The 72,089-nt window shown below is 40.3% G+C and overlaps 1 protein-coding gene across 1 annotated transcript; it reads right to left on the reverse strand.

The window, feature by feature from the left end:
* Positions 1-9,907: 9,907 nt before the first annotated feature.
* Positions 9,908-49,592, reverse strand: LOC147616526 (TCP-1/cpn60 chaperonin family protein). Its single transcript, XM_086777606.1, has 13 exons — positions 49,254-49,592; positions 37,378-37,640; positions 37,146-37,292; positions 35,106-35,267; positions 34,922-34,999; positions 34,645-34,778; positions 11,791-11,863; positions 11,641-11,718; positions 11,433-11,555; positions 11,205-11,299; positions 10,773-10,982; positions 10,434-10,491; positions 9,908-10,297 (listed from the first exon to the last, which is right to left on the reverse strand). Exons 1-13 carry the CDS (start codon positions 49,399-49,401, stop codon positions 10,232-10,234), a joined length of 1,635 nt encoding a protein of 544 aa, XP_086633732.1. The 5' UTR covers positions 49,402-49,592; the 3' UTR covers positions 9,908-10,231.
* Positions 49,593-72,089: the final 22,497 nt, after the last annotated feature.

Below are 72,089 nucleotides of genomic sequence, written 5' to 3' on the forward strand. Positions count from 1 at the left end.
TTTTTCTTCCTCTCTCCAAGGCTATAAAATCGTAGCCCTTCTTCCATGGATTATTCACTACTTGTATCAACGGTGGTCAGATTCCTCAAAGTTGAAACACTCAACTGAGTGCTCGCTGAGCGACTTGAACCAATACTCTTTTGATAGAAATAATTTGGGTGGTTTGATACATTATCGTCGGGAGTAAGGTCATCTGCAATGAGTTTACTGGACCTCAAGTGCATGAGAGTGTAATTCGATAAGCAAAATTGCCACTCCAATGTTTTCAACTAGTTTTTTGCTGGATAGTCTTTTCTAGGCGTGAAGTAACAAATATCCATGAGACCACAGAAAGTGCTTCACGTTGTGACAGGGCAGGAAGTAGTTCACACCATGAAATACCAGGACGTCGTAAACTGTCCCTTGCACTGAAGCAACTAAGGCTTCATGCTTTGATTTTTTAAGCTCAGACTTACTTCAATTCGAGTTAGATAGACTCAAATAATGCAATTAGAGTACCTCTTTTACAACCGGTTTGACAACCCTTAATTTGTGAACTAGCATTCCGTGAGATGTTAACTCGTGAACTGCTAAGGCGTGAAGGCTTAACCCATGAAGTAGTAGGTAGTGTGGTTCACACCGTGAAACAAGATATGGTTCACGTCATGAAATGATTCACTGCTATCTCACGTCATCAGATTCTTCAGTTTTGTTGTGTCAAATGTGTTAGGACAAGGTACCCTATTTTTAGCAAGGTAATCCCGGAAATCCTCGCGTTGATTGCGGAATGCGCTTCACACCGTGAAGTAGCAGAAAATGGTTCACGCATGGTGAACTATTTTCTATAGTTTCACATGTTTAACCTACCGCATCGACAAATTGATTTTTTTGGAGTGTTTCTTCCCTATCTAATTGATCCCAACTGGTCATGCTAAGGATTGGAGATGTAATGCAAGCTATTAATACAACTAATGGCTCTTTATTTTTGTAATTTTTTAAAATTTTTAGAAAAAATAAAAAACAAGGTGTCACCCCTAGCTATAGCTCACGCTAGCACAATTAGTGACAAAAGTATTAAAATTAAAAGAAAAAACTAATGTAGCTTCCCTCTAAGCTCTTCCAAATACTCACCCACTCATTCAACACACGATTTTCAGCAATTTCTTCTAGCAATTTCTTCTCTACCATTCAAATCTTATCTACATAGTTTCTTCACATTTCACATTCTAAATGCAAAGGCAATGATGAATCTTGTATTATGAGAGCTGAAGCTCTAATAGGGTGGAAGAAACAAAGGTGTTTCCCTGGTAGGCGGCGCCAAAAATGTTATAGGTTACTTTACCTCCCAAGAAGGAACTCCACACAACCGTCAATGGGAGAAGCAATAGACACAACAGTCGTTGGGTACTTACCAATGCTTCGAGCTCGTGTCCCTTGAGGCTCCCCAAGCTCGTTTTAGAAGCTCCACTCGTCGGAACACCACCTCCACGCTATCACTGTGAAGTCACTCACACCACAAATACAAGGCAACCTACCTTTCACTCTCACACACACATACATTCATGAAAGACGCACATGTACTAGAGCACTCTCTCTCTCTCACTCAAAAGTCAAGAGCTCTCATAGAACGAAGGGGGATTGTGTCATTTCATTATGAGAATTGCCTTATATACAACTAGCTCTTATTCACACTTGGATGCCCCCAAAACTTACTAACTAATTCCTTGGGTGGCCAGATTCTCCATACAACTTTTATAGTGCCTTTTTATGACACTTTTTAATGTCCTCAATCGGAGGAGCATCTTCGTTAATCCAAAATGTGATTAACACCTATCTTCTTGGACCTTCATCTTCTAATCCTTGGGATAACTCTAGCATGTTCCAAAATTTAGTCTATTGGTGGTAGGACCCAGAGCTGGTTTTTATGTCCTTTAAGTATGGGAATCTAAATCATGTCCAGCTTTGTGAGTGGTAACTCTCCTCCTATCCTGTATTCTAATCATGATGTTGAGAGAAATTGTTTGTATAATAGCCCATCCCTGATGCTTAGCAAGTTAAGGCTTTATGCTCTTAGGCTGGACCCAGAATGGATTCTCCTAATGTGCAATCCTTGTACATATGGTCAATACCACAACCTATTCTCATAGTGGTACTTGCATCTATAGATTGGTCAGTGCAATTGCCATAGCCTTCTTGATGGGACACTTTACCACCCACTGAGGTCCCTTGTAATGATAGTATTTTAGTGACAAACAGGATCCTAAGGTTTTGATGTCCCTCCCCTTATTAGATTGCATTGCTACTATATATACATGGTAGACACTATCCCCATCTTGAACTTAGTGACTTAGGATTTGACTTGGGAGACTCTAAGCCTCTAGGGGTTCTAGGTAGTTACCATCCCCCCTATTCCCTCTTCCTCACCCTTAGGTATTTTTGTCACGGTCAGTTGGTTCATGGGGTCACCCTAGGAATGTTGTGGCAATACTGGAGGCGGTAGGGGTGACTCTAAAAGTCTTAGAACTCCTCTTTGAGACACATATTACCTCGAGTGAGGCATGTTGGCAAGCATGGGTCTTGATGGAGTAGGCAAGGCCAAGTGTTGGTGGGTGGGTGAAGCTAGTGCAACTAGTGGTGGTTGCTACCTCTAAGGTTGATGCTTGTAGTAATGTGGTTTCCCATCCTCAAGCATAGTTCCTTCTAGTCTTGGTCTTAGGTAGGGGCAGTCCATGCTTGTGTGGTTAGCATGGCATATCGAACATGATACTAACTCAAGTCTAGGGTATAGATGTGATTGACCCATGTTATCTTTTTTTACCCCAACCTTCCACTACTTAGTCATTTGTTGCATGAGCACAGTCATGCTAGGTCTTCCATGGTTGGTATGGCTTGTGGATGTTTCAATTTTTCACCGACCTTTGAGGCATTGTGCCAAAGCATGCTTCAAATGGGGTTCCTTCAAGAAGATTTCTTGAAGAAGTTTCCATGAAGTTATCATCAAAGTCTATGGCACTTCTACAACATGGCACAAAGTTTTTATGCTTTTCTGTGAGTACAAGGCATTATGCAAGGTTGAATCAAGGATCCCTTCCAGGAATCTCCTAGTTAACTATTTGTCAGAGAATTTATCATTATCAGAGCATCAAGAGTAGAGGTATCTCACCTTGTTGATGTAGTCTCTGATCAATTCTTTCTCTTGCTATTTGACATGGTAAAGTAGATGGATTGGGTTCCATTGAGTTCCCTAGAAGGAGTACCCAATTGTGAAAGAAATCTTCAGGGTGTAAAAGTCAACCTTGTCTATTGGGTTTCAACAAATAGGAATCATTGACCTGCCTTCACTTCCATGGTAAGGCCAAAAGCACTCACCCTTACAAGGTCATTTTAGGCCGACCACATGTGTCTCACATCTGATCAAACACTACCAAGTGCACAATGGGATTTATAGTACCATTGAATTTCGGGATGAATTTTGCGATTTGCATAGGTTTGATAGTATTTTGATGTCTAGGGGGTTCGGTCGGGCTGATGTGGTGATGTTACCAGCCCATTGCTACCCCTCCCTATTTGGGCTACTAGCCTCAAGATATCTTCAATGGTTAGAGTAGCAAGTAGTGGTGTAGGTGGAGGTTGAGGTTGAGGCAGTGGATGTGGATGTGAGTGGTGTAGGTGTAGGTTAGTGGCATGGCATATGTTGAGTTTTTCCCTTGCCCTTATGGTGTGTTGGGGTTCTATTGAGGGTAGCCATGTAAGGCTGGGTTGTATTGTGGTGTGTATGATGCTCCTCCCATACGTTGGGTATTACCCTTGCCCTTGTGGTGTGTTGGGATACTATGTAGGGTACCCATGTAAGGCTAGGTTGTACTATGGTGTGTGTGCTCCTCCTAGTGTTGGTTCTAGTCTAGAGCTCCCTGTTTTATGCCACAAGGTTCCCATAGTCATTTACCCAGTAGCTTGGATTGACTCTTCAACCCAAGGACCTCTGTGGTCATATTGAACCTAAATCTCCATGCACTGCTCATACTAGGGTCTAATGCTATGAAGCCAGAAGCTACGGTGGGTCCCCAAGCTGTTCCAAATACCCCAAGGTTCATGTTTTGGGAACTAGCTGAGCCAAAAGCTAAAGATGTAGCCACTATCTCTATGACCATTGGGTCTAGGAAGGATTATTTCTTCCCCAACAGGGTTGGTGCTTCTCATTCCGAGAGCTGGACTATTTAGGAATCATATCAAGCTATTTAGGAATCATATCGAGGACGGAAGCCTCCAATCTTGGTCTTTCTATACCTGGTTGGCTCTCACTTGTTGCCAAACAATTTGTTGAGCCTTTGATTCCTACTTGTCACTTGGTCTTCCTGCCATACGCATCTCTGAAGAGATAGGTTCCTAGTAAATCGGCCTCACTCCAGTTAGCATCCCTACTAGCTACTATCGCTCAAATGTTCAGTTTCTAAGGTTGCTTGGCTCCTATGAGGTCTTAGGTATTGTGAAGTGTGCTTGTACAAAATGGGAATTGACCAAATACTCTAGAGATATGTCCTAGATCATGAGCATCAAGCCATATTGAGGCACACTAAGGGACACATCAAGGGATTAGTGGTGGTCACTTCAGAGGTGACATCATTGGAAAAAAGATCATGCATGCAGGACTCTGGTGGCCGACAATGCTAAAGGATGCCTAGGATTTTGCAAAACAATGTGATGTGTGCCAGAGTTTAGGTCAATAGTTTAGAGTTGATCGGATGCCACAAAATCCAATCCCACCATTAGTATCATTCATAAAATAGGGACTAAATTTTGTGGATAAGATGTGTGCAAGATCATGAGCAACAAGCCATATTGAGAGGCAGCACACCAAGGGGCCACACACCAAGTGGTCTTCGAAGGTGACATCACAGGAAAGAAGATCATGCATGCAGGACACTAGTGGGCTGACAATGCTGAAAGATGCCTCAGATTTTATAAAATAATGTGATGTGTGCTAGAGATTAGGTCAATCATTTGCAATTGATCGGATGCCACACAATCCGATCCCACCATTAGAACCATCCATGAAATGGGGACTTAATGTTGCGGGGTAAGGTAGATTCTACAACTCAGTGGACCAGCAATCAATACATATTAGTGGTAACAGACTATTGCACAAAATGAGTAGAGGCCAAGGCACTCAAAGATAACTCAGTCAATGGGGCTAAATTTCTCTGTGAGAATATTTTAACAAGCTTCGGATGCTTCTACTCCTCCCATTTAAACCTTTTTTCTCCTTGGGAAACTCCCCCAAAGTCGACAATTGTGTTGTGTGTGTGTGTGTGCACGCGCGCACCGTGTGCATGTATTATATTTATTTATTATGTACACACCTATTTGTATGTGTGTATTATAATATATGTGTGTGTGTGTCTGTGTGTGTATGTGTGTATAGTATATACATAGTTATTTATTTATTTATTTATTAAATGTATATATATTTATCATATATGTGTATGTATATGTGTGTGCGCGCGCGCGCCCCCTATGCGTGCCTGTATTTTTCATGTAGCATTTCTTATATATTTTATAATGAAAAAATTAATGGCGTCGACACATGAGAGCGCAAACCAGGGCTTAATGCTGGCTCAATGAGTGGGCGCACGCTACAGGTGCAAAGCACGCTTGCTTGGCGGTGCAGCACGATATGCACACTACCGTGGGCAACCAAGTACGTGGCTTCAGCTAGGCACTCAAATATATATGGGCTACAAAAACATGATGATGAAAGATGCACATCCTGATGTTAGTGCTCCACCATATACATTAGGAGAGGTATAAAACAAAATATAAATTGTTATAATTAAAGATACTAAAATTCTAATTTCGCTCATAAGATCTCCATATTATATATAATTCATATAAGATCTTTGATATGGTCTTAGATGTTATAAAGTGGTTATATTGATGACATGTACACCATAATCTGTAAAATTTTCAAGAATCAACTTACACAATTTTAAGGCTCCAAGTCTTGTGATTTGTTGAGAAATGTTTCGTGTGGACACTAGTCATCATGTGTGAAATCTTTGTATATATGTCATTATATTCTTAGTAACAGGTATTCATATTTATGTAAGCACTAAAAATATATATACATTAAAAAAAGTGTATTATAATCAAACACTTTTAAGGTGTGTACTATTTAATTAGTATTTGTGTGTGTAGTATACATCATTTAATACATACACATGCGCACGCGCGCACACATAGGCACATAAGCACGTATGTGCATAATAAAATAACATTTATATGTATATGTATATGTATATGTATACATATACATATTATCATTTTAAGACTTGGGTGTGAAAAAAAACACACATAAATAGACCCCATGACCTTAAAATTGAATACGACAATCAAAGGAGTGTGCATGCATGCACATGAGTATGTGGCACATGCATGGGTGTGTTACAAAAAAAGAAGGAGCAAGCTTCAAATGAGAATCTTCAATCACAACAATCTATGCAAAGAACATATTTAAATTACGTCTCCATATAATATTGTAGGTGATTACAAGGCACCGTCATCTTGCTCCATAACATGCAATACATAGCAAGTAGCTCTAAAGCATGCATGCTATAATATAATGTAACTATTGTTAATTGCTTTAAGAGACATGTAGGTATCGTGCATGCCTTTTAAGCATGTAAAACGCTTTGACCAAAGTGCCAAATATCTAAGTTGAATGCATAAAACACTCTTCCACACCTATGACGTCCACTCTATGCCTCAAACTCCCTAGGAAGCTTTATTGGGTTGGTGGGACCAACATTAACTAGGTTTGTATATTCATACCAACCCAAACTCCACTGTATAAACCCTTCCATCCACATACACACACTCCAACGTTTGAGACTATCTTCTAATGTCCGATGAATTTTATTGCAAGATGAATAGCATCATGTTAGCCCTTAAGACCTTACTTTTTTATAAAGCTAATTGAATATAAAGCTTATAGGTTTCTTCCACTTAAAACAATCCTTTTACTCCACCTTTTAGACCTCTCTTAAACAATAATTTATCATAACCACAACTTAATCTCATATGATACTTGGATAGCCTTAGAGAGACCACACCTTGAACACACACATACGCAAGTTCGTAGTGTGTACCTAACAACCACAAAGGTCGAAGGATATTTAAATGTTAATATTTTCATCAGTATAATAATCCCTTGGTCGGAAAGGTGTGTGTGATACCTACAAGTACAATGGAAGAAGAGATGATCGTAAACTTTACTTTTCTAATTGCAAAGTAAAGATAGTGTCTTACATACCTTCTTTCCTCACTTGATACGTCTCTATATGCCTACTCCTTTCTTGATATTATAATACTTGATTTAATGAATTACTCTTTGAAAATATAAATGAAAGTCATGGCCTTTTGTATGAATGACTCTTTAGAAATACAATTGAAGCGTCCCTTAAATAATGTTAAATTAAGTACTATTAGGATCCTATTATATATTATAAGATTACACAAAATCTTCTCTGAATTCTTATAATCAAGTTGTGCTAACCATGTGGTCTCTTAATAGCTCATAGGAACTCACAAGATCTTAGAGGAACTCAATCTTAAAAGATCTTTCAAAAGCTCATACAAGCTTATAAAAGAGCTTACTGATTTCATAAGATAACATTGTAGTCCCAAAAAAAAGCAAGTGCTAGCGATGTGCCCAAAAAAAAAAAAGATTCTCATTAACCTTAACATGCAGCTCAAGGTTTTTAAATCTTGTGCTTAGTCCATTTTCTAATCTGCTCTCAAGCCTTGCATACAATTTTAGCAAATCCCTGGAAGAAAACATTCTATAGAATTTATAGACTAAATTCAAAGAAACAATTTTTACATGCAACATAAAACAATCTACATACATCTTCAAACGAACCTTTGAAGTCTATGTAGGTAGCTTCTATCAAAACACTTTCTTTCTCACCATTCCCATGCTTATAGGTTCATTAGATTATCGTTTTGGATTCCAAACCTATGAAACACTTGCTATCCTTTTGAAACTAGGCCAACTTTAGCATTCATAGTGATCAAAGTTCTAACAATAAAAATTTATTTTTATCGTTTGGCAATATCAACACAAATCTTGTCCTCTTTGCATATATTTTAACTTCACATAAGCCTAATATATGTCATACTAGGAGTGATAAAATCATTCTCTTACTTTAAGATATAAGATGAGCATATATCTACATTTTAACATGTCATATTGAGTATGTGTGCACGCGTGTGTGTGTGTGTGTGTGTGTGTGTGTGTGAGAGAGAGAGAGAGAGAGAGAGAGAATTTAAGTATTTCAATTTGTAGTAACATCGATGCATAAATATTTTAAAATAAAATTATATTTTAATAACTAATTAATCATTTGTGGTTCAATTCTCCACATAAGGAATCCATTTTCTATATAGAAACTTGAATTACCTAAATAATAGCCCATATTTCTTGTATAGAAAACTGAAATACGTACTTATGTATAAGAAATTGAATTACTCGAATATATGAGTGTTGTCTAGTTAAAAGTTCCTTGTAATACAAGGCAACGGCTCTAGCTTTAGCCAAAAGGCCCCCAAGGCCCCCAACTCCATCCAGCTACTCAGTACACCTAGTAGGTGTTTACTTCATCATCGCCTGCACCTCCCACAACTTCCCTATAGGTCCACGGTCATCTCCACCCTTTCACCTCCCCTTGCCAAACCCTCCCCTCAACACTGTAGATTGTAACCCCATCAACAACAAACACCCCAAAAATTGTAGCGACTCTCATCGCCATTATCACGGCCGTCTCGTAGTCGTGCTCATGCGCTTGATATTCTTTTGGAGACGAGAAAAAACCTCATTTTTTTTGTTCGAGCACTAACTACATAGAGCTTTATATCTTAAGAAAAAGCTTAGTTCAATGCTAAGCTTGCTTTCCAAAACTCCCCCGTAGTGGCAAAACCACCTTATATATTGTTTTTGTGTGGTCTTATCCATGCACATACATACACAACGTGCATGGTAAAAGTTTGTACCGTTGGGGCCCATGCATGCATGCATGCACCATCATAATCTTTAAATGGAGAGCATACTTCAGAGGCGGCCACATATCATTCAAGATTGAGAACACATAGAATTTCACAAATTGAAGCTCCCAACGGAGCTGAAATACTTAACACGAGGTATACAAAAGCAATACAAGGGTATTCTTGTCAGCGACCCCCCAAACAAGCTTTTTGGTGTAACTTCACAAATCAAGAATGTCTAGATGGGGAGAATCACCTTTCCTTACAATTGACATTTTCAACCCCCCTCTTTGCTATAGCTCAATGCAAATGTTGGGCAATAATTCCCATGCTATACTCACAAAATAGGCCTAGCCAATGGTCATGGTGAACTACATCACTAGCAGCTATATTCAGGACATGACACTGGCCAAACCAATGGAAGAAACCACCTCTGGTAGAGTATTGTATTAAAAAGTCCAGTCACCAAAAAAGGTAATCTACCTAGAGGCTTTATTTAGAAGAAATTCAAGGGGGGGAAGCCTAAAATTTTAAATGTCAGCTAAAGAGACAAAACTAGTAACGAAGTTGATACCAGTCTTTTGACACAGTTTCTTCAAGTTGCTTGATTAGCTTGAACACAACGAAGATTTTCCTCTCATGTGTTCTACCAGTTGTGACAGACTCTGCCACCAGTGGGCAAGATCCTGAAGGTTGTGCTTGGCATTGAAGTGCATGAGCCATAATGATAAATCGTTTCATCAGAACTGCAGCAGTTATACGTTCTGCCTTCCCATCTATAGTCGGGCTTGACTGTGATTGCTTCTTGTAGAATACTTTGTGCAGGCAATGAGAACAAGCCATACTAGTTCCATGTTATAAACTTAGTTGGACCAGGGTGGGAGAAAGAGACAACAAAAAAACATATTTTTTGGACCTTTCACATTTTAAAAAAAAAAAATCAAGTGCTACCAAAGCCACAATCAAAATTTCAGATATTACCGCAAACCAAAAGGAGACTTGCTTCTCGCAGCACGAAAGGGCACTCCCTCCTTTAAAGATCCACAATTCTCCCAAACTTCTTTCTGCCATTGAATCCACTACACCTCTTATATTTGTGACTGCCTATAATTGTTTTTGGAAGTGTCGCTATTGACTAATGATCAAGTCAAAATACAACTTAAGCTACCCTGCCAAGATACATTATGACCATCCACTCCAGGTTCTTCAAAACTTAGTCCTCATCCCCATCACCTGGTCTGTTGGGCTTTGGTCCACCTGCTACTTTAGCCATGATGATCTGCAGAAAGCACGCTGTTAATTCACTCCATCTCTGCAATCCTACAGGAGTTGAAACGACAATAGAAAACATGCCCTAATGTGAAGGATGTGATAAAACACTTCTTAAGGTAGACATGCAACCCTGCCCAACTTACCTGGTCCACTCGCAGGACTGTGCAAACAGCATCCGCAGCAAGCTTGATGGCAAAAAGCCTGCACCAAATCAATATTTAGGGGGGTAGAAAACGAAATACAAGCTTATCCCCGCAATCAGGATCTTTTAAAATATGCGGAAGAGTTGACAGCCATCCATGAGCAACGGGCCACCCTTTGAACCCGCAGGGCTTATTGCATGTAAAGCCCCCAAGATGCACATTAATTCATGTAACAGCACCAAGAACACAAGCTCCTTGATTGTATACTGCTAGCCAATCTGAAAGCCAGAGCTAGAGAGAGAGAGAGAGAGAGAGAGAGAGAGAGATGAGAGACTGTACTTGGTCAAGTATAAGTCCCAGACAGACTCTGTTGTCAGGTCCTTGCATGTACCCTGATCTATGTCAACACCTGCCTTGACATTCCCGGAGGCATGTGCAGCATACAAAGAGGATATAATTTCTGTCGCATTGAGACCTGCATTTTCAGCAAGCATTCCTGGAACCACCTCAAAACATTCTGCAAACTTTGCAATTGCATACTGATCTAGCCTGCAAGAGCACAACATGAGGCTCTAAGATTCAAAATTTTAGCTCAACTTTACAGCCTGATTTCCAAAAACTTTACTCCTTTACTGTCTCCTCTGAAAATATAACATCATACAGTCATCACAACATATCTCCAGAAAAAACATAAGGAACTTGGAAAAGCGCAAAAAGAATACAGTGCATGAAGATTACTATTGTTTGGGGTTGTCCAAAGACTAGGCTTACCCTGTCTCTTTGTATGCACATTCTTTGAGTTTCCTAGCTAATTCGATTTCTGTTGCCCCCCCTCCAGGAACAATTCGACTGTCCCTGCACATTGCCTGTTCATTACAGCCACAGAGTGCACAAACAAGTTATGGGCCAAGACAAGACAACGAATTCAAAATGCATCAATTGACTAACAACTTTCAGGGTACATGCTTCCTGAACCTGAAGGCAATTTTGATAGCTTACCTTGTAGCTATTCACACCATCATCAATAGCTCTTTCAATATCATCCAAAATACTGTCTGTGCTACCTCGTAAAACCACAGTGGTTATTTTATTGCCACCTTCCTCATTTTTCACTACCGTTACCTACACAGATCAAATTTCTCAAGTGTCAGCTTGAGCATCAGTTACTATTTACCACATGATGCACCAAAGGCTATCAGTATCTTACCCTTGAACCACCAATTTCTTCTACCGAAATTGAATCAGCATAACCAAGTTCATCAAGAGCAGGTCTACCCAATTTCACCTGCAAGACACCCTTGTTAGAAAAAAGCCATTGAAGCACAATCAATCACATTCTTGTTGCAAGAAATCTTACCAAAGACACAGCACCAGTTGTCCTGCAGAACCTTCGTAGCTCAAACTTTGAACTTATCTTCAAAACCATCAGTCTGTAGAAAAACAGAAAGCTCTTGTTTGTAGATTGACTCTCACTGAACAAAGACAGAAATGCAGCTAGAAACAAGAATACTTTAATTGGTGGAGAACCTGAAAAAGCCACTAACAAATCCTAGGGTTTAGCATGTTTACAATAAAATGTGAGATAAGAGGAACTATGGTCAGCACGTGCACATGTAGATGGGCATCCCAATTAGGACCATGTATGCAAGTCTAAAACGGACACAGGATGTAGGCAGCAGAGGCCAGCTAGAGAAAGCTGGGCAAAGACCTGATAGAGAAGACAGCATAACTTCTATGCCCAAGATTGGGCTAAACTGCACACTAAATCCTAGGATTGAACATGTTCACAACAATATGTGAGATAAGAGGAACTATGGTCAACATGTGCACGTGTAGATGGGCATCCCAATTAGGACCATGTTGGCAAGTTGAAAATGGACACAGGATGTAGGGAGCAGAGGCCAACTAGAGAAAGCCAGGTAATGCACCTAGGTGAGCAGCAACACCTGATACAGAAGACAAAGCTACTTCTAAGGCTCCATAGTTGCTACAAAACGCATTTCATACCCTAGCAAAAGTACAAAACGTTTCGTATGTTTCATACCTCTTTTAACAGCTCCATTTTTTCATTTTTAAAAAATTGCAGTTGCTATCAAATAGCAACTTGCTATCAAATAGCAACATGCCCCATAGAAGAAAACAAAGAAAACTCCCCTAGGAGGCACTATATAGTGAAGCTTGGTCTCTAAACACTCTATTTGTAACTCTGTCCAAATCTTTAATGAGAATTAAAAAATAGAAATCAAGCTTGCTGATGCAAAAGTTTAATTTTCATAATGGAAAATCGCAAAGATAGGCAAATTTCGCATGTGTACACTATGCATTTCCTAAATGTACCAAACATTTCAGAAACGTGTTTCATGAAACACCTAGCAATTATGGAAGTGTGTGTAACTTGGTATGAACACAATGCTAATCAATACACTTAAATACACTAAGATTTGATGGACACTTGCTCAAATACAAGAAGTAATTTGCTGAATTGACAAGAGACACACAATGAGCCGGAACAACCGACCCCTCCCTCAAATAAAGTATATTGATCTTGGGAGAATCAAGTACATAGTGTCATGGGCATTTCTGACCAAATTTCCATACCAATGCATATGAATACAGTATTTCAAACAAGTGGTTGTCGATGTAGACTTGCAATCCACACTACCCTCTCAAGTGCCCATGTTCCCTACCATCAACTCTCTATTGTTCCACCAACACATGGTAGCAACAATATGCAAGAGAACACTACACAGGGTATTTGATCTTGTAATCCGGTTCCTCCCTCCTACTACTTGCTTCCATATTTAAGCATAAAAGCTTACCAATTGCAAGTAGAGTCGATGACAGCGGAAGTCTTCACGATGAAAGTCCTTGGAGTAACGAGATCTTCAATTTGACGCATTTCTTCGTGACAAAAGTCTTCAAGAGGATGAAGGGAACCCTGGGAAAGCTTCCTCTATGGTTCAACTTAAGAAAGGAGGGCAGAAATTCAGGTTTTTAGTAAAAAGACCAAAAATTACAACAATAAAGAGAGCTGTTTTATTGAATTTCAGTGATTGGGAGTGTGTAAGAGTGATTAGCACCCGGAAACACTCTTGGAAGCTTGGGAAACACCTTAGCAAGCTTGGATATAGAGTAGGGAAGGAGAATATGCAAAAAATGCAACCCAACAGCCCTCATGAAGGAGGAGCCAATCTCTAGAGAGAGAAGGAGTGAGGTGGTGAGTTGTCCAATGTAGGTGGCAAGCAGGTGCTTTGTGGAGCAAGCTAAAGTGGACACATGGCTAGTTACTCCCTTTGTACAAAGGGATACGGTGGACATTGGATTTTGTCCACCTCGGGACATCAATGTGTGTGAAAACCGAGCTGGTCATAATATATAAGTGAATTTTGGTCGCCCAAAAGTTAATGAGGTGTGTACACACTCACTTATAAATTAGTGCTAACTCCTAAGGCTAAGTTTATGACCAATACTTATCACATGCCGCATAACCATGTCAGCAGACAATTTCACACGCACGGTTCGCAGGCGGGCATCCCCTTACCCGGAACTACACATTGGTCAAGCAAGCATGAAAACAGCATGCAATTTCAATTGCAAGCAAGCACAGAAAGATGCTATGCAATGCAGCATTGGTATGAACAATCCCCGTTCATGAGACTATACCAAAATAGACGTGCTTCAAGCAAGTACACGAGGTACCAGTATATGGGAGCTAGAGTGCTCCAACACGAAAAGAAGAACAACACCTGTTGGCCCCAAAGCTTGGCCCCCCTTTCGGTATTTCTTTATTCAAATTCAATGGAATAGTTTAAATGAGTACATCATGGCCATTCATGGCTTGTATGTTTGCATGTCCAATCTGCCAATCCTCTGGACCTCTTAGCATAGAGGTTATACACAACCTTGTGTCCCAAAAACACCACACTGTTATCTCCTCTAATCAGCCAAGACAGTGCATCCATGAGGCCTTGAATACGCATCTAACTGGCCCATGCACATAGCCACAAACTCAGCCATGAAACAATCCACAAACTCTTCCAAATCAGTCCAAAAACTTGCCCTGTTTCCACCCTCCAAACTACCAAACCCTTCCTCTCACAAAGGGCCAAAGAAACAACTCCGAAACAGTCACAAGCCAGTGAAAAGAGAGACTCAGTTTGATACTTCCTGCAGTCCCACCTGCTCACAAAGAGAGAAAGAAACTTACAGTCCTTGTGTCGCTTTCCCCTAGAGAAATAAAGAGAGAGAAAGTACACAGTGGCCAGCTGCCCCTGCTCAGCAGCGCGCCTCTATGTCTCCTACAATCTGCCGCTTTTCACAAGAAAGGAGGCGTGAGAAAAGCTCTAATCTGTCCTGCCCTCCTGTCTTGCAGCCGCCTGCAGTCCAGCACCTATTTCCACGTGAGAGAGAGAGAGAGAGAGAGAGAGAGAGAGAGAGAGAGAGAGAGAGAAACGGTGGGTGAATCTGCTGTCCAACCCTGCATTCCCTGCAGTCCAACCCGCCAGTTCACAAAGAGAGAGAAGGTGTGTTCCTGGCTACAGCCCGACTCCTTGCAAAGAGAGAGAGAGAGAGAGAGATTCAGTCTGCGCCTGTGTGTACAGCAGTGCCGCCCGCCAGCCTCCTTCCAAAAGCGAGAGAGAGAGAGAGAGAGAGATTCAGTCTGCGCTTGTGTGTACTGCAGTGCAGCCCGCCAACCAGCCTCCTTCCAAGAGAGAGAGAGAGAGAGATATTAACGTCTACGAGAGGCCAAAGTCGGGCTATGAGACAAAAAATAATACGACTGTGTTCTTCCGGTCATCGGAAGAAAAGAAAGAAAAGAAAAAGTGTGCATGTAGCGTAGGCCCCCAAAATAGCCTAGGGGCCACGTTGCTCCAAAAAAGGGAATGTTCTTTTATTTTTTCAATAAAGGTTATAAACCTTAGTTCCCTTTTGTCCCCTCCACACATGGGGTTGTCCACACACGGGGTTATTTACATAAAACATTTACCCCAACCATGCTCACACTTATGCTGCACAAATTCACAGGGTCATGACAAGTACAGTGCCTTTTATAGGCTTGTACTCCTCATCTTTGAAACATAACATTTACTGGGGCAATTACACATGGCTAAACATACGACACCACTACTGATCACTCACACATAAAGCGGCTATAAGAGGTTGTTCACAAACATTAACACACTAAGCCATCTAAGGGTTGTTTCACACACATAAGAGGCTCAGAATACCCAACACTTACGTTGGCAAATGCACTTCGTTGTGGAGAAGATTGTTCAGTTTGGTTGCAATATAGAGTGTTGTGTTCCACTTGCATAGACCAATTGAACTGCTATATGTCCATTGTTTACTGCTGCTCTCTCCTTAAACTTACATCCCATTATAACAAAACATTGCTTGAGACTTCCGTGTGCAAGTTGTCATTACATCCTGCTATTGGATCAAATTGTTTTTCTACTGATCATAAACTTTTCACTAGCATGACTTGTGATAAACAAAGGTCTTGTCAAGTGCACTCCACAATTGGGTTAGTGATGTGCATTGTGCTCTATTGTAAGCCCTTTTCTAGAGACATGTCAAGCCAATCACCATGAAGGTAGGCTTGGGCAGGTCCAAGCAATCCTTCGTGCATAAACCCCACTAGGGGTTGATTAGGCCAAGTGTCTGGCATAGGACATCAAGGTAGACATGTCGGCAACACCTAGCTTGCTCAAGAAGGGGTGTCCAGCAAGGTGGGCAATGCACAAAGCAGTTTCGGACTAGTTTTGGGCAGCCTAAGCATGTGCAAACCAGCCTGGCATTTTAGCACAGTTTGAACACGTTAGTTGACTTCTACGAAACTTTTTTAGGTCTTGAAAAAGCCTAGGTTCTTGACACAGATTTTCCTATGAAAAGGCCGCCCATGGTCCTCTCTAATTCTTCATCTCATCTCCCAATTTGGGGTTGGATACCAAGCATCAATAGGAGATCAAAGACCAAGACAACAATACTCCACTTCATGAGAGACCAAGGCAACAAGATGCTAGCAACACAAAAGAGCCAAGTTCTTCTAACAAGGATACAATGGAAGCAACAAGACTAAAAACCAGGATGATCTGGATGCGGCATGCCAAAGTTAACAAGGAAGGAGACATCATAAGGTCAAGGTCAAAGATATGTTGCCAATATCTCCATTCCATAACATTAGCAAACACACAAAAAAGGTGGGGGTCCTTCAATTGGGCCCCAATCGGGTGTCTATATATTCTCTCTTCTCTCAACTTAATGCACCACAATAATTGTTGACTAAGGTAGAAAGGCTTTCACATGTGACATTGATATCACATCAGATGCCACCTGGAATTTGCAGCTAGTCCAACGTCCACATGCATTCCACATGAAGGTCTTAGGTATCAAAGCCACAAGTGCAACAAGGAATACAGCCGATCCAAGGTCCATGTGTTCCACATGTGACATTGGTGTTTGAGCATCAAGTACATGATGAGGCAACTCAAAGGCCCAAAGCAAGACCAATGTCTGAATGTGTTCCATCTGTAACACTGTTATCAAACCAAAGGTTCTTTCCAAGGCAAACCAAAGCTGAGGATCTGTGACACCTCCACAAAAAACACTAGAGAATAGCTCTCTAGAGCCATGGTGAAGTGAGACTTCAAGAGAAAAGCGTAGAATTGGAAGAGGGGGGTTCTATTTATAGACAAAGTGGGCAAACTAGTTGGCTAATTTTGTGTAAATCTATGCCAGTTGCATTAGTTGTTTAAGCACATAGCTTATCATCGCCATGTATATAAGTCCTCTTTCCTCTTATGCTTGGAGACCTTGTTGGTGACTTGTCAGCACTTCTCTGGCACACGTCTGAGATGATGTCATCATTGAATACATGTGGAAGGGCTCCATGGAGGCTCCATGGAAGGATTGGTATGCTGGTGTGAGTTCTTGGCATGATTTATGAACTCATGGAAGGGTGGTAACCCTGGTGAGTGACTCTGGACTCATGGAAGGGTGGTTACCCTGGTGAGTACTTTTTGGTCCTCTGTGGACGGCGCCTGTGAACAGGTTAGTTGGATGTACAAGATGTAAGTTAGGAGATTTCAAACACTATGTTTGTGCACCAACATATGTTTGTGAGTTGCACATGCATGGATTACTTGTTTTTGATGCTTGGACATTGCTTGGTATTTTGCCTGTGAATGTCCATGGGCACCGGGGACGCCTGGACAACCCGTGGATACGCGTGTGCACACCTGTTTGGGACTCATATGGTTTCCTTATGTGTTTTGCAGGTGTTAAGTGTGCACACTTAACCCAATTTATTCATTATTTCATGTTACTAGGGTTTATTGGGTGCAAGGTTCACATTCACTTAAAGTGTGGGCGGACACACTTATAATTTTGTAAGTGAGTTCACATCAAGCTGGACTATTTTTAATGAACCAAGGCCAATTATGAGAGATGGGCACCCGCGCACTCCCAAATAGCTCCACGAGTTGCTATTCTGGGTGTGGGAGGGCTAAAGTGGGTAAGCCCTGACTTGTAGAGCACTCATTTGAAAAACGTGGGCTGTTAGGAGCTGTTTGGACAAGAAAAACAGTAAGTTTATTTTTTTGCATGAGCTAGAGGTGGAATACATGCCAAGAGCAAGAGTCCCAGGGTTGGCTGGCTGCTATTTCTCTCTCTCTCTCTCTCTCTCTACCAGACATTGTATCAGATCCACCATGTAACTTTTGGTCTCATAGGTCATTATGGCCTTTTGAAGACGTTAATATAACATTTCATTTCTACAGGGCTGGCCGACTGCATTTACAGGGCTGCAAGCTGTTAGATTTGTTTCCAGAAGCTGGCGCATGGCTGTTGGGACTGTTTTTGTGCTACTCTGCTGAGAACATGGCTTGGACGGAGCGAACAGAGCCTCAACAAGAGCTGGCCGACTGTTATAAGGGCCATTATTGGCTGTTTTTACAGGTCTGCAGGAGGTTTCTCCCGATGAAACTTGAGGAAACATGTTCCCTAGACAAGTACCAGGCCTGGGAATGTGATTTGGTGGAACCTGTGGGTGGCCAGTGAACCAAAACCATGGCTGGTTACTGTTTTGCAGGTTTGGGACAGCACTTTGTTAGAGGGTTGGTGACCGCTCTACCAAAGTATAGGATTGATTGGTGATCACTCTACCCTGGTTGGTGACCGAGGGTATTTTTACAGGAGCGGTTGGTGATCGCTCAACCTTGGTTGGTGACCGAGGGTGTTGCAACAGGAGTGGTTGGTGACCACTCAACCTTGGTTGGTGACCGAGGAGTTGCAGGTAATGTGTTTACCTATGTTTTCACAGTTGGATAAATCTGGTGTCGGCTAGATGAGTGTGTACTCTCCGGGCACCCGCATCTTGTACATATAAATACTTCTGTTGGTAATAAAGATACCTCAAGGGGGGGCTGGCCCAACTTCAGCCCCTAGTGCTGTGTCATGTGCAAGTTGTTTTATGTTTGCAGGATGTATATGCTCATTTTTCACAATGATGGTAATCATGTATATGCCAAGAATGGTTGATGTATGTATGCTGTTTTGGTAGTGAATTGGTTCCGTATACACGTGCCCGTTTGTGACAGTGGTATCAAAGCATTGGTTTCTTTCTTTGCTTGAGAAAGACGATTTTTGGGCATACGAAAAGCTTTTTGCTGAGCATACAGATTGTGAAACATGCAAGCAGGGGGTGGTGAGCAATCAGATGCACAGCAGTCTGCTAAATCCGCATATTCTGACCAGGCCGATGTACTTTCAGAGCTAGAGGCTCTCAAGCGTCAAGTTAGACGCTATCGTGAGGAGACAGCTGAATTGCGATCTCTCAAGAATGACCCTGATGTGCAAAGGGTTTTGAATAATAAGAAAAAGAAGGGTTCAGGTGACGATGCAACCTTTGAGGCCATAGCAGCAGAGATGGGATATGAAGATCCTAGAGAGCTGGCCATATCTTATTTGAAAGGCAAAAAGGATGTATTGGGTGATGCAGGTACAAAAAGGACTGCCCGCATGGAAGCACATGCAGATTCCGGTACATCAGGAGATATAGATCCTCGTCACCGTTATGCATCTTCACGCCGAGAGCGTTCTTCAAGTGAAGATTCTCACCACTCCAAGAGCATGTCTCGAGTACGTGGGAAGAGACCCAAGCATGAGTCTCCTAAGCCTAGACATGAGCCTAGAGACAGGTCTCGTTCTAAAAAGAAAAGCCGAGAGTTCGAGTCAAGAGACAAAGGTGTGAAGTAACAAGTTTGAGAACTTCTATGGCAAGATGGATACTACGAAGGCGCTTGCTTTTGTGAGACAGTTTGAAATTGTTTTTTGCAATGAAGATTTCTCTGAGAAGTCTAAACTCAGGCATGTGGGTATGCATCTCAAAGAGACAGCTAGTGATTCGTGGATGGCCAAGCTTTTGGATGCAAGTGCTGCCCGCAGATGGGATGACTTTAAAATTCAGTTTTATGCTCAATTCTTGCCTCCAAACTTTGCCAAGAATGTACGCAAAGAGTGGGATTGGTTGAAGCAGGATGAAGGGGAGACAGTGCAGACATATATAGCTAAGTACTGGAAGGTACTGCTGAAAGTTACTCCCTTTATGTCTCTTTCTAATGGGGAGAAGAAACGGAAGTTTGAATCAGGTTTGCACCCCATCATTCAAGAGAGCTTACAGGTGTACCCAAATCAGACTCTTTAGCAGTTGATAAACTCGGCACTCATAGCTGAAAATTTGCATATGAAGTGGGCTAAAAACAAGTCAAATTCAGATTCATTTAAGGGCAAGAGACAGGCTGGTTATGACCAAAAAAAGGGTGGACAACCCTATAAAAGTGAGCAGAAAGATGCCTCGGATACAAAGGGAAACTCATCTAAGAAGCCGGGTTTTGGGCTGTCAAAACAACGGAGGCTTGATTATGTACGTGATGGGAAATGTTTTGGTTGTGACAGTAAGGATCACATATTTACCAAATGCCCGCAAAACCCCAAGGATGCCGATTCTAATGCAAAAAAGCCTCATGTGAATGTTGTGCTCGATGCGCAGGGAAACACGGGGCAACCCCCAGATCATAGAACAATATGTAAAGCATGGGGGCAGTTGAGGGATCAAGCCGCACTCTTTTTGTTTGATGATGCATCCACGGATAATTTCATTTCGGTACAGATGGCTGCTGCCATAGGCTTGGATGTATCAGATTTTGGGACTTAAATTAATGCAGATGCCGCCTTTGAGGGTAAAGGAGTTGATGTAACGCCGATCATTGGCAAACTCCGAATTCATATACAAGGATATCTTGATCATGAAAGTTTCTTAGTTTCTCCTCTCACAAGATGTGATGTTTTATTGGGGATGCCTTGGCATGGTCGTATGGAGCCCAAGAAGGACTATAAGTCCAAGAAAATCAGCTTTGTTAATAGAGGTAGAGAGCTTGTTATAGAAGCTGGTACTCCAGGTAGTACCATACCTATTGTAAGTCATGTTCAGGTTTCCAAAATAATGAAGAAGTCAGCTTGTTCTTACTTGGTTTTTGTACGAGAACGATCTGAACATGAGAATGTAAATGTAGATCATCTAACCCGAGAGCGCATAGACTTTTTGCGTGGTTATGGTGATTGTTTCAGGGATGCATTACCAGGAGATTTGCCACTTGAGCGTCCCGAGGATCATCGTATTGATATGATACTTGGGAGTACGCCCCCGAATAGACCTCCTTACAAGGTGAGTGCAAGTCAGCAAGAAGAGATTATGGCGCAGGTTAATGACTTGCTTGAGAAAGGATTGATACACCCTAGTTCATCTCCTTATTGCTCACCTGTGCTGCTGGTGCAAAAAAAAAAAAGACGAGACGTACAGGATGTGTGTGGATTATCGTGCCCTTAACAAGGTGACGATAAAGAACAGGATTCCGATACCACGTATTGATGAAATTTTGGATAGGTTGGAGGGTGCAGCATGTTTTAGCCACATCGATCTTAAACGTGGATATCATCAGATACGGGTGGCCCCTCAGGATATTCACAAAACTGCTTTTCATACGTAGTTTGGGCTTTATGAGTTCTTGGTGGTCCCATTTGGACTTACCAATGCTCCTGCCACCTTTAATCGTATGATGGATCGTATCTTCAGAGCACACAGAAAGTTCACATGTACTTTCTTTGATGACATCATTGTGTTCTCTAAAGATGAAGAGCAACATAAGGAGCATTTGGCCATAGTGTTTGAAGAGCTTCGTCGCGATAAGCTCTACATTAATGGCAAGAAGAGAGAATTTTTCTTGGCTGAAATTCACTACCTTGGTCATATTTTATCCAAGGATGGAGTACGTATAGATCCCGGCAAGTTGCAGGCTATAAAAGATTGGCCCGAATTGAAGAATGTACATGAGATTAGGAGTTTTCTGGGATTATGCTCATATTATCGCCGGTTTATTAAGCTCTTCGTCGAGATTCCTTCACCTTTGCATGATTTAACAAACAAGAAAGCTACTTTTCACTAGGGTGACAAGCAAAGGAATGCCTTTCTTAAGTTAAAGGAAGCAATCATGATTGGACCGATGTTGATCATTCCAGATTTGCATAAACCCTTCTCAATGGAATGTGATGCATGTGGGAGTTGTATTGGTGCAGTGTTGAACCAGGAAGGCCATGCAATGGCATATGAGAGCCGTCGGTTGCAACATGCCGAACTCCACTTGCAGGTTTACGAGAAAGAGTTATTGGCAGATTCATGCTCTCACGATGTGGAAGCATTATCTTTTGGGAGCTGAATTTACCGTTAAGACTGATCATCAGAGTCTACAGTATTTTCTTCCACAGACTAAGCTATCTGAAAAACATATGAGATGGGCAAACTTCCTATCTATGTTTCATTTTCAGATTTTACATACTCCTGGTAAGAAGAATGTAGTGGCCGATGCACTATCTTGAAGGCCTCAAGTAAGTGCTATTACAGTAGCCTATCATCAAGACTTATCAGATATGCAAAATTCTTATCATACAGATGATGATTTTCAGCATATATGGGCTGGTTTTCAACAGGGTATAACAGCCCCGAATTACTCCATACGTGATGGGTATTTGATGTTTCATAATCGCTTATGTGTACATAAGGATTTGAGGCAGAAAGTAATGGCTGAATGCCATGCACCGCCTTATGCAGGGCATAGAGGAATCCTTGCCACTACACAGGCTTTGGAGAGATACTTCTTCTGGCCAGGAATGCGTAAAGACATAGATGACTATGTGCACCAATGCATGGTTTGCTAGAAAGTTAAGTTTGACAGGCATAAGACTCCGGGGTTGCTTCAACCGTTGCCGATTCCGAATCAGCCTTGGGAGAGTATTGCCATGGATTTTATCATAGGTCTTCCTAAGTCACAGCTAGGGAATGATGCCATCTGAACTATTGTGGATAGGTTCAGTAAGCAGGCACATTTTATTCCGGTACGGAAGACCATAAAGCCAAAGCATATGGCAAAGATATTTATGGCACATGTTTTCAAGCATCATGGTATGCCAAAGACGATTGTGGGGGTTCGTGATCCTCGCACCACAAGTCTCTTTTGGCGAGCATTATTTGATAACATGGGAACGAAGCTGAATTTCTCTTCTGCATATCATCCAAAGACAGATGGGCAGAGTGAGATTGCAAATTCGGCAGTGCTTGATCTTTTGAAATGCTATGTGGCTGATCGCAAATCAGATTGGGAGAAGTATTTGTCACTGGTAGAGTTTGCTTACAACAATACAGTGCATACTTCTACGGGCAAGGCACCCTTTGAGATTGTTTATGGAAAGATTATTTTGCCACCTATCCTTCGCACGAAGGATGAGATATTTGCAGCAGCAAATGAGTATGTAAGGGATTTGGATACGGCCTTTACACAGGTCCGGACAGCCATACATAGATCCCAGGATAAGCATAAGAAAGCTGCAGATAAGCATAGAAAGCCATTGGATTTGAAGGATGGAGATTGGGTTTTATTAAAATTCCAAAAGGCTTGCCTTCGCAAGCGAACTAGGAAAGATGGTAATTATCCGAAGCTATAATTATCCGAAGCTATCTTGCAGGTATTATGGACCATTTCAGATCTTGGAAAAGATCAATGAGGTAGCTTACAAGCTGGTATTGCCATATCATTGGCAGATTCATAATGCTTTCCATGTCAGTCTCTTGGAGAGATATATTGGTCCTGAGCCAGTGGATCCGGTAATGGAAGATCAACCCGAGATTGATGAGCTAGAAGAGGTATTGCAGCCTGAGTAGATTGTTTTTCACAAGGAACGGAAAGCTGCTAGAGGCAGGCTTGTCCGTAAGTACCTTGTGAAGTTCAAGAACTATCCAACACTTGATGCGCAGTGGATGGACGAGGCATATTTTAAAGATTATCCGGATCTTCTTACGGCGTACCTGGAAGCTTTTCAGTTGTGGGCAACTCATAGTTGTTTCTCGTACGCGTACGAACCTATTCGTACGTACGAGTCGTACGGTACGATACCCTACGAATTCGTACGATATCGTACGGTACGAGTTAGTTTCCCCCCCCCCCCCTTTTTTTTCCTTGAAAAAAAATTTCCAAATGCTAAAAAAAAATAGAAACCCTACTTTACGAAGATCCCAAATGCTCGCAATACTTCGCAACTTTCGTGTCCACTCAGTATTCCATATGGGGTTGTGGAGAGACCTAAAAAATCTGGCGAGGTAGACTGGTAGTGTACACTTGATTGGTAGGATGAGAGAATCTTGCTACATCACTTGGGGATCCCTGGTATAGGTAGGCTAGACAATTAGATTCTCAAGTTATGCACAAGGGAGAACATTTGGACATGGCCATTTTGATCTAGAGAGGAGTCCCTAAACTTATCACCCTAGATGCACTCCTCGTATTTGTGCAAGGACGGTCCCTTAGTCATAAACGCTACACTGGGAGACCTTTGGTATTGCATTACCCATCCAGGTTCTTTTTTGGAGACAATCGGGAGATCCAACCGGGAGAGACACATATCCATGTACTGGTTTCTCAAGCACTGTAGACTCCTCCCCTCCCAACCTTCCCTCACATTCAAGCTTGAAGCTGCATAGCTTGTAAGTGTAAAAAATAAAAACCGTATTTTATCGTACCGTATCCCAAAATTTCATATCATACCGAATATTCCCGTACGGTATCGTACCGTACGGTATCGTATTTTCGTACCATGACAACTATGGGACAACTGATTAGAAGCCGGGGAGAATGTCACCACTTCTCTCGCAGACGTCTGAGATGATGTCATGATTGAATACATGTGGAAGGGCTCCATGGAAGGATTGGTATCCTGGTGAGTTCTTGGCATGATTTATGAACTCATGAAAGGGTGGTAACCCTGGTGAGTGACTCTGGACTCATGGAAGGGTGGTTACCCTGGTGAGTACTTTTTGGTCCTCTGTGGACGGCGCCTGTGAACGGGCTAGTTGGATGTACAAGATGTAAGTTGGGAGATTTCATCCACTATGTTTGTGCACCAGCATATGTATGTGAGTTGCACATACATGGATTACTTGTTTTTGATGCTTGGACATTGCTTGGTATTTTGCCTGTGAATGTCCATGGGCACCGGGGACGCCTGGACAACCCGTGGATACGCACGTGTGCACACCTGTTTGGGACTCATATGGTTTCCTTATGTGTTTTGCACGTGGTAAGCGTGCACACTTAACCCAATTTATTCATTATTTCATGTTACTAAGGTTTATTGGGTGCAGGGTTCACATTCACTTAGAGTGTGGGTGGACACACTTATAATTTTATAAGTGAGTTCACATCAAGCTGGACTATTTTTAATGAACCAAGGCCAATTATGAGAGATGGGCACCCGGGCACTCCCAAATAGCTCCACGAGTTGCTATTTTGGGTGTGGGAGGGCCAAAGTGGGTAGCCCTAACTTGTAGAGCACTCATCTGAAAAACGTGGGCTGTTAGGAGCTGTTTGGACAAGAAAAACAGCTAGTTTATTTTTTTGCAATTGCTACAGGTGGAGTACATGCCAAGAGCAAGAGTCCCAAGGTTGGCTGGCTGCTATTTCTCTCGCTCGCCCTTCAGCATATAGAGATGTATCTTGCCTTAGCACTCCATCCACATCCCCACGCCCCCTTATATTGTTTGTATATGGGCTCCACCGATCCATGATGATCCACAGTTGTATCCAAACACATGCACACTTTTTCAGTACCAAGCCTAGGAATGTGATCTAGTGGAAACTGTGGGTGGCCAGTGAGCCAAAACCATGGCTGGTTATTGTTTATCAGGTTTGGGACAGCACTTTGTTAGAGGGTTGGTGACCGCTCTACCAAAGTCTAGGAGTGGTTGGTGATCACTCTACCCTAGTTGGTGACCGAGAGTATTTTTACAGGAGCGGTTGGTGATCGCTCAACCTTGGTTGGTGACCGAGGGTGTTGCAACAGGAGTGGTTGGTGACCACTCAACCTTGGTTGGTGACCGAGGAGTTGCAAGTACTGTGTTTACCTATGTTTTCACAGTTGGATAAATCTGGTGTCGGCTGGATGAGTGTGTACTCTCCGAACACCCGCATCTTGTACATATAAATACTTCTGTTGGTAATAAAGATACCTCGCGGGGGGGGGGGGGGGGGGGGGGGGCAACTTCAGCCCCTAGTGCTGTGTCATGTGCAAGTTGGTTTATGTTTGCAGGATGTATATGCTCATGTAATGTTTCACAATGATGGTAATCATGTATATGCCAAGAATGGTTGATGTATGTATGTTGTTTTGGTAGTGAATTGGTTCCGTATACACGTGCCCGTTTGTGACATAACTTGTGTGCAACGCTTCAACTTTTGTTGGGTTTGCCTAAGCTGTTCAAGCAATGAGGAAGTATATGGATCCTACATCACAAGAACATTTATTGCAGTTGGTTCCAAAGCGAACCAAGCAGCTTGGGCTACTTGATGTACAAATATCCCCTGGTATGGAGCAGCCTCAAGGTGGCACCTTCTCTGGCCACACCCACCCTTGACTAGCGTACATAAATCATATCTCCTATTTTGTTGTACAAATTAATCATCAATTCAATAGCAGCAACGCTTCTACAGCAACAACCCAATCAACGTATGCAACCCTCTTAACCTCCTTTTCAACTGAACCTTTTTCAAAAGAGGAGGAGTAGATGCTCGACTTTGTGCACACTTGGATCGATAAGTGGGAGACCTGTCTCCCTCCATCCAATTGTCTTTCGGATCAGCGTGTGAGCTTAGAGGAGATGCACTTAAAGAGCAAGGCCTATACTCCATCGTGGGATTGGAACTCCAACCACTTTTAAATGGGTTAGATTTAAGAAAAAGTTTATTGAGACTCTCGCAACCTCTCAATAAAGGGTAAAACCTTTGAGACATATATGTAGGAGTTGAAGGAGTTGTTTCCCATCTTCTCCAACATTCCCGAGAGGATTTGGTGCCTCAAATTTGATTATGGTCTTGATAAGGATTATTAAAATGAGGTGTGAAAGAGCAGACATACTAACTTAGAAAGTGTCCTACACTCATTTAAGACATGCGATGATGTGGTTCTCTTGTGAGGAGGAGCTTCCAAGTCGAGAGGAACTGTCTTAGAAGCCCCATTCAAAACGTCTTCTACAAGAAAGACTTTATAAAGCAGCCAAGAGAGAAAGAAGATCAAGCCAAGAGAGTAACAGCAAAACAGCCCACTGATTAGCCGTACCGATGACAATCGTAAGGTCTCAGGTGCATGGAATGGAACACGTATGCCCTGTGGGAGCGAGATTGCCAGGGTTTCTTTGACATCTAGCTCGGGGTGTCTTACCACATTGTGTGTGGTTTGAAGCCTATGGCTAGGTGGCAAGTGCTAGCCGAACCCTTTTACTTTCCCTTGTTCGTGTGTTCATGTACTGAGTGGACAAGCATGTTTACAATGGCTTGAACAAGCTTCTCGGGCAAACATTTGTTGTTGGGAAAATCGGAGTTCATGTGTGTGTAACTCGCGGCAGGTGCCCGGGGGACTAGGGCCTTTGACACACATGTTGATACCATCAATGCATATCAAAACACTTAAACATGGCCACAACCTTGACACATATCCATCATCACTTTGCATAAAACATAAAAGCTTGACAAAACATCCACAAATGCTGAAAATGGATCTTGGACATGTGACACCACATAGAGGCCGGAATGGCCCGACCCCCCCCCCTTGGAGTATTTTATTACCCAAGGAGAATAATATCATGTACAAGCTTTGAGGGCCTTACTCTCCCCACGGGAGATGCCGGATTATCCATATACAAATGCCATAACACAACCCAACACAAGGCAACTGAGCCGGAACATAGGCTGTAGAAATGTCGAGCCAACAACATAATCCATATACCTCCCTGTGGGTACTGATTCTTCCCCAAAAACCACGGGTCTTCATGCAATAGAGCTGGTACAGCAAGTACAAGGACTGGTACAACAAGTACAATGGCTAGAAATCATAATAAATGATTAAATACCCTTGTCTTCAGTATTTCTTCGCAATGGAAGCCTCCAAAACAGTCCCCAACAGCAGGTATTCTTCATGGGCAGCCTTCAAGAGAGAGAGAAAGAGAGTAGCCATCATTAGGGCAACCTGTAACGGTGGTAGAGGCTAGTGTGCAGCAAGAGAGACTCCATTAATGAAGAGAGAGGGCTCCAATTTATAGATTTGGGCCTCCCATGAGCTAAAATGGCAAGAGAAGGCTACAATGACAAGTGGAGAGCCACACAATAGCTGAAGTGACAAGTGTGAGGCCACTTGTCTCACTTTGATCCACTTTCTAACAAGTGTCAGGCCACTTGTCTCACTTTGGTTCACTTTCTTGCCACATGTCCCAATCTAAGAGATGGGTCCTTCCATAAACTTTATCTCTAAAAATATCCCAACTAGTAGACATTCTGTCATAGGCACTTTGCCAACTCTTGGTATCTGCTCAATTCCAGATGTAATGACGCGAACAGAATTTCCATCGGAGTCAAGCCAAAAATAGCAACTCTCCTAAATTTTAGGAGTGTAGTCCTTTGTATTCCAGGATAATCCCCCATTCCCAAAGCTTGTACTTTCCAAATATTTAGACATCCTGGAGTCCACCAGACCCCTTTTATACTGGGAAATGTCCAGGCTAGTGACACTACACCATGGAACTAAACGGAAGTAATGATGTTTTCAAGTTATTCTCCGAAACTAACTTTTCAACTTGGCTGAAAAAGGTTTGTGTACTTCTCATGTGTGATTTTGTTTGGAACATGGTTAATGACACCAAGGAGAAACCTGAAGGCATTCAAGGTACGATTTGGCAAGATAAAAACGACAAGGCATTGCACAAATTCGCCTTGGTCTTGCATATAGTCGCTCATCACATCAACTTTGCCAAAACCATCAGGTATGGGACAATCTGTCACCAGCCTAGATATTTTCCAGTATAAAGACGTCTAAATATTTGGAAAGTACAAGCTTTGGGAATGGGGGATTATCTTTGAATACAAAGGATCACACCCCAAAATCTAGGAGGGTTACTATTTTTGGCCCGACTCCTCAGCAAATGGAGGGACATGCCAAAGCACATTTGGTAGAACGTCTACCAGTTGGGATATTTTTAAAGGTAAAGATTATGGGAGAACCCATCTCATAGATTGGGACTTGTCGCAAGAGAGTGGATCAAAGTGAGACAAGTGGCCTCACACTTGTCACTTCACATATCGTGTGGCTCACCACTTGTCATTATAGCGTTCTCTTGCCATTTTAGTTCATGGGAGGCCCAAATCTATGAATTGGAGCCCTCTCGTCATTTGGAGGAGGCTCTCTTGTTGCACACTAGTCTCTACCACCGTTACAGGTTGTCCTAATGATGGCTACTCTCTTTCTCTCTCTCTTGAAGGCTACCCATCAAGTATACCAACTGTTGGCGATTGTTTTGAAGGCTTCCATTGCAAAAAATACCGAAGGCAAGTGTATTTAATCATTTTATTACAATTTCCAGCCAGTGTACTTGTTGTACCAACCATTGTACCAACTGTACAAACCCTTGTACCTACTGTACCAACCATTGTACCCTCTCTACCAGCCCCTATACCTATTGTACCAACCCTTGTACTTGTTGTACCAACCATTGTACCTATTGTACTAGCCATTGTACTTGTTGTAGAGACTGAATGGAGAGTTGTACTTGTTGTACCAGCTCTATTGCATGAGGACCCATGCTTTTTGGGGAAGAATCAATACCCACACGGAGGTATATAGATTATATTATTGGCTTGGCATTTCTACAACCTCTGTACCCGCTGAATTTTATGGTTGCCTCGTATTGAGTTGTGTTATGGCATTTGTATATGGATAATCCGGTATCTCCCATGGGGAGAGTAAATCCCTCAAAGCTTGTACATGATATTTTCTCCTTGGGTAATAAAATACTCCAAGGGAGGGAAGTCGGCCCATTCCAACCTCTATGGGGTGTCAACTTTGCGCATCTCTCTTTTACAATTTTGTGGATTAAGTGGCATATGTTTAAGGTGGCCAATTTCAGTGTTTAATTGCATTAATGATCAAGCGTTTTGCGAAACCCTCGGGACCTCCAAAAGTTACATTGGTATCAAAGCATTTGGCTCTTTCACACTCTTGTGTGAAGACGATCATGTTGGGATATAAACACTCACTATTAGTGTAGTTAAATATGGTCAACCTATGCACTTATGGGGGCAACCATGCACCAAGGCATGTGCAAAAGACCATCTGCTTTATATATTCTTAGAAATCATGGAATTGGCTTTAGTGCATGTATTCTCTTCTATATGGAATTGGCTATTTATGCATGATTTATGGATATTATTATCAAGTTCAAAGGTAACCAATATGGAAAAATATCTTCTGGTTGGCATGGCAGGTTCATAACCCTCATGTCACAGGATCGAACCAAGAAAAGAGAAGCTAAGTATACTTTGAGTTTGCAAAGTTGATGCTTTTGTTACTTATTATGAAGTGCTTTTGATGTTCACTAACCCTTGTATGCATGTACAAGGAGAATAGTGAGTTGTTGTTTGCCTTAAGATGGTTTCAAGGAAACATTGTTTATGGCTCACTTTATTGGGATGGATTATGTTTCTGGCCCCCTATATTGGGATGCATTGGACTTATGTAACTCATGGTTATCTCATGGATCGAGGATTTCTATTAGCGGGTCGAAATGCCTAAAAAGCTATTGGTGGCCGAAATGCCTCTCGAGCAGCAAGATATCTATACTTGTGAGTGATTCTTACCTTATGTTACACACTTGAGCCCCCCCTCTCCTCCAAGGTGTGTGGTCAAAGTACCAACATGGAGTGCAAGTGGTAGAGTGGACATGATGCCTGGTTGACAGGAGACCTATGTCTACGCCAAGGGTCATGAGGACTGACACCTTGTTGGCAAGGACTATGTCTACGCCAAGTGTTAGTAAACTGGAATCTGGTATTGATGTCTGCGCTCAAATCCAGTGGACGTTCTACATCCGTGTGCACGGTCAATCGGTCTTCTATTTCTCGGCCTCGTGTTTGCATGTGTAAGCATGGAAGCCAATGGAGAGTAGCATGCATTTAACGTGACACTAGGGATTGGGAAACGAGAGATTGTTCCTTGGAGTTGGTGGATACAACAACCAATACTTAATTGTTTGGATTCGACTTGGAGCATACACAAAGAGAGATGATTTGTATTATGGGACTGTTTTTGTCTCGTCCATTTATTTTGGGACATGATTATGATATTTGGACTTATGGGACTGTTTTGTTTCGCCCATTTATTCAGGACAAGATTTTGATATTAGTATTATGGAGACCAATTTAGTCTCGCCCATCTATTTGGAACATGGATGCTTTCAGTTATATGATTTTTGAGATTGTCTCGTCTCACCCACTTGATGGGACATGATTATATCTTGGATATATAACTCAAAGCTTAAAGTTGTGGACAACTTTCAAGAAGCCAGAGAGGATGTCACCCGCCGAGACGTTTTCCAATATGAAAGGATCTGGTTGAGAAAAGAATCAATACCCACACGGAGGTATATGGATTATATTGTGGGCTTGGCATTTCTACAACCTGTGTACCGGCTGAATTTTATGGTTGCCTCGTGTTGGACTGTGTTATGGCATTTGTATATGGTTAATCTACCATCTCCCATGAGGAGAGTAAGGCCCTCAAAGCTTGTACATGATATTTTCCTATGGGTAATAGAATACTCCAAAAGGGGGGGGGGACGGGGGGGGAGAGAGAGAGAGAGAGAGAGAGAGAGAGGGAGGATCGGCCCATTCTGGCCTCTATGTGGTGTCAGCTATGCGCATCTCTCTTTTCCAATCAAGGTTGCAAACGTACGTACGTACCTAATGATAAGGCACGTGTAAGTATACAGTACGATATTGTACCGTACTGTACGGATCCATACGTGGCAGTCCCCCCCTTTCTTTCTAACTAGCCCTTGGCCCAAGATCCTCCCGTAGTTAACGATTTTTCACCGCCCGTAGGTGCCCACCTGTAGAGCCGCTTCTTTACCCACCTGTAGAGCCGCTTCTTTACCCACCTGTAGGCGATGCAATGAAGTGGATTGATCATTGAGCACTTTGAAATGTGCAATGATAGTGACACTAGTGACTAGAACTATTATTTTTTTGGCTTCTCTAGATAGTAAACTGTCTTTTAACTTTTAAATTTTGATCGATTGCTTATAGTATGTAACCCGTGGCATTTGAGTCATGGGTACTCCATTTCATGAAACCTATTTATGCTTTTGTTTACTTATAGCTCTCATTTTGGTAATTGTTTTGTTGTTCAGAAATGAATTGTTTTTCAAATTTAAAGTTTGCAGGTTTTCATTCATTTATATATATATATACATTGTATAGTATATTTTTTATGTTTTTACATACCTTACGTATTTAACGTACCTCAAAATCTCAACCCGTACCCGAATGCATACCTTACGTACCTGATTCGTACCATACCTTACGTGCCTTTCCACCTTGTTTCCAGTTTGGCCTCTATGCGGTGTCAACTATGTGCATCTCTCTTTTGCAGTTTTGTGGATTAAGTGGCATATGTTTAAGACTGTGGCCAATTTCAATGTTTAATTGCTTAATGGTCAAGTATTTTGCAAAACCCCCGTGACCTCCGGAAGTTACATAATCTCAAAAATATGTTCGAGAACAAGATTAACAATTCAAAAGTGTTTCTCAGGCAAAAGAATTATGGTTTAAATATGAAAGAACATCACACATTACAAGAGCACCTCAACAGCTTAGGTTCTCTCCTCCAACAACTAGTTACTTTAAAGGCCAACATTGATGAAGATGACAAGAAAGCAACACTCTTCTCCATCTTGGAAGAGATGGAAAAGTACAAGGAGGTGATGTCTTCACGTTGAGTGTCTAGAGAGATGTCATGTGAGACATGGTGGCTATCCTCGTTAACGAGGATCGTCGACTTAAAGAGAAAGCTTCTGTCAGTCATGACATAGAGAGGGACTACATGTCCAAAATGAAAGGTAAACCCAAGAAAAAAGCAATCAAGTGCACATTCTACAAGAAGCTGGGACACACTGAAGAGAGATGCTACAAGTGGATGGCAAAAGAGCACAGAGAATCATGCCAACCTAGTGGTAGAAGAGGAAGAGAAAGAGTTCGGAGATGCTCAAGAGAAGCCAAAAATCTCTAGTGCAGTACCTGAAAAAGCTTTCACTTACACATTCTCTGATCAATCTCTCTCAGGTAGATGACAGATGGGCTTTTTGAAGAATCTTTATGTTTGAGTCAAGGGTTCTCTGTCGGGATGTCCCCCAAAATCTAAATTAAATAATCCATGTGTATCGCCTTATTTTATAAAAGACTCCATTCCTATGTTATCCCTGTTTTGAATCAGGTCGCGTGGGGGGAGGGGGGTGTTTATGTGTGGTCAAGCTCCATTTGTAGGCTTGACTGTGATCTGTTGTATCGTGTCAGGTATGGCCACTATGATCTTTTGCATCACGTGCTGCCAGTGAGCCCAAATCACCTTGAGTATGAAGACTATTCCTCATAACACCACGCTAACTCCAAAGGGGGGATTGTCACAAAAATCGGAGTTCATGTGTGTGTGCACCTCTTAGAGGTGAAAGTGTGTAGGTGTGTCAACAAGGGCTTATAGCCACTAGTGTGTTTGTGTGTGTAAGCAATGACATCGTTGGTTTAGCCAAGTGTTAGTGCCCCATGGGTAGAGTGTTGAGAAAGATAAGGCATCAGCAATCAATCCTATGCATTTGTAGGTTAGTGCAAGTCACCTTTGGAGTCCAAACCTAGTCCAGATCTGAATCATCATTGTAATTATTCATAACTATTCATGCAGTTAATACATTCAGTAGATTAGGTGAGTGCTTCTGTCTATATGTATTAAGCTTGTACATCTTAATCAGCATTAAGTAGTGTTGATTAGGTGCATTATCAGCACACTTCCACATTAGCATGTAACTTTGGGACCCAATCCTGTATCTAGTATATTCTCTCTCCTCTCCTCTCTTCAGCGAACGCATCACTCTAAATGCACAACTCAGTTATGTATGTATCAGGCTTCTGCATGTGCAATCTTGTGACCTCATTTTTTAGCACTTTCATTAGAAGGGTGGCTTCTTCTCAACTTTTCAGTTCCACTCAAGGTTATATCCTTGAAGGTGTTTGTCATTACTAAGAACCTTCTCAAAGCCTCCAACATCTGCAGACTAAGCCATTAAGATTGATTTGTCAAGCAGAACGGAGCCTCCTAAAGTAGACAAAGAGGGCTGAGAGACAGAGAGAATGGCAAGAGGTTGATGTGAAAGTTTCTAACGACACCCTAAGTTGACTAGAAGAGGTGGACAAAAAGTGGGCCTTCACAAAAATCCAAAACGGGAAGATTATCCTACGGTACAAAGTTATCCGCGTTGTCTTTTGCTATCATTCAGAGCTCTCTTGGCTTCCTACGGGTTCAAATGATGAAGGATATGCACCTACGATGACAACTGGCACCTGCAACCTATTTACAGTACAAATCTTCAAAGGATTATAGTAGCTGAAAAAGTTATGGCAAATTACTTGTTTAGTTACCCCTCTTTGAAAACCAAAAGCATGAAGCATGAAGCATGCTTGCAAGTACACATAATGTACCAGGCCTCCTTCATATCAGCATGAGTGGGATAAAAACATACTTGTAGCGTTCACAGAAGTGCAACGCCATCTCACCAACAGCACCTCCACTCACAATAACCGTAGCTCCAGACTCTGCAACTTCTTTGATTAACTCTTCAACCTTCGCCTCCTCTGATTTTGCATAGTTTTCCAGCTATGTAAAAAAGAGCATTAGTATGAGCAAGAATGCTATACACAGACTTTCTATAACAGCAAGCATGAGACTCTTTGAGGTGACATTTGTTCCTAGCTTTTATTGCTTAAATGATTGAAGATATTATTGAGATGTATTATTACCTGCTCAGCTGACTTGATTAGAACAGTGCCTTTGGTTTCAGTTGCTGAAGTGTCCACCCCAGCTCCAAAGACAGCCATCTTATCAAATCACAAGACAAACACATGGGTACCTTTTATATCCCAGGTTACAGCAGTTTAACAAAACTTCAAGGAAAAAGCTGCAGCTAATGTAAAGGCCAGCCACCTTGGCTTTTTTCACATGTTTGATTGATCCCACTGCATCATTTTTCAGGACCATGCCCCGAACCACGCAGCAGTCATGAATCCCTCCTCCAAGTATTTTGGCAACTCTAACATTGTCAATGTTGAAGTTCGCGGGATTAGTGGGACAGACCTGTATGCAAGCCTGCAAGCCCAAATAGATCTCAGCAGCAAATACACCCTAGAAAGCAATAATGTGTTTGACAGCCAGTGAGTAAACAAGAAGCCCTATATTTAAATAATGGTTGATTGCTACTCAAATTCGTTCCAAGAAAAGGAATGGTTCATTTGATTTAGAATGTGCTACTGTCCTTACCAGCAGGATTCTTTTCTATCATGAAATCTAGCACTCATAGGGAACCTAAGGCTTGCCAGGTTAAAAAAGACTGCTCATACCTATCTTGTCAGTCCTAATTCCTTGAGAAGAGATGCCATTCAAAGTAAAAGGGCTCACTCAAAGGAGGACTTGCCCAAGCATGATGACTAGCAACGGGAGTTCACACAGGCTGCGGGTCCAACACAGATGGAAGCAGACCACAAGAAACAGTGATAGCCCTAGGTTGACTTGAATGGATGAGCTTGTTGGCCTGCCAGCCTCCATCACCGGACAATCCTAACCTCATAATCGAACAAAAGAAGGGCACCCTACCTGCAGAAACTTTTCATGTGTTGCAGCTTCCTCCCCTGTCTATGCTTGGCATCTACATTCTCTACTTAGCCTCTTACCACAGATGCTCCTCCTCAGCCAGCATTCAGAAGCCAGCAAGAGCCAAAAGCTGTTTGTGAAGACAGCGTACAAGTTGCATCTGTTCATTGTGAAGCAAGGGGTATTAAGTTCGCAGTTCCAGCTTGCACATACCTGCACGTCGTTTCTCAAATATTGAGGTCTCAATATTTGCATTAGAGCTTCAAAAAGCATTATAGAACATGAATATCAGTATCAGTCCTCATTCCAGTATGATTTGCCAACAAACCATCTTTCAAAAGGTTCCTATTCACTCCAAAACTTCACATCCATCTGTCAGACAAGGCATAATGGCATATGTGACCATCTCATGCATGGAAATCTCTCTTCCCGTACAGTGGAAGTAGGTATGTTTCAGGACCAGCCATCGGATGACAGCATTACCCTGTTTACCCAATACAAAGTCCCACCACCTTCAGTACAAGGCGATTCTACAAAGCACTCTTGCAAGGAAAATCATCTGAAATAATTGAGCGTTGAAAAAGCAAACTAAGTGACTCAATTCTTGATTCAACAATGGAGTCACAAAACTTTTTTATGTAGCAATCACTGTCAATCACAAATTCTGTTCATGCAATCATGGTATCGCTACAGACCACGTGTTCTGTATCTTCTATGTCATGTCATGTGACATTTTCTCCCACTTCCAAAAATCTACCCGTAGAAGCACAAATAGGAGAAGCATCCACATAGCATCTCTGCAGGGATGTCTCATGAAAAAAATCTGCCTGGCCTACAAGTAGCAACACCTCTTCCTTGTCGTTCACGTGAACTGGATTGTCTAACTAAATTAGAATAAAATAAGATTAACCATGTGCTAGATGTGCTGCCCCCCCCCCCTCCAAATGTATTGTGTTCTTCAGAAAACACAACGATCAGGCCATCAATCATCAACAGCCTTGCTGAGAAAAAATTTGGGGATACAAATCTGAACATAGTTCCAGAAATGGCAACACTTTGTGACTGTAAAAACCTCAGTCTTGGCAAAGAAAGCCAATATTATCAGGTTAACTGCAAAGAAATATCTGGACTCTGCAAGTGGTTTCTACCAGTCATCAACAACCAATGGGAAATATAACCCTGGGAGGTGATAATATAAATTGAGAGCATTTCAAGGGTCAGAACAGCACCTGTGACAGCTCAAGCAGAGGTGTTAAGTTGCCAGTGATCAAAAATACAAGCTACTTTCTTTATGATCATTTTGATAACAGCAGGCCAAATCTGGATTATATAGAGTATTGACACATTAAATTAGATGTGTGAGCCATGGCAACTTACTTCTGCAATTAGAGGACAAAGAACACCTTCTTGACCCCACTGCTTGCTGCCCACTGAAGAGACCATCCTCTGAATTACTTGCTCCTTGTTCCTAACATCCATCGTCTCTGAGCCTGGCTCCACTACTTCTCCAAGCAACTCTATTACCTGTCCAGAAAGCAATGCCAGCCATTGATCCAAGTATCTTCAAACACCAACATGATCTCTACCCAAAGCTTATCAACTATCTCACCTTTGACATTGCTTTTGTGTAGCCTCTGATGATTTCACTTGGGTGCAAACCTAGCCTTATGAGCTCCTCTGCCCCTTGCAAAAGCTCTCCAGAGAGGGTGATGACCAGATTTGCACCATCTCCAATCTCTTCTTGCTGTGCTTTACCTGCAAGTACCAAAAGCTTTGCTGCCGGATGTTGAACCTCTAGCTCGTTCACAATTGTTGCCGCATCATTTGTTACAAACAGTTTGTCCAAGTGATTGATCACCATCTTGTTCATCCCTGCATGAGTATTGGAGTATGAGTGAAGAAATGCATACATTTAAATACACACAGCCTTGCAAGCAATAAAGCGCCCTTTACATGTCTAAGACACCCCACCAGCCTGTGTGGCAGCCATTGCCAATCCTTATGAAAAACCTCGAAAGATTCCATTAACTTTGACAAAATAGACAGCACTACAGCAGCTCCAATCAATGACAAATCAAAATTGTAACCACAACTAAAATTAGTCTAGTTAAAGATGTATGCATAAAACTGTATGTTTTGGAATTTGATGAAGATAACTCTAACGGCCCCTAAAGGGGTGTGAACACTCACTTATGTGTAAGTGTGCTTATGTGTGTGAACCCACCCTTAGGTGGATAAGATATTATGTGTGTGTGAAGTAAGTAGTGATGTCAATGGCCCTGCTATGTGTCACTTACCTACTGCGTTAAATTGAATCAAAACATAAGGTTTGCAACCTATAAAAGCATATACTCGGTGTACTTTATTTTCACATCAATCTAATCCTCATTGGGTCATGCAATCTTAAGCATTATCACCTCTCTCTCTCTCTCTCTCTCTCTCTCTCTCTCTCTCTCTCTCCCCCATATTCATGTATTCATGTACTCATGTACCCCATTTTGACTAGTAGCATTAGCTTCCCACTCTCCCTGGTTGCTGCTTCCGGATGCTCCCTACTGATGTATTGTAGGGCTAGATACTTACCTTCAGTTCTTTCTTTTCTTTTCCAGACAGTGTATCAGATGTCACATGGTTGTAACTTTGGTCTCATAGGTCACTTTGGCAACATTTCATTTCATTTCATTTCTCTCTCTCTCTTGGGTAGGAGGGCAGCTAGCCTGCACACACACACACAAGCTCAAGCACACCAAGAAACATGAGGGAGCTGGAAAGATGTACTCGTTAAATGATTGGAAATGAAAGTACAAATGACTACTAAAAAGCCTAGGGCCAACACACAAGAGTGTGTTCACACAGGGAAAAAACATGTGTCCAACCACAGGGAAAAAGTGCCCGTGAGTAAGCTGGGTTCACACTTGAACTAGCTGGGAGTGGCCGGGTGGACATGACCAACAAACCGCCCTCAAGTGAACGGGTAGCAGGGTGATAAAGCTGTGAATGCTGCCCTGCACTATGCTCCACAGTAAGAGTGATCAAGAGAGATCATGATGGCAAAGATGAACTCCAGTGCCAATGGGAAAAGCAAGCACTATATAACGGGGAAAATGAGAAACCCCAATGTCATAGTGCTAATGTTAGAGCACAGTAGTTTTGGTCATGTCCACTCCCGGCTAGTTCAGTAGTGAACCCTGCTTACTCACGGGCACTTTTTCCCTGTGACTAGACATAGGTCTTTTCCCCGTGTGAACACACTTATGTGTGTAGCCCTAGGCTTTTTAATACTCACTTGTACTTTCATTTTATATCATTATTGAGTACATCTTTTCTAGCACTCACGTTTCTCTGTCCGCGAGGTTGTGTGTGTGTGTGTGTGCAAGCTAGCTGCCCTCCTACCCAACATTGGTATCAGAGCTGGGTGCTGCTAGGGTTAGGGTTACCCCCATTGCCCTTGAGCTTCTCCTTCTCCTTCAGCCTATTGCACACATCTTAGCAGTAGGGTTAGGCTGCATCCTGCATTAGGGTTTCTGAGCATTAGGGTTAGGGTTTCCCCTACTGCCCTCTGCATCCGCCCTTAGTTGCCCTGCCGCCTCTGCCGTCGCCCTTAGAGCCACCCCCGCCTGTCAAACATGCCGCCGCCTTCTTCTTCAGAGTTGCCGCCGCCCTCAGAGCTGCCGCTGCCGCCAAATCTCTGGCCTTCAGATCTGCCATCGACGCCTGTAACGGCTCGCCGCCTTGCACCTGTTCGTCGACTGTACCTTGTACATGCTGCAAAAGAGCCGCCGCCGCCTTCAGATCTGTGCTCGCCGCCTTCAGATCCGCCATCGACGCCTATAACGGCTCGCCGCCCTGCACTTGTTCGCCGACTATACCTTGTACATGCTGCAGAAGAGCTACCGTACAGATCTGTTGCTGACTGTAATCGTGTCCTCGAACCCTGTGCCAACAGTTACTTGTAACCAATTTTGTTATCTTTTTTAATTTCTTTCAAAAATTTCAGAAATTGCTAAAAATTATTAGCAAATTGGCTGCATTAATTTTGGGGCTTTTCACCATTGAGCTTGCAATAGCAACATTGGCACACATTGGCATTGATTTCAGCCGATTTGGTGCATAATTGCACTAGAAATTTGGGGCTTTGGTAAAAATTGACACTATTTTGCAAAAATTGGCACTATTTGCAAGCATTTTGGGTATTACAAGCACATTTAGTTGGCATTGGAGCATTTCCCCCAATTTTTTGGGCATTACAGCATTTGGTACAAGTGACAATTGCTTTAGCAGATTTACAGGTGCAAATCAGGTTCAGATTTGGTCTATTTGGCTGCCTAAAAATTGGGGCTTTTCTACATTAAGCCCATCTTTGCAGCATTCGCAAAAATAACCTTTGATTTTGCCAAGATTTGAGCACTTGCAACTTTTACAGGTGTCAGCTGATCGTGTCACGGCACATGTATACATTTGTGGTTTGCTATAGTATATGTATGCCATTGTGGACACTTTGACAGATTTGCATCATCGTGCAGTACACTTACAAATTTGGAACATCCATATGTATTTCTCGTCGTGAAAGGAGTCCCCTTTCAGTCCATTGATTATCTTGCTATTTAACTCCCGCATTTTTACGGTTTTACTAGGCATTGCCTACTCGTGGTGACTTGTGACAGATTTGTTGTGTTATCATGGCCAGCAATAATAATGACCTCTTTGGAATGCTATCTCAAGAGGACAAGCTCAATGGGGATAACTACCCTATGTGGGCTTATATGATGTGTCATGTATTGGTTGCCAAGAATGTATGGCTATATGTGGATGGCTCTGAGGAGCATCCTCTTGCACCTGCTCTAGCGGAAGGTGAAGTGATTCCTGCTCACCCTCCTGCAGGTCCACCTCCTTGTCCTCCTCCTACTCAACAGCAACGTACTTGGGATGCTAGGGATGCTTAGGCCCATGCGTTGATTGCTCTCTTGTGCCGCAGGCATATCATTCCGCACATTCGTTCCTGCACCACTGCAAAGGGTGCTTGGGATACCTTGGCGGCGTTGTATTTAAGTCGCAATGAGGCTCGTGTCGCTTACCTTCGAGGCAAGCTTGAGACTCACCGCATGCTTGAAGGTGACTCTATCGATCAGTACCTTACGCATGTGAAAGACCTACGAGAGCAGCTCATTAACATTGATGAGGTCTTGATAGATGGCTATCTTGTTCAGACAGTTTGCGTAATTTGCTCAACTCTTATGAGACAATTGGCACCACTTTGAGATTGTTGGCTGGCAATGCACCTAATGCGGTCACTTTTGGCAACCTTGTGACTCTCTTGCTCAGTGAAGAGCAATCCCGTTCCAACAAGAACAACATGATGTCTGCTGAGTCAGCAATGGCTGTTCCTTTTCGTGGGAATCAATTTGGGCCTAAACCTAGCCCATCAAATCCTCCCAAATCAGAGGACAAGCCTGAAAAGAAAAAGCGTTGTAATTATTGCAAGAAAACAAGGCACACCATAGAGGAATGCAGGAAGCGTATTGAGAGTGAAAAAAAGAAGAAGCTAGCATCTTCTTCCACAGGTGCAAGTGCAGATCAGGCCAATTTGGCTACACATGTATCAACCTTGACCATGACATCTTCATCACCTACAGAGATGTCTTCTGATGCCGTTGCTTTTGATGACTATGCTCTATAGTTAGTACTTCTTGGTATGCATTGTCTGGCAGATGCATTTCAGGGGGGGTTTTACTTACCCACATGCAGTTGGTAATGCCTCATGGTCACTTATGCTTGTCTATGCTAGATGCTTTCTCTTATGTGATGTCTACTGGAGATGCCTTCTATGTTGTTTTCTCTTGCAGTGGGATTGTTTCTACAGTGTTGACATTGTCACTTTCTCACAGGTGATGTTTATCGGGAGTGCCTTCTACACACTTGGCCAGTGTTGGCTTGCTCTCATGGTTTTGACATGTCACATGTATATTATTCATTGTGGGATTATGCATCTTTACACTTGTCATACATGCCATAGATCATGGCATCACTAGGAGTTTACCCATCCTCTCATAGCATTGGCTAATGCCCGCCCCAAGCCCCCACTTTTTCTCCCTATTTTCAGCTTTTCCCATTGCTGGATTTTTACTTTTATCAACCCTACCATTGCTGATTTTTCCTCATCGGATCCTCCATTGATGAGTTTCCCTCTTGCAGCTTACATTGCATGTCTCACAAGCATGACTTCTTGATCTTGTTGCCTTTACACATGCATATATCTGCTACCTCTTCTTATGTTGATCACTGGTGCAGTTATAGAGCATTGATGTGGATTACATGCAGTTCAGCTTGGCATTTGGATACTTGCCTTCAAGGGGGTATAGCTTGGCATTTGGATACTTGCCTTCAAGGGGGTATTATGCGATGCCTCTTAATTTGATGCAGTTGATGTCCACATGATCTTTGACATGCATTTCAGGTGATGCGTTTATGTACTACTGTGCTCTAGTATTAGCACTATGACATTGGGGATTCTCCTTTTCCCCCGTCATATAGTGCTTACTTTTCCCATTGGCACTGCAATTCACTCTTACTGTGGAAGCATAGTGCAGGGCAACATTCACAGCTTTATCACCCTGCTACTACGCGTTCACACCGTTCACTTGAGGGGGGCTTGTTGGTCATGTCCACTCCCGGCTAGTTCAAGTGTGAACCCAGCTTACTCACAAGCACTTTTTCCCTGTGGACTGGACACAGGTTTTTCCCTGTGTGTTGGGCATTTAGCCCTAGGCTTTTTAGTACTCACTTGTACTTTCATTTTACACTCACGTTTCTCTATGCTTGAGGTTGTGTGTGTGAGCTGCCCTCCTACCCAACAAGTAGTACATAAAACACATCACCTGAAATGCATGTCAAAGATCATTTTCAGCTTTGTGAAGGCTACCTTCTCAGCTTCCATCCATCAAAAAGAGCTTTTCTTCTTTGTCAAGTCATGTAGAGGAGAAGCTATGTGTGCAAAATGCTTGATGAATCAGCAGTAGTATGAGCACAATCCAAGAAAAGATCGTATCTCATACACATCTCGAAGATCTGGCCATCCTTGAATAATTCTAATCTTCTCAGGATCCATTTGAATGCCTTCAAAAGAGATGACATATCCAAGATAATTTATCTTATCCATAAAGAACTCACTCTTTTTACCATTGATTCGAAGCTGGTGTTCTTGAAGAAGTTGCAAAACCTCTTCCAAGTGTTGGTGATGTTCTTCTTCATTCTTGCTGAACACAAGAATGTCATCAAAGAATGTACCAACATATTGGCGATGATCTCGGAAGATGCGTTCCATCATTCGGTTGAAGGTAGCCGATGCATTGGTCAATCCAAAAGAAACGACCAAGAATTCATAAAGACCAAATGAAGTGCGGAAGATGGTCTTATGGACATCTTGTGGTACCACCCTGATTTGATGATAGCTGCTCTTTAAGTTGATCCGACTAAAGATCTTGGAGCCTCCTAATCGCTCCAGAATGTCAACGATTCTTGGAATTGGGAAGCAGTTCTTCACAGTGATCTTGTTGAGAGCTCGATAATCAATGCACATTCTAAATGTGCCATCCTTCTTCTGAACAAGGAGAACTGGGGAGCAATAAGGAGAACTACTTGGCCTAATCAAGCCATGGCTAAGTAGATCCTCCACTTGTTTTCTTATTTCTTCTTGTTTATGTCTGCTTACACGGTATGGTGCAAGATTGGGAGGACAGCTTCCAAGAATGATATCTATTTGATGGTCTTCCGGCCTTTCTGGCGGAAGTTGATAAGAAAGATCTTCTGAAAAACAATCTTTGTACTTTTCCAAAAGCTTTATTTGCTCTTGGTTTTGAACATTCATATTTTCTTTTCTATTATGGACCTCATTCACATAAATCAAACAACATTGCACACAATCTTTAATGGCTCGAAAGACTTGCATATGGCTTACCATTGGTATGGTGTCTTCGCTTACTCCAGCTTTGATTTTGTAATTCTTGCCTCTATGCTTGAATTCCACCTTCTTTTTTTGTGAGTAGAGAGCTGAATCTACCCTGTGATTCCAAGGCATGTCGAGAATCACATCAGAACCATCAAGATCGGCGATGCAAAAGGTATCTTGATCACTGTAGCCTTGTAGTTGGAATTTCAACTTGCCAATGTAAGATACAACTGTCTTCTCTACATCTCCATCATCAGAATGAACAACTTGGTGCAGTTCCACCAATGGAGTATCCATATCTTCATTCCTTAGGCCAAGCTCTTTTGCTAGTTGCCAAGAGATGAAGTTCTCATTGGCTACAGGGTCTATCAAGAAAAAAGCTTGCTTTCCTTCCATTTGACCCCAAGCCTTCAATAGTTGGCGCATGAAAACGGTCTTCATAAATCTGACGGGCGGTGAAACAAACACTCGCACATTAAACACTTCATCACCCATGGGGACCTGGAAAAGGAAACAAACAAGGGGAGCTAGAGTGCTCCTGCAAAAAGTACAAGGACATCGATTGGCCCCAAAACGCAGTGGCATCCCTGCTTCCGACTGAGCCTCATCTGATACATCCACAGGCACCTAAAACCTGCTTGGACTCCACCCAAGTGGTAAGCACAAGTCCCAATGAAGCATAGTAGATCACCACTGCTAAACATAGAAAGAAGCTGCCTTTCGAACCCATGAAGCGTCCGTGAAGATACCACTGGTGACAAACTCTCGAAAGCCATAACCTTCAACCCATCTCTTGCACCATACGTTATAACACTTCAGCTGCTTCTTGTTCCTGGATGACTACTTTCTATCCTTGGTGTCTTTTCTCTTGAGCTTCATCTTTAGCTTTTGCTCTTCACCTCATATAGGCAAAGACATACAATCCTGCACTATCTCCTGCACTTTCTTTTCACTTTCCACATGTTGAAGCTTTTGATGTGAAAACCACAGGCTCGCCTCCTTGAGAAAGTCGACGATATCCCAACAAATGAACCATGTAAACCGGCCTCGGTCTTCAGACAAAACCAAAGGGCGGTGCAAAAACAAACTTGCACACAAAACACTTCAAAACCTTACCGGCCGCTTGCTTTTCCCGTTTTTCTACAGCACCGACAAGCCACCTTGCGCCCGCTTTCTAGCGGGCCGTGCGTCTGCGTGTACCCACCTGCCTACGTTGCCGCCTGCGCACATACCTAGCGCCCGATTGCCTGCGTGCGTGTACCTGCACGTGTACCTAGCTGTTAACTGCCTCCACATCCACCTGGGCGCCTGTGCTTGCCTGCACTTGGTGTTGCCGCTTGTTTATCCAACAGGCCTGCGCAAAAGCAATCTTTTGCCTGCGTACAAAAGCAGTCGCCTGCTTTCGCCTGCACACATACCTGGCCGGCCTAGGCGTACATATGGCCACCTGCCTTGGTTGCATACAAAAGCTTCAGGGCTACGCTACAACACCCTGACGTCACTTCTCCCTCTCTCTCTCTCTTTTACGAACAACAACCGATACGCTTTTTCTACTTTTCTCTCTCTTCAAATTGTTCATAAAGTTGAAGAACACATCCAGCCCTTCGTTTTGCAAAGCAAACAACCCATACAAGACCATAATCCCTAACATGAGTTCCAACGATGCAAAATAACATGCTGAAATTGAAAAAACAGCAGTATGAACAAAAAAACAGCAAGCTTCTCGAACTCATACCTTTTCTTCGACCTCTTTTCCTCTACCTACCGACTTGCTTGTTCACGAGGCTTGCTCTGATACTACTATCAAATCCACATAGGATCTCCTCGTAGAACGCTCCTAGTACAAGACTCGAAACCTGCAAACAAACCAAACGTACGTGAAGGGGGTGCATGCCTGACTCACCTCCCAACCTTGACAGCCGTGGGCAAGCCCACAAGACTTGGTTGTCCCCACCGAGCCACGAGCTGAGCTAACTAAATGGATATACCGACCAATCTCTACTTCGTGACGTCCCATACTGCCATGAAGCTACCCTCGCAGGCCTCGAGACTGCTATCGGCTTCGACTACATAAAGCAGGTGCATGTCTGCACTAGATCCAGGCTCCTGACCATAGAGCTCTCCCAAAGACACGCGAGACTCTATGAACTAATGACTAACCTTGGCCACCCTTTTATAGGCTCATCGGGCATCCACACTTGGGCGCCCGCTCGTCCATACTTGGGTGCCCGCCTGTTAGTCTATCCCTAACTCAGCTCGCCAACAATCAGCCTGCCTAGCTCCAAGCAAACCTCGAAGCTAAGTCTTGTGTGCGTGTAGCATACGGTAGATACACACTCTGCACATGACAAATTGCAAGCGCTACCAGTGTAAGCTCCCCGTACAACGTGGTATGCTTAACAATTAATATTCTTGTTTTTTTTATGGTTATTCCACACTTAAAATAGATTGATAACAAAACTAACTCCAAATAACTCAATGCTAAAATTAGTTACAACACATGTGGATAAGACAGCAATACATATTGGAAGTAAAGTTGAGAGACATATGATGGAGCCAGATTTGAGGGTTGAAAATGGGTAACCTCCCCAAGATGAAAATTTATTTCTACTCAATCCAAGTACTTTAGGATTAAGTTCCGTTACAATCAACCTGAGAATGAAGAAGAAGTAATCTTCACTCTCACAGACCATGCAAAAGTCTATGCTAATGAACATACAAAAACAAGCAAGTATGCACATGCATTTTCTTATAATACATAGATAGTGAGAAGCCCAAATGGGGGAGAGAGTAATCAACCTTCTTGTTGATGTAGAGCTGTACAATGGCTGCAACTTTGTACTTTATCCAAAGATGAAAGAAAAAGAGACTTTATAAAGCTGAAATTGGAGTAATAAGAGAGCTGAAACCTCATTTACAAACTTGCTGCAATAATGGACAGCATGAAAAAAGTGAAAGATGGAGTAGTTACATCATGTGGAAGCGTTGATGGAGAGGTAGGGGTTGTACCCAAGTGGTGTGGGCTGCTTTAGGGTGAGTAGGGACTGATTTACAACAAGGGAGTTGTGTGTAGAATGAGAGAAAAAGGGTTGTATTTATAGGAAAAGAGAGCTTCAAGGCTTAAGAGGGAAAGTAAGGCTGAAAAAGACAAGTGTCCAACCACATGTTAGAAGGTGGGATAAGTGGAGGGACACTTGGAAACTCAAAGTGTTGGGACACTTGGAGCTCAAGTGACAAGTGTTGGGACACTTGTCCATTTTTCTAGAACTTTGTGTGGTGAGGTGTCAACTGCCAAAAACCTCCAAATTTAGTAAGTACAGTTAGGATGCAAAAATTACTGAATATAGTAAGTGATTCCTACATTTTAGAAAATCTCTATTTTTTAGGGTTAGGCTTCTTAGGGCAAATTGAGGTCCCTATTTTTTAGGGCTCGACTCTAGATTTTAGAGAACCCCCAATATGGGAATCAAAAGAAAGCTATTTCCGTCCACATTCACAAAACAGTAATGGTTTTTCAATCTGATGCATCTAACTCGTGTAAAATGAAAATCAAGCAATCACTCTAACATAGACTTTAATTGGTCATGCCATCTTATCGATTGTAACTGTCTATTCTGGCGGATCTAGCCCACACTCCCAAGCATCAATCCTCTCTTTGAGCGAGCTTGACCTTGGTATGCTTGAGTTCCGGCCATAAGCACCCAATCAGGTCACATAGGTGGAAGTGTGCACTATCCAGAGTGCTCAAGGTAGAGCACAATTTTATGCTGATAGGTAGCGTGCACCAAGGGTTTTCTCCAAGGGAATGCTGGTGTATTTGAGAGTACCCAAGAATTCAGAGCCTTTGAGCACATGGAAGTATCGAAAATTGTCCCCTAAGTACTATGGGCCTTACAAATTCCTAAAAAGGGAGATAAGATTGCTTAAAAACTTGAATTACCTCTCCCTTAAGATTTCTCTTTGGGCATCCTAGTGAGGTGATTTGTGAAGGTTTGTCCTTTATTGGTGAGGAATGTATGTAGAGAAGCCTTGACCCCTATGCTCAGAGGTGATCCAGTTCTCGAGTCTACGGTTGGGTGATGAGCTTGATTCTGCCAATACTAATTTGGATTCACCATGTGTTTAATTTGTATTTAAGAGATCTTGGAGAGGATTTAGTCGTAAAAAATGCCTAACACCAACAACAAACACTAAATCTAGAGTGGCTAGGGGTTGATGTCTACCCATACTAGCTAGACGCTATAATTGTTCTCCCATCATGCAAGAAAACATAGCCATCGTTACATTTGCAATGACAAGCTAGGGAACAGCTAATTATTAATAAAACCTGAAAATAATTTTTCCCTAATCAAATTTATGCACTCCTAATTCTAAGGACTCTAAGGTGGGTCCAAGTTCTAAATCAAAGGATGATTTTATAAGTTCATTAAAACTTTCACCCCAATTTTTATGGTCTTTCCACCACAAAGTCAAAATCAAGTTCTATATCAAGTCCATGTGCAAGAGTCAAGGAAGCTACGAAGTCAAAAATAACAAAATCAAAATTTTCAAGAGCGTCCTAGATTTTGATGAGGCGCTCCATTTAACCATTAATTCCATCCACTAGCTTCATCAACATCAAAATTCACTAGCAAGATAAAAAAGAATTTGTAATGAAAGAATACTAAGGTGAACTTCAAAAACAAAGATGAATTCACTTGCTTTGAGGTAATAGACACATAAGACGAAACAATCCAAACCATTACCTTACCAAAGCACCCACGGATAATGAGTGCTTTAAATGCAATACAGCCTTTTTATTGGGCCTTCATTCATGCAAAAACTAAGTCTCACAACTAAGCAAAAGTAGCCACAATTATGTCATCAACTTTTCCAAGGAGATCATGAAATCATCGCTTGTCAAAAGTCTCTTAGTAACCAAGACCTTGAGGTTTAATTCTAGTAGACAAGGACTCGTATGAAGCCTAAATCAAGCTCTAGACAAACACATGGATAGTGGATTCACATTGAGACCATGCGGCAAACTGAACAACCTACAAAATATTGCTTTTTGATATTACTCTCATAAGAACTTTGGCCATTAGCACCTTCACCTAACACCCTGCAAAGATGTTGATCTGTAAATATATGTAGTACTAGCTTGATTGTATCCCTGCCAAGTGCAATACAGATGCACACATATGCACATACACACACTTAGAACACACTGACTTCTGCTCTCTACACATACGCATCCTAGAGGACTGCGGTAAAGATATTCAAATGACTTTACCTTTAAATAATACAATATGGTACAAATGACCAGACATATGTTACACACGCATGTGCATACATACATATCGCATGCTATCAACACGCACATATTACATACACATTAATAATACATGCATACAGACATATGATACAGCAGCCATGCATACAAGATGTACATGGAAAGTATGTATGCAACACATCATGTACCCATGAAGGATAAATCATCCGAGGGTCTTGCATTTTAGAAGAAATGCATTAACTGGTTCTGCTGAAGAGGGGTGGCTTACCGTTAGGGCCAAGCGATGAGCGGGTGATCTGCGAGAGCTCCTTGCACGCATTGATGTTCTTAAGAACCGCTTCATCAAGGCCGGAGAGGTGCTTGTGGCCCTCCTTCAGCATGGCCTGCACGCCATACGGCTGCAACTGGAAAGGCATGTCTGCGCACACGAGTGTAGGTGTGGAAAGATGTGTGCAACCTGCGGAGCAACCCTGCGGCGAACTAAAGGCAAGAAAATCAACTGTTCTCCACTCACAAAGCTTTTGGGGGGAAAGATCTGCGGTCTACTTAGAAAAGCAAACGTTCTCTTAGGTCTGAACTGGCTTTGGGGCGGGGCCTTCACACGATGAAGGGTCTTGAGTCTTGACACACTATAAATGCAATGGACGGGCAAAACATTGTAATGCAATACACTCTGGGTCTTCAAAATGTGCTTAGGACTCATCCATGTGAACGAAGTTCTCGTGTGGATGAGGGACACTCCTCGTCCACCATGAGCTTAGGCGACATGATAAAGAGCACACAAACTCACTAGATTAGAATAAACAAATGTGTGCCAGATACAAAAGATAAGTACACACCCCAAAATGAGTAGATAAGAGGGTGTACATATGCATAGGGAAAAAAACCTCCTAGCGAGGGAAAAAAGTACCCCGACGGTCCTAAGTGTATTCACACACATCACTACCATATAATGGTACAAAATATCCAACACATGGGGATGTGGGATGTGAGATGTTTATGACATTTAAAAAGAATCTATTTTCTTTTGTATTGGATATTAGCCTTTGAAGCAACTATCAATTTTAATTAGAGGATTGATAGTTTTCCTTCCCAATATAAAGCCTAGAAGATAAAGACAAATCATCTAGGGCTAGCTTGAAAACATTAGTCATTCATACACAACCCTTGCAAGAATAACTAATGTTAAATACTGCACTAAACTAGTGAACTACATAATGTTCCTAATACAACCCTTCCAATAGAGTATCTCAAAGTAAAGGTCCAAAAATACAAACTTGTGTATCTCCAATACATAAGCAATGCAAAGAACATTAAATACCACACTAAATTAGTGAAATACATTATGTTCCTAATGCAATCCTTCCAATAGTGTATCTCAAAGTCAAGGTCCTACATTTTCTTTGACCAATGTGCTTTCCAACCTATAAGTTCACATATGTTTTACAGACACTTAAGTAAGCAGTTATTTGAAGATACCATAAAAGTTGAGCCATGAAGATAGTGCATCCACTTCTTTCACCCAAATAAAATAGCATGAAGCCCTTTATCATGCTCAAAAACTTGATGTTTGCTTGTCTTAACACAAGGCTCCACCTTTTGCATAATTACTAGCATCCACTTGAGACACAAATGGCTTACATAAATCCATAATACGTAACATAAGTGCCATCATTGCATTATACTTCAAATTTTTGAAGTAATTATTCAATTTCTTCATCCACTTTCAAAAGACTAGAAAGAGACATTGAAATCAACATAAATTTTTCTATAATATGCTTGATTGTATAAGCTCTAAAAATAGTTCACCTTCATGATAGTTAATAAGGATTCCACGACCAGGTGAACTTTATTTAAGCCTACCCATATACCATTAAAGTTATAAACTCTGTCGAGCAGGAGCTCCAACCAGTGAACCGTGCTTCCCCTACCTATGCCTCCTCTCCTTCTTCCGCACTACCCTCGCCTATGCCCCCCCCCCTCTCACTAACTTGGCTTCATCTACGCACCCTTTCGTCCCCTCTGTCCGCCTATGCCCCCTCCTTTCGCCTACGCCCCCTCTTCCCACCTTCACCCCCCCTTCTACCTATGACGCCTCTCGCCCCCTCCTCCTCTTGTTGCTCTGCCCCCCCTGCTTGTGACTTCCCCCTCTCTCACGATGCCCCCTTTCTCCCTCACGTTGCCCCCCCTTGCACCCCTCTCTCTGCCTCACCCCTCTTTCCTCCCTCTGCTCTCTCTCTCTCTCTCTCTCTCTCTCTCTCTCTCTCTCTCTCTCTCGCCTGCACCCATAGCACCTTTGCCCCCCCCCACCATTCCCCCTCCCTCGCTTCCCTCCCCTACAACCTCTCCAATCCCCCCCCATCTCCCTTCAGCTTTGACTCTTCGTCCCCTCGGTTTCATCTCCCAACTTCTCACGTTCTTGGGCATTTTATCATTCAACAAGCTTCGGCCTCTTCTGGTCTTCACCCCTCAGGAGGACTCCATGGCAGCTGCTCCATCATCCCTAACTGAGGCTGTCATCCCTTGCCTATTCTTCTCACAAAAGCGAACCTCTAGCTACATCCCTGAAGGCCTCCACTCTGGTGTGCAAGATTATTACTAGCTGCCCGGCACGCGACAACTCTGAGATCTTCAGAAGGCTAGCCTCCTTGGAGTGCCTATCAAGATCATCAATATTCATCCTTTGCGGTGCAGCTACTACCTGGTTGAGTTTGACTCACCAACGACGTCAGATAAAGTCATGCAGCTACTGTGTATGGCCCATGCCTTCTTTGTGAGGTGGCATCACAACTTTGAACCCACATCCGACCCACTGGATGGCGTTTCAAGCTTTCCCGTGAGATAGTCTACTTCCCAAGAAGGAATACCTTCCTCTTCTTTGGATAATTGGTGGAGCCATTAGGAGAGTGATGGAATTCCCCCTACTACTGCTTCAGCCCTCACACGGGCAGCCGAGATTCCATCCCTTTGCATCTATATTACCTCGCCAAAGATAATGCCTCGCGTCACATCCCTTCCTTACCTTCAGGGAGGCCCCATCCTACTACAAAGAGTAGAGTACTTAGGCCTCCCAAGCCAAAGCTTCATATGCAGGCAGATGGGACATCTTGCTAGAGCTTGTCCTCGTCACCCTAGTTCAAGAGACTACTAAAACAATGGGTACTATGCAATGATACCCACAAAGAACTACTACAAAAACTGAAGCACTGTGTATGGACAATAAGCATCAGAAGAGAAAAGAAGATCATTGCAGAATATCACCAAAAAAGGTTGCACATAACGTGGAGCAGCACGAGGGAGGTCCCGTAGGTGCTTCCTATCACTGCAGAAGTTGAAACAAGATCTAAGAATGAGGCTAAGCTAAGCCACCTTTATATAGGTGGGAGAGGAGCTTGTTGGCCCAATATAGGTGGGAGAGGAGCTTGTCGGCCCAATAGAAAATCAGAGGACTAGCCTACAATGCATAAAAATGCTAAAATGATGCCTAAAAATAGGAAGAAAAAAAATGTAGTGACTAGATGCATATGTAGGGCTTCCTATCGAGCCAGGTACAAACATAAATATGCATGGGAAAGTCCATATGAGGATGAAATAATTTCCAACACCTCCTCTTCAGTGCCAAATGGGTGGACCAACTCTAGCACGCTGCAAAAAATCCTCCAAAGAGTCTGAAGGAACACCCTCCTCATAAAAGGCACAAAGCTCGCGAAGATATGGTACATCTAAATACTGAGAAGGTCTCCGAAAGAAGCCATGAGAAGATATCAAAGACGAAACACCAAGATCAATCTAGAGAGAGAAGCCCTCAGGAGATGGAACCATAGATGGCTTTGAAAAATGGGGTACCTCCTCTGCATCTGCAACAACAATCATCGGGACCAAAGTAGAACCCTCTCAAGAAGAAGAAGGAAATGAAACAACCACTGGAACAAAAGGATCATCAGTGTGATAGTAGCTGAATTTGCCAGGGTCGAAGTCTGAATAGGCTACAAGATAGTGGAAGATGCCTCCTAAATATGTGAGGATATCTAATCCACCTGCTCTGTAGAAGAACTATTATCCTCCTCTAAAAGAAAGGAGAGAAAATCTGCAATAATAGCATCAGCATGGAACAGCACAAGAGAAGGAAGATACTCACCCAAAGGGATGAGAGGGGAAGAGAAGAGAATCCCCGAGAGGGGAGAATGGTGATCTTTAGAATCCCAAACCTCCTTTGGAAAGACTATAAGAGAGGGTGGGTGGGAGGGAACCAGAAAGAGAAGAGAATAGAATGACTCTCCATTGTGGTAAAGACTGTAAAGCAACTCTATAGGAAGAAAAACGTAGCACTTGAGGAAGTCTCGAGTGAAAACGTAGCTCCACAGGAAAAAATGCAGGTTACTAATGAAAAACGCAGCAAGTGAATATCAAGGCACCACATCAAGACCATCACATACTCGAAGGAAGTGGCATTAGCCTTTTGAAAGCAAGTTTCTCAATATGTGATATCTATGACTTCATCATCAATCCAATGCCCGAATGAGTCAATGGCACCGTATACCATCAAAGTCTCCAAGATCAAGAGTGCAATGTCATTGAGAGTTTCTTCAGAAGAGTTGTCATCATCTCTTGAGCCTTGTCACACACACACACACATTGTGCAACAAGAAACATGCTATATATATAAAGATGAGTTGATGCATCATTCAAACCTTTTTATATCTATCAAGACATTTTTTCAGAAGAGTTGTCATCATCTCTTGAGCCTTGTCACACACACACACATTGTGCAACAAGCAACATGCTATATATATAAAGATGAGTTGATGCATCATTCAAACCTTTTTATATCTATCAAGACATTTTTTCATTTCTCAAGAATTTACTATACAAAATCTATTGATCTTGTCTCATAATATCTCATTCATCTTCGGAGTTAGCCCTTTGGCTTCTTGTACCTCTCCAACTATCTGTTCATCCTCTTTGTTGTACCAAAGTCAAGGCATGTTAGGATCAATTTGTCTAAGGAACTTGAAGATGTAAACCAATGATTCTTGTACTAACCAACCTTCTCCCATGCTCCCTTCTAGCCTAGACCTTTGTCAAATAAACCTCTTCAAGGCCTTCATGAATGTCTCTAAGAAAAACATTCATTGGCTATGAATTGTACCAACAATTGCAACCTCCTCAACTAAATGTATGAGCAAGTGCATCTGAATGGTGAGAATACTCATTGGAAAGTGCTTCTCAATCAAACAGATTGCTTCTAAAGAGTTCATTCTTACATCTTTGATTGTTTGCAAGTTTATCTCCTTCAAGGATATCCATCGAACTATGGCATTGATCTTGTAAATAACACTGTAATGTCTTCACTTATGCAATCTTTAGGCCATTCAACATAAATGCATCCTTAAGACAATGCATGTCTCCCGTTGGTTTACGAAAGGATACAATAATATTCTTTACTCTTTTTTCCTCTCTCTTGGATAAAATCCAAGGTACTAGGGGTAAGACTACTTTTCCTAATTCATCTACTTATGCCCACAAGGCTTCCATCTTTTTAACTTCCTTCAAGTCATCTATTGTATCTCAAATTAAATGTTCCCAAATGATGCTTTCGAAATTTTTGAATATATGCATGGGATCCAAGAGATGATTGATTAATAAATCATTCCAGTAAGGGAGGTCGTGAAAAAGGGAGAGCCTTTTTATTCTATCTATAGGTTCTTCATTTTTGTTAGCCCTCCATAATTCCAACCAATCACTTTCTTTCATTTTACGAGGTGGTCCACAACCAAGATTTCCATCCTATAGTGTGGACGATGTAACATAAGATATCTTACATACCCTTGATATATCATGCAGGCTCCGTTTCCCCTCATTATTTCTCTCAATCTCTCTTTCTTGCAAGCAAGTAAGAGTATCCTATTTATTAGGGTTAGTTTTTTTATAGTTATACATAAAAAAAACAGATTTTGAATTGATTTTGGTTGATTCTTTTCATATGACACACCCCCTGGTGTTGTGGGAAAATTTACTTTATTTATTTTAAGCACTATTGGTTTTGTACTCTATGCATGCTCTCATTATGCATGCATAGAGTGCGTTATGGCTCAAATTAGTGAAGGGAAAGCCTTAAAATTTACATAAATAAAATCATGTAAAGTGGGTTCAAACTTACACAAATGAAAGCATGTTAAGGTCTTTATATTTGAAAAGAATGACCAACAAAAGATTGGAAGAAATTCTAGAGGGAGAACTACGACATAGTATTAAACTAAGTTCAGCAACTATGAAAATAGTTAAAAAATCTAAAATGTAAGTGTATTTGGGAGTAAGTATATCAAAGAAATCATGTGAAGTGTGTCACAAATGAAAGCATGCATACTCTTTTATGCATGTATACTATGTGTATGTATAGAGCATGTATAAAGTATACATGCATAAAGTATGTATGCATACTCTTTTATGCATATATACTCTGTGTATGTATAGAGAATGTATAAAGTATGCATGCTCTTTATGTATGCATACAGCATGCATACTCTTTATGCATGCATAGAGCATACTCTATGCATTCATAAAGTATGCATGCATAGAGCGTAGAGCATAGAGTATGCATAGAGTATAGAGGATGCATACTTTATAGAGTATGTATAGAATATACATACTTTATATAGAATGTATAGAATATACATGGATCATATGCATATTTTTCTTAGCATTGCTATCATAATTACCTCATTTTCTTGTATTGTAGGTCCCTCGCCTTTTTTGAGCCATTAACTCTTCTCAATGAACTCAAGGTAATATCTTTTGCTATTTATACTTTTCTTGTTTGCATCCTTGGATACTGGGCTTTAGGATTAGAGAGAGAGAGAGAGAGAGAGAGAGAGAGAGAGAGAGAGAGAGAGAACGATTAGAGCATGCTCTATGTATGCATAAAGCGTACTCTATGCATGCATAAAGATGCATGCTCTAAGGCTTTATGCATAGTTCTTATGCATGCATAATTTTTATGCATGGAGTTAGAGCTTGTATACTCTCTGCATGCATAGAGCATGCCTAGAGAGTATTCATAGAGTATGTATAGAGTATACCTGGATCATATGCATATTTTTCTTAGCAGTGCTCTCATGATTACTTTATTTTCTTGTAAGACCTCACCTTTTTTGAGCCATTAGCTCTTTTCAAACGAACTCGAGGTAAGCTCCTTTGCTATTTATGTTTTATGGTTTGCACCCTTGGGTGTTGGGGTTTAGGATTAGAGAGAGACACTATGCTTAGAGCATACTCTATGCATGCATAGAGTATGCATCATGCATAGGAGAGAGCATGCACTATGCATGCATAGAGCTTTCATACTTTATGCGTATATAAAGAGCATGCTTGCTCTATGGATGCATGCTCTAAGGTTTCATGCATACTCTTTATGCACTGTTATAGAGCATGCATACATTTCTATAACAGTGCATACTCTTTATGCACTATTATAGACCATGCATGCATAGTCTTTATGCATGTATAGATCTCTTTATGCATGCATATTTTTATGTATGGAGCATGCATACTCTCTGTGCATGCATAGAGAATTCATTCTTATGCATGCATAAAGCTTTTATGCTCTATGTATATATAGAGCTTGCATACTGTTTACTCTATGTATGCATGAAGAGAGTGAGCTTTATGCATGCATAAAGAGAGCGAGCTTTATGCATGCATAAAGAGAGCAAGATTTATTCATGCTCTATGATCTACATTCTATGTTTTTCTATTTATGCTTTTCTTGTTTACATCCTTAGGTGTTGGGGTTTAGGGTTAGCTATGTGAACAAGATTTATGCATGTACAGAGCATACTTTAGCATTGCTCTCATGATTGCATCATTCTCTTGTATTATAGATCTCTCACCTTTTTTGAGCCATTAGCTCTTCTTATGACTCGAGGAGAGAGAGAGAGAGAGAGAGAGAGAGAGAGAGAGAGAGAGAGAGAGAGAGAGAGTGCATGCTATATGCATGTATAAACCATTCTCTCTTTATGCATGCATAAAGCATAGAGTGTAATCTAGGCATACAAGTCTTGCATACTCAATACTCTATGTATGTATAAAAAGTATAGATCATGCAATACATAAAGAGTATAGATGCTCTATGCATACTCTCTACTCTATGCATGTATAAAGTATGCATGCTCTTTATCTATGGATAGAGCATGCATACTCTTTATGTATGCATGGCATGTATACTCTTTATGTATTGCATGCTCTATACTCTTTATACATGCATAGAGTATATACTATAAAACATAGAGTATGAATACATAGAGCATAGAGTATAAAGCATAAGTATGTATGCTATGCATAGAGTATGAATGCATAGAGCATAGAGTATAGAGCATACATATGCATGTATAAAGTATGCAAGCTATGTATATGTAGAGCATAAAGTATAGAGAATAAGTATGCATAGAGTATAGAGCATAGAGTATACTCTATGCTCTATGCATATAGAGCATGCATATAGAGCATAGAGTATGCTCTATGCTCTATGCATGTAGAGCATGCATAGAGCATAAGTATGCATGATATGTATGCATAGAGTATAGAGCATGCATACTTTATAAAGCATAGAGCATGCATAGAGTATGTATAGAGTATGTAAAGAGTATGCATAGATTGTGTAAAGAGTATATACTATATGCATACTTTATAGATCATAGAGCATGTATATAGTATGCATAGAGCATGTATAGAGTATGCATAGAGTATGTATAGAGTATGTAAAGAGTACACATGGCTCATATGAATATTTTTCTTAGCATCATTTCTCTCATGATTACCTCATTTTCTTGTATTATAGGACTCTCACCTTTTTTAAGTCATTAGCTCTTCTCGACCACTCAAGGTAAGCTCTTACACACACAAGATCCTTTTCTACTTATACTTTTTTATGCATGAGTATATTTTGTTTTAATCCTTAATCCATGTTTTATTTTAAAGCAGCTATGCTTGGTAATCCGTGAGACTACTTATGCTTTTCTATGCATGAGTATATTTTGTTTTGATCCTTAATATATGTTTTATTTTAAAGCAGTAATGTTTGGTAATCCAGGAGACTACATGTAGGATGAGATTTAAACTTTCTTCGAGATGCTCTCCCTTGAATTTGAGAGATAGCTAGGTTAGAGGTTACCTCACTCATTCCTGGCTCATCGAGTACCACCACCCCCAATGCTTGGACTGATGCTAGTGGCACACAGAGTTTATGACACAAGTCTCATAGCAGCCATAGTGGTAGTTGGTAGTTGTGGTGGTGGTGGTGGTGGTGGTTATGGTGTTGGTATATATGGAGGTGGTGTTAGTGATGCTACTACTACACCATATCGTTCTCCTACACATTTTGTTGAGACTACTCCACATGCTACTACTTAGGGTGTCACTTCTAAAGCCACTCCAGGTTTCACTTCACCATAGGCACTACTTTTGCTCGCACTCCCTTTACTCCTCGCTCTCTAGCATCAGGGCCCCTATACTCTTATAGATACTATGATGATGGGTCCATCATTGAGGATGATCTAGGTGGTAGGGTACTGATGCATATGCATCAGCTCTATAGCATAAAGTTCGGCCTTGCAAAGTGGCATGACCAACTAGATTAATACTTGAGCACCTTTATAGAGGTGTAATAAAGGAAGGAAAGAATAAGCCCCCATATCTTGACACATCGATGACTGGAGAAAGGAAGGAAAGAATAAGCCCCCATATCTTGACATCGTTGACTAGAGAGAGGCTAAGGTGAAGGTCTGTGACACCCCCAAACAAGTATAAGCAACAACAACCATGACACCCTCAAATAGGTACAAGCAACAACCGTATCTTAACATCGATGACTAGAGAAAGGCTAAGGTGAAGGTCTGTGACACCCCCAAACAAGTACAACCGTTCAAGGCTGCTAAAGCATGCCTCAAAAGTTCAAGGACTTCTCACCTTAGCGACATTGGTGGCACTGGGTGCTTTCGTACATACTTCGTAAGCTTTCACTACTTCTCTTTTTGCAATATATTTAATAATGTATGTATGATTTGCTAAATAATATTCCTTGAAGGTGTGTAAAGAGAAGTAGTGGGGCATAGTTATACTCAAGAAGAGTATGACTTTGGGTGGTCTCACGAAACTATGTCCTTATTCGACAAGATGGAGCGGGAAGGACACGAGCTCAATTGGGTTCACATCATCAACTATGTAAGTATATAACATTGTCAACCATATAACTTTTTAGTTTTTCAAATTTTACACACATAAATTATGTATAAATTCGATTAGCCACATAAAGATGTGGAAGCTGAAGGAGGTGCTGGGCATGATGATCAACGATGAGTAGCTCTTACATAGGCCTTTTTTTTAACACATATTATTTTTATACATGCTCATATTTTTTATAGGAGCTATGTTTGTGATTTTTATAAGAAGCTCCACTCATTATTATTTTTCAATAAGAACTTTTAAATTTCCTAAAGTATCAAGATTTTTCCAAATTTCCTAATACGGTGTTTAAAGTTTTATACTGCTTGTGAGGTTTCTTAGTGTCAACAACGAGTTACAAAATCTTGAATACGGATATCTATTAACTTTCTAGTTTTCTAAATTTTACACATAAATTATGCATAAATTCGATTATCTTTTTTGCATTTGTCTTTCATGTGTTTATATTTAAAGTACCTGGCTTAGTATTGTTGGCAGAATGGGATAGGTGTAAACTACCCAAATCTATCCCATTTTGCCTTTAAAAAATTTGTACCAATGTCAATATAAAAGTCGGTATTTATATCGATATTTACGTAAGTAAAAAGTTTGATACCCAATGCATATATTGACATTTTGGTCAAAGGTAGCATCAATATATTGGTTTGATAAAGACATTGAATGAAGATCGATAAATATTCTGACGGTTCGGTACCAACGATGTTACCAACACTGTTAGGTAGTTTTAGATTAAAAATCTAAATCATCGATATATATGATGGTATAAGGGTGATATTTGTTGAGATATCGAGCTTAATTGGTGTTGTGGACATTAATGACATTCTTAGGTGATAGCTTTCGCACTTATGCCACTGGCATGGTTGGTGAGATTATCATTGGGGGTGATATTTATTGAGATATCAAGCTCAACTGGTGTTGTGGACATTGATGACTTTCCTAGGTGATAACTTCCACACTTATGCCACTGGCATGGTTGGTGAGATTATCGTTGATATACTGCCAATGGATGGCAAGCTATGTGACAACCACTTTGGAGTACTAGAGTTATGGCATAATTATAGCGCCAGCTCTTAAAGTCGTGAGTTCACACTATGAACTGACCATTGTATGTTATAGTAGAAGAGTACTTTTCCTTATTGTATATACTCTTATCTCTTTAGTTTATGGTTATAGAGAAGAGAATAGAAGAAAATTCAAGCATCCATCTCTCTCTTGTGCATGTGATGTTTGCAAGGAACTCAACTTGTCCCTCTCTCCCTGCATTCTCTTTATGGTATTAGAGCTCCGGTTTGTGTGAGAGCTAATGAGGCAAGCAAAAAGCAAGAACAAGGCAAGTAAGGAAGCGGTACATGAGGAAAAGTATTTCCATCTCTTTCCCTCCATCTCTTTCCCTCTTCTCTTTCCCTCTTTGATTTCGGAGAAACACCTTTGGTAGTTGTGAGAGGTATAGGCAGACATGGAAGTCATTGTCTTAGATTGAGGCATCCTCATGGGTTAAGGAAGAAGACCATGTTGTGTGTAGTAACATAGTTAATTGCACGTTCTCGACGTGATTCGAGTGTGTTCTGGGCCCGTTTTGGCTTTGCAAGCGATGCAAAGTTGTAGCAAAAATTTGGTTATCGAGATAGTATGTCCAAAGAATCTAAGTGTTACAGGTGTTAGTGAGGGTATATGTATATGTGACTGGTTCACATACAATGGAATTATAACAGGTGTATAGTACTATTTGTTGAGGTTATAGATTTGTAACAAGTGTAGAAACTTTGTTTTATAGATTTATAACAAGTGGAATTATAACTTATCCAGTGGAATTATAACAGTTGTATAGTACCGTTATTGAGGTTACAGATTTGTAACAAGTGTAGAAACTTTTTTGTAAGCACTATTTGGTAAGTTGCTATAAGCAAAGACGTCCGATAGTCTATCACAGATTGTTAATAAGAAGCTAGACAAGAATAACTTCTAGGCATGGAAGTTTAGGATGACCAATTCCCTTATGGGAAAAAGATATTGGGAGTTCGTCATAGGTGATAAAAAGGAGTTGGAGATTATTGAAAAAAATTCAACCCCTCACCAAATGCAAGCATATGAAGCATGGCATGAAAAAGCCAGAAAGGTGTTGTATTGGTTGTTTGCTAGTGTGACAGATTCTATGATTGTGTATATACAAGATGCACAAGTGTCTAAGGAGGCTTAGGACATACCATGGTAAAGAGGTACATTGTAAGATTCCTCCCCAGCCCCTCAAGATGTCAAATTTCTTCCCCTCTAATCAATCCCCTTTTCAGAATAATAAAAGATCTTGTTTCTACATGTTTTGGCTTAGAGAGAGAAAATATTCTAGAGAGAGATAATTCAGTTTTTAGATATCTTTGGATGGAAAAATATCCCTTCTTATTAAAATAAATTCCCCCCAAATAGAAGTTTAAAAGAAATTTCTAAGGTGCATTAGAAATAAATTATAATGTGCACAAAAGACCTTAGCCTAAGGATCAAGATTTTCTGAAAATTTTGGATTATGGTCCAATTAAGGTTCCTATGGAGACCAATAAGATTAATCCAAATGTAGGGAGGAGATAAATTGAAGAATAAAAGAAAACCCCCCCAAAAATGAGTAAATGCTCACATAAGATGAAGAGTGGACTAAGGACCAAAGAAAAGAATTAAAAAACTGAATTTTTGACACCTCAGAGTGGGGATCTTCACTCATGAAGTAGGCACCTTTTTCTCATCATTACCCCCAATTCTTAATCAATAAAATGAGATATTTTCATCTCTCCTCTCTCCTGTTTCAAAACTAGATCCAAAAAGTAAGCTGAACTAACCCAAAAATGGTCAAAAATTGACCAAACTGATTTGGAAAATTCTAGAATCAGTTTGCTTGGTTAGAAGCTCACTTTTACCTATAAATAGAAGCCTCCCCCTTTGTAAAAGCTTAATGGTGTTTATGCACTGTTACTCTACTCCTGTCCTGAGCCACATTGAATTTTTTAATAATTCAATTATTTTTGGCCTAATCCTCTCCAAAGTGAATTGGTGGCCACTCTTGCTTCAAACAAGAGTAGAACCCTCAATCCCTCAAGCCAAAGGAGAGCTTACAAGCTCCATGTAAGCTAATTTTCTTACTTTGTTTACAAATTTTAATGAAAAATCTATGGTTTTCTTGATTTTTATGTTTTTCAAATGTTTGAATTAAATTCAAATGCTATGCCTTTGATAAAAAGGCCACCGCCTTCTCTTCTTTACATTCCAACCTTTCTTAATCCTAGAAAGATTAACTAAGGGATTAATTAAACTCTTCTTATTGTTTACTCTCTTGAAGTTAGAAAATTGTGTAGATTAGAGTTCTATGAATCTAAATTGGGTTAGTTTAAGTTAAAAATAGAATGATAAAAATGAGAAATGGTCAGTCATACAAAGGAGGTTATGGCAAAATTTTCTAAAATTTTGTGGAAAAGAAAGTTTGTTTTTATGTTATTCCAAAAGAGTAATTCCCACCATTTTTGCATCTAAAAGAAATATTCTAATTACTCCATGTGCATATTCACCTATGAATATGCATGGATATCACTGATATTAATTATTAAAATTGATTTCTATGCATAGAAAGATGCATAATGGAAATTTTTTTATTATAAAAGTGTTATTCTCATTAAAATTGATTTCTATGCATAGAAAGATGCATAATGGAAATTTTTTATTATAAAAGTGTTATTCTCATTAAATTTGATTTCTATGCATAGAAAGATGCATAATGGAAATTTTTTAATTATAAAAGTGTTATTCTCATTAAAATTGATTTCTATGCATAGAAAGATGCATAATGAAATTTTTTTAATTATAAAAGTGTTATTCTCATTAAATTTGATTTCTATGCATAGAAAGATGCATAATGTAATTTTTTTATTATAAAAGTGTTATTCTCATTAAATTTGATTTCTATGCATAGAAAGATGCATAATGGAAATTTTTTTATTATAAAAGTGTTATTCTCATTAAATTTGATTTCTATGCATAGAAAGATGCACAAAGGAATTTTTTATATTATAAAAGTGTTATTCTCATTAAATTTGATTTCTATGCATAGAAAGATGCATAAAAGAATTTTTTTAATTATAAAAGTGTTATTCTTATTAAATTTGATTTCTATGCATAGAAAGACGCATAAAGGATTTTTTTTAAAACAAAAAGTGTTATTCTTATTAAATTTGATTTCTATGCATAGAAAGATGCATAAAGGAAATTTTTTTAATACAAAAAGTATTATTCTTATTAAATTTGATTTCTATGTATAGAAAGATGCATAAAGGATTTTTTTTAATTACAAAAGTGTTATTCTTATTAAAATTAATTTTTATGCATAAATAGATGCATAAAGAAAATTTTTTAATTATAAGAGCGTTATTTTTATAAAATTTGATTTTTATGCATAAATAAATACATAAAAGGATTTTTTTAATAAAAGTGTTATTCCCATTGAAGTTGATTTTTATGCATAAATAGATGCATAAAGAATTTTTATGTCAAAATTAGAATTCTCTTAAATTCTATGTTTAAATTCTACGAGTATTTGATAAATAAATAATTAAATACTCTAAGAGAGAAATTTCTATCATTTTATATTCACACGGATTGTAAAAAGAAAATTCAAGAAATCTATCAAGATCAAAATATTCAGATAAATGATTAATTTATTCCTCATTGGAATTCGTAACTAATTTAGAAATCAGTTAAGTGAATATTCAAAGAAAGAAATTTAGTAAAATAGTAACTGAATTATCAAACCTTTTCGAGAAAGATAGTTCAGGAAAAATCTTATCCGACTCGAACCTTGAATCAGACTATGACCAAGACCAAACTCTTTCGTCAGTTTCGAGGAAAGAAGGTGTGATTAGTTTATAAAAATACACTCAAAACTCTCGCCAAATCTGAAACTAAGTTTGAGACCCTTTGAATTGATATGGAGATCAAGGTTATAGAATTCGAGGAATTCTAGTATGAAATTCTGAATTCCGATCAAGAAGTTTTGGGGATACTGATTCATGAAATACTCCTTGTATTCAAAAGAAAATCAAACTGAAAACTTGCATAGAAACCCTGTTTTCTTAAAGGACTGTCTTACGCCAGAATGCTGGAGGGAGCATTTGGTATATGTTTTTCTAAGGAAATTTCGGTTGCAACAGCTGGCGGAGAGTGTTCAAAGGACAGGAAAAAAGCGTTGATCTCTTCAAACTAAGTCAGTGATAGTTTTCCTTCAAACTAAGTCAGGAAAAAAGCATTGATCTCTTCAAACTAAGTCAGTGATAGTTTTCCTTCTATCTGGTTTAATTAGGTAAAGGATAGTTTAGTCTCTTGACCCCGTTAGAAAATTCGTCTCTTAACCCCGTTAGAAAATTCGTTAAGAAAATCAAAAAGGTGGAATCGTCCCCGTTTTTCGGGCAAGGAAAATTTTCCCGATTTCAGTTTCGAAATGACCACCAGATTAGGCTCGTGTCCGGACATTCGAGGGTGAGGCCTCGAGTGGAAAACCCTGCTCCACGCAAGAGGAAGCTACTTCCGTTGCTAGCAACCGGGAATCTGGTGCACGGAGGGGACAGAGGGGTCTCACATACATCACAAACACCCAAGATCGAAAGATGTAGCTAAAGTAGGAGTTGCATAATGTGACCAGAGGAAAGCTGAGTATAAATGATTACTCAGCGAAGGTTAAAAGGCTTGTATATTCCCTTGCTTATATTAGATCACCAATAGATAATGATGATATAGTGTCAATGACCTTGAATGGTGTTGGCAAAGAATACACCTAGTTTTAGACTCAACTAGAATTCAAATACACCTAGTTTCATACTCCATTAGAGTTTGAGAGTACTTTCTTGATTTTCAAGAATTGATTGCTCTTCTCATTCATGAGGAGATGAATATTGGGGGAGGTTCATCCTTTAGAAATTTAAATCAATAGGCCTTCTACTTAGATACAAGTAGAGGCAAAGAGAGAGATCATTATCTAGAGGCCAAGGTGAAGGAGGTTTTAAAAATAGAAATCATGGGCAGTAGCAACAACAAGTAGAAGAGGCCATTCTAGAGGTAAGAAAAGCCAGAGGGACTGAGGTAGCTAGTAAAGTGTTATTACTATGGTAAAATAAGGCACATGGAAAATGATTGTTATAAAAAGAAAAATCATATTAAAAGTAAAAAGCTACAGTAAGGCAACTATGCAAGGTGGTGATACAGAAGTGAGCAGCTATTTATGATGTAGCATATGCTCAGTTCCACCATAAGAGATATGTCAGGAGCTGGAGATGTTTGGCATATAGAATTTGGCACCTCTAACCATATGACCAGTCATGGTGGTGAGTGGTTTAGAGACATGTAGAAAATGGAAAAAAGTACTTAGCAGATGTACGCCATGCTCCAAATATTACAAAGAACCTAGTTTCTACTGGACATATAGTTGAGCAGGGTCTACAAGTGAGGTTTAATCCTTTTAAGGATGTTTTGTAAAAGACTTCAAAAATCAATGTCGCTTGGTCACAAAAGGATAACAGAAATGATAGGATGTTTACTTTGTGAACATGCTTGAGGTGAAGGAAGCCATATTTACACATGGGACATGTGTCATTGCTATAGACTCACTAGAGCATGCTACAAAAGATAAAGTAATAACAGGTAAGCTTTAAAGAAAATAATACCTGCTCACAGTACAAATATATCTTGAAGATCTATTTATAACTTAGTGGATTCAATTGTAACAAGTCCACTATTTTCTCTTCTCACTATAATTTGTAGTTAGACAATTGGTACCACTTTAAACCATTGCACATTAAGAATGAACATGTCAAACTCTCTAAATCCAACTCCAATTATTTCTTTTAATAGTTCCACTATATAGTTCCACAATAATCAAGATTAGAGAGAATAACATTTGAGTCACTAGCTCGACTCTCTTGTTCAATGTTAGCCATTACTACATAGTCAAAAGTTTTTCTTTTCTTATCTATTTTCTCCACACAAAAATGACGTCACGTCCATGCGACCATAGTGCCCCATATTTTTGATACTACATTACATATACAAAACAAACTTTTGAAGAGAGTGCTACTTTAATTACACATTGAGAAAATTAATTATTGAATATGGATGTGTTAGTTTGATTTATGTACATACCAATTGCATTCTCTTGCAAAGTCCATCTCTTACTTAACTGATCATATTCTCTTGCAAAGTCCATCTCTTGCTCAACTGATGATTTCACCATCCTCCCACATCCTCTTGCAAAATTCATCTCTTGCTCCAACTGATTCTTTCACCATCCTCTCTTGTTTTCCTTAAATTTTATTCTAGCCATCTAAGCGGAATATTTATTGTTATTAGGGAGTTTAGTAAGCTCAAAAGAACATGGAAGATGTTTGTGTCTTCTCTTGAAATTTTTCCACATGTTTGATGTCTTCACTTGTGCCTCTTTATATCTATCAAGCCATTTTTTCATTTCTCGAGAATTTAATATACAAAATCTATTGATCTTGTCCCATAATATCTCATCCATCTTAAGAGTTAGCCTTTGCTTTTTTGGTACCTCTCTAACAATCCGTTCATCCTCTTTGTTGTGCCAAAGTTGAGGCATGTCAGGATCAATTTGTCTAAGGAACTTGAAGATGTACACCAATTATTCTTATACTAACCAACCTTCTGCCATGCTCCCTTGTATCCTTGTCCTTTGTCAAATAAACCTCTTCAAGGTCTTCATGAATCTCTCTAAGAAAAACATCCATTGGTTATGAACAGTGGTAGCAATTGCAACCTCCTCAAATAAATGTATGAGCAAGTGCATCTGCATGGTGAGAATACTTATTGGAAAGTGCTTCTCAATTCAACACACTATTCTAAGGAGTTCATTCTTACATATTTGATTGTTTGTGAGTTTATCGCCTTCAATTATATCCATCGAACTATGGCAATGATCTTGTAAATAACACTCCTAATGTCTCCACTTATGTAATCTTTAGGCCACTGAGCGTAAATGTGCCCTTAAGACACAATGCATGTGTCCTGTTGGTGTACGGAAGAATACAATAATATTATTTACTCTTTTTTCCTCTGTATTGGATAAAATCCACGGTGTTGGGGTAGGAATATTGCTCCTAATTCATCTACTTGTGCCCACAAAGCTTTCATCTTTTTAACTTCCTTCAAGTCATCTAGAGCACCCTTATTGTCTTTATCTCCAATTAAATGTTCCTAAATGATGCTCGAGACATTTTTGAATATATGAATGGGATCCAAGAGATGATTGATTAATAAATAATTCTAGTAAGGGAGTTAGTGAAAAAGGGAGAGCTTTTTAATATAGGTTTTTCATTTCTGTTACCTCTCCATAATTCCAACCAATCACTTTCTTTCATTTACGAGGTGGTATGACCGATATTTCCATCCTATAGTGAATGATGCAATAGAAGGTATCTAACATGCCCCAAATATATCATGCAGGCTTCGTTTCCCCTCTTCTTCCTCATTATTTCTCTCAATCTCTCTTTCTTGCACAAGTAAGAGTATCCTATGTATTAGGGTTAGGTTTTCATATGACACATCCCATGAAGTTGTGGGAGAACTTACTTTCTTTATTTTAGGCACTATTGGTTTTGTACTCTATGCATTCTCTCTTTATGCATGCATAGAGTGCTTTATGGCTCAAATTAGTGAAGGGAAAGCCTAAAAAATTACACAAATAAAATCATGTAAAGTGGGTTCAAAATTACACAAATGAAAGCATGTTAAGCTCTTTATATTTGAAAAGAATGATCAACAAAAGATTGGGATAAATTCTAGAGGGAGAACTACTACATAGTATTAAACCAAGCTTGATAATTATGAGAATACTTTAAAAATTCCAAATATAAGTGTATTCGAGAGTAAGTGTATTTGAGAAATCATGTGAAGTGTGTCATAAATGAAAGCATGCATACTCTTTTATGCATGTATACTCGTTGTTTGTATAGAGTATGTATAAAGTATGCATTCTCTTTATGTATGCATAGAGCATGCATACTCTTTATGCATGCAAAGAGCTCTTTATGCATATATTTAGCATAGAGCATGCATACTTTATATAGAGTATGTATAGAATATACATGGATCATATGCAAAATTTTCTTAGCATTGCTGTCATGATTACCTCATTTTCTTGTACTATAGGTCTCTCGCCTTTTTTGAGCAATTAGCTCTTTTCAACGAACTCGAGGTAATATCTTTTGCTATTTATACTTTTCTTGTTTGCACCCTTGGGTATTGGGATTTATAGAGTATAGAGTATGTATATAATATACATATTTATAGAGTATGTATAGAATATACATGGATCATATGCAAAATTTTCTTAGCATTGCTGTTGCATGATTAACTCATTTTCTTGTACTATAGGTCTCTCACCTTTTTTGAGCAATTAGCTCTTTTTAACGAACTCGAGGTAAGATTTTTTACTATTTATACTTTTCTTGTTTTGCACCCTTGGGTACTGGGCTTTCCTAATCTAAAGCATACCGTATGCATGCATAGAGCTTTCCTAATTTATGCATGCATAAAGAGTATGCTTTCTCTATTCATGCACACTCTAAGGCTTTATGCATACTCTTTATATATGCATAGTTTTTACGCATGGAGTTAGAACATATGTACTCTTTATGCATGCAAAGAGTATGCATAGAGAGTATTCATAAAGTATGTATAGAGTATACATGGCTCATATACATATTTTACTTAGCGATGATCTCATGGTTACCTCATTTTCTTGTAGGACCTCACCTTTTTTGAGCCGTTGGCTCTTCTCCAATGAACTCAAGGTAAGCTCTTTTACTATTTATGCTTTTCTTGTTTGTATCCTTGGGTGTTGGGGTTTTGGATTAGAGAGACAATATGCTTAGAGCATACTCTATGCATGCATAGAGTATGCAACATGCATGTGGCATAGAGTATACTCTATGCATGCATACACCTTGCATACTCTATGAATGCATACACCTTGCATACTCTATGCATGCATAAAGAGAGCGAGCTTTAGTCATGCTCTATGCTCTATGCTCTATGTTTTTTCTATTTATGTTTTTCTTGTTTACATCCTTGGGTGTGCTGGGGTTTAGGGTTAAATATGTGAAAAAGATCTATGCATACACAGAGCATAAAGCATGCATACTTTAGCATTTCTCTCATGATTGCATCATTTTCTTGTATTGTAGATCTCTCTTACAGGTATATATTTGATCATATTTTTGATGAATTAATAATCAAATAAAAATATGCTTGATTTAATGTGTGCAGGAATTGGCTTAATGGAATGTGCGAATGTGCACAAGATTATTATATGTGAAAATGTACACAAAGTTATTTCATGTGTAAAGGTTTTTATATATACAAACCTTAGGGATTTTAATATGGTTAAAAATATGTAAAGCAATATCCCAAAAGTGGGAAAAGCAAGCCCAATTTATACACTCATCCATTCTTAGCTCCTTGGGCTATTTGTATGAATAAAATACTCAAGTCGTGGAAGTGGAGCTACACATTTGAGGGGGGAGATTGCACCCAATCTTATCTTGATGGTGATGTTATTCTATTTCCCTTGCCTTGTGTTATGCTATGTTATTTGATTTCAATTTAATTCAAATATTTGTTTTAATTTTGGTTATATTTTATGAGTTTTTAATTATTTCTTCCAAGAAGTACAAAAAGGGTCCCGTGATAGTGGTATCAGAGCTTTAGTTTAATTTAATCTTCTTAAAGCCGGTCAATGACTTGTGGACAAAGAGGTAGAAAGAGACAAAGGCACAAGTGATTTCGGTAAAAAAAAAATTGAATTTAAATTGAATAAGAACACGTTTATGGATTTATGTTTATGTATTGTTGAAAGAAGGCTTATTGTTAACTATTGGATAAGAAAATTCCCATCAATATTTTGCCCAAAGGATAAAGTAGGGTGGAAAACCATTAGTGGATTTTGAAAAACCACAAAACCACCTTCCTCAACTCTAATCCTCTTCATAATCTGTCCGTACGGATCAAATCAGCAAATTGAGGAGGTCAAATCTCTGATCTCAGAATTACTAAACCCAGTTGCTGCTCAATTTGTATAAAATGGAGGACTAATAAAAATCTTGCAACTCAAGGATTTTAAAATTATCTTCTCTGGAAGAAAAAGCATGCTGCGCCTATGCCGATTTCAAGGAAGAGGGAAAAATTAAAATCTTATATATATATATATATATATATATATATTCATTTATTTCTCATTAACTCCTCTCCTTCACTGGCAACGAGTAGCGCGCAAATCAAAATTTCCTTTTTCCTACTTCTTTCCAAAACACGGCTATGGTAGCTTTGAAGCTTAGTAAGCCTTAAAATATAGAGCTAATAAAAATCTTGAAAGCTTAGCTAAAAAAAAAGAGCTTAGTAAGCTTTATAATATAAAGCTATTAAAAACTTTTTTTTAGTGCCAATATTGGGCAGACACCTCATCCTTTCCACGGCTGTACTACGTGGGCTTTCCCAGAAAAGAAGAGAAATAAATTTTGCTTAATAAAGCTTTGTTAATAAAGCTTTGACTAAGGATAAAGCTTTATAACTTTTAAGCTTTATAATTCCAAATCCCTTCTCCTTTTGTGGCGCATCCCCCCGGTAGTATCCTCAGAAGAAAGAAGAGCATAATTACTAGTTAAAAGCTTAAAAGCTTAAAAACTTATATTATTAAAGCTATAAGAGTTTACAAAAGCTTAAGTAAAATTCTTGGAGGATGGTATCTAGCAACTATTGGACGATGAAATTCAAGAGCTAGTCTTCCATCTTCATTTATTTGCATTATTAAATTATAATGGCTACTTTACCCATACCACCCACAGTACAAGGACAAATCTTAGCACTTCAAGAACAAATTGCTAGTGAATGAGAACTTCGACGCAAATTAGAGCGTCAAGTTAAGCGTACTAAACACAAACGTGATTCTTCCAATTCTTCTAACTCAGATGAGGAGGAAAGTGATTATGTTAGACGCATTGTAAAAGCTACCTTGCGTGCTCAAAATTCTAGGAAAGACTCACGAATCAGTTGAAAGGCATTCACTTTCCAAAATTATGATGGCAAGAAGGATGCACGAGTTCTTATTGCATGTATTAGCCAACTAGATGACTATTTCTCTGGCGAAAAGTTCTCAGAAAAGGATAAAATTAAATGTGCTTGTAATCACTTGATCAAAAGTGCTGCCTTATGGTGGAATGTGATCAAATAAGGTGAACATAGACCTTCAACATGGAAAAAGTTCTCAGAAAAGGATAAAATTAAATGTGCTTGTAATCACTTGATCAAAAGTGCTACCTTATGGTGGAATGTGATCAAGTAAGGTGAACATAGACCTTCAACATGGAAAAAGTTCCAAAAACTCTTAAAGAAACATTTCCTACCTTCATTATACAAAGCTAAGACTCGACAACAATGGTCTACATTCAAACAGCTTAACAGAGAAAATATATCAACTTATGTGGACAGGTTTTGACAAACTTTATTACAAATGTAGGTAATCAAAAAGGTTCACACCAAGGATCAAAGAAGAAAGTTCATAGCAGGCTTGAAACCTACAATTTGATCTGAGGTACATATGTTTCGACCACATTCTCTTAGCTCAGCTATTTCTCTAGCCTTGAATTGTGAAAAGAAAAATGATTTTTCTAAGAAAACAATGAATCCCCAAACCTTGGCATCAACATCTTTGAACCTTAAAACCTCTCCAAAATCATTTGACACAGCTCTTAATGACCATAACACAGGTATTAACACTAAGATAGATGATTCACAAAAGGCTAATAAACATCATTCAAAGAAGTGTTAT

This window comes from Cibotium barometz, chromosome 38 (assembly GCF_041138505.1).
Source record: "Cibotium barometz isolate CiBa-2024 chromosome 38, ASM4113850v1, whole genome shotgun sequence".
Classification (NCBI taxonomy): Eukaryota; Viridiplantae; Streptophyta; class Polypodiopsida; order Cyatheales; family Cibotiaceae; genus Cibotium; species Cibotium barometz.

Excerpts from the sequence above, each read along its gene's own strand:
- LOC147616526 (XM_086777606.1), bottom strand. The coding sequence starts at position 49,401 with ATGCCTTTCCAGTTGCAGCCGTATGGCGTGCAGGCCATGCTGAAGGAG. Across the intron at positions 34,779-34,921 it reads TAATCAAGTCAGCTGAGCAG|CTGGAAAACTATGCAAAATC; the intron begins GTAATAATACAT and ends TTTTTTACATAG. Across the intron at positions 11,300-11,432 it reads ATGGTGTGAATAGCTACAAG|GCAATGTGCAGGGACAGTCG; the intron begins GTAAGCTATCAA and ends TGTAATGAACAG.